The sequence below is a fragment of the Carassius auratus genome, chromosome 22, assembly GCF_003368295.1.
Source record: "Carassius auratus strain Wakin chromosome 22, ASM336829v1, whole genome shotgun sequence".
In the NCBI taxonomy this organism is placed as follows: domain Eukaryota; kingdom Metazoa; phylum Chordata; class Actinopteri; order Cypriniformes; family Cyprinidae; genus Carassius; species Carassius auratus.
This window is the reverse complement of record NC_039264.1, coordinates 4,270,882-4,342,970: the sequence shown is the minus strand read 5'-3', so window position 1 is coordinate 4,342,970 and position 72,089 is coordinate 4,270,882. Positions and strand designations below refer to the sequence as shown.

Here is a 72,089-nt window from a genome sequence, read left to right as displayed (position 1 = left end):
TAGGTAAAAATTGTTAGCCTGTATGCACTGTAAGTCACTTTGGATTAAAGTGTCTGCTTAATGCATACATTTATTTACTTAAAAAAAAAATAATAATAAGTTACTCACACACTAAAACAGTGTTTCACAAACACACAGTTATAGCTGCAAGAGACAAGCTAATACATGAAGTTCCTGGACCAAGATCCCAACTAAACCAAACACTGATCACCACAATGGTGACTTCAAATGAATCAAGTATCAACATTTAAACCTCTGTTAATTCTCAAAAAGAGCTTCTCTAGGTGTCTGACAGAAATAAAGTCAATCTAATGATTCCATGTTTGTGGAGATGTTTGATCCTTCTCTGCTGAGATCTTCAGAGATGTAATGTCTTTGATTTGCAGCTGATTTTACCACATGCTCAGTCATCAGTTATTTCATTATTTCTTAAAAATTCTTTTATTTTTCTTGATTTTAGGACAAACACAGTGTCTGGAAAATACTTTGAAATAACACGAGTCTAAATCCTGAGAGTGTTCATTTGGTCCGGAAACAGTATAAGTTATGCCTAAATGAATCTTAAATTATGTTGAAAATATTTCCACTGACCACTTTTGAACTAGTTTTTAACCTTGTAAGGTGGTTCTGTGAAAGTCTAAATCAGACGTACAGAAGACGCCCAAAAAAAAAGTATCCTAAAAATTTTCATTCTGTCTCCTGAGTGGACGTCTTTTCAACGTCAGCAAAGACATAAAAAAGACGTCCACTGGATGTCATTTGCCCAGTGGGAAGGTTAAAAACATGGAAAATCTAAATGCAGCAAGCTTAAAAGATTGTATAAAGTGTAAAGAGAAAACACACTTAAGGGATTACACCATTCTATCAATTAATTAACTATTTACTTCCATTTTCACTCAATTATCTAATACAATGATCAGTCAAACACACTTGTCAATCATTTAGGTCTCCACCCACAAATCGAAATCTAAAATGTTTGCTGTGTGTCCAAAACACTACATCCTCTTCTTTTGATGCCGAGTTTGAAAAAAGAAAGAGAAAGAAAGAAAAAGAGAAAACATTAATGATGATATATTTAATATATTTCACCAAGAACATTAGTTATGAGGAAATGCTAATAGGTTGTGTATTTTTCATTATCTAGTGCAGGGGTTCTCTACTTGAGTTCAGCTCCAACCCAATCTTGACCAAACCTACTGCCAGTAACTTTCTAGTGATCGTGAAGAGCTGGATGAACTTGTTCAGGTGTGTGTGATTTGGATTGGAGCTAAACCTCTGCAGGAAAGGGGACCTCGAGGGTCAGAGCCCTGAGCCCTGTGTTCTTACTTACTGGAATATTTTCATACACTGGAGTGTTCAGTTCAGGTTTACAAACATCAGAGCCATGTTCAACAGCCTTTATGAATGAAGAGACAACATAAAATCAGAATTGTGTTATATAAATTTCTGTACAATAAGTTATAAGACATTTGGTATTTTCATAATGACATAGAAGAGTGTTTTATTTCCTTTGGCTACAGGTGAAGAGAATTTAGTCTTTTGTAGGAAAACCTCAGCTAAAACACCTACCATTTCATTTGCATATACAGGTTCATTCAATTCATCATTGCAAGAGTTATGCCGGTCATGATGAGGTCCGGAATGATTCACCTTTGACATAAAAAAAAAAGACAGAGAGTAAATAATGCATGTAATCATCTCAATAGAAAAAGCCACGAATTCAGAATTTCAGTCTGAGTAAAATTACCTGATCAGTAAATTACTAATAATTAAATTGATATCCATACCTGAGTTTTATTTCTCTTTTTCATCCACCTTTAAAGACAATGATTTGACACAATTACAGCCAATCACAACTTATTTGATGTTAGTTTAGACGTGCGATCAGTATCACACACACACACACGCATCTTACCAAATCAGCAATATTGTTATGATAACTGCAGCTCCACAAACCACTCCAGCAGATATGTACAAAATCACCGGACGTCCTACAACAGAGACAACAGAGCAAACCATCTGAACAGAGTCACTTCAGGAGGAGTAATATAAAAATATGAGCTTTTCTACCTTCAACAGTGACAGTAACGTCGTCTGATCTCTGAGATCCATGTTGATTGTGAGCCTCACAGTAGAAGCGTCCAGTCTGTAGTGCACTGAAACTCTGTCCAGATCCAACCGCTGAGCTTTGATTCTCTTTAAACCAGCTGATTCCTGCAGGAGGATTTGAATCACTGCTGCAGTTCAGAGTCACTGAATCTCCCTCCACTATTAGACCAGATCCAGTCATAGACACTGAGACGTTCCTGGGAGAGTCTAAAAATGACAAATATGAAAACTCACAATAAATATTATAAGTCTAAGATTGACAAGTTCAGATGATCATTTACTCACACATGACGTTTAAAGTCACAGCAGCAGAGTCTTTCTCTCCATGTTCATTGATGGATTTGCACTTGTATTCTTCACTGTGATCAGAGCTGATATTTGAGATGTTGTAGATTCTTCCAGATCCTTCAAACGTTCCTCCTTTAAACCAGCTGATTTCTGCAGGAGGGTTTGAATCACTGATGCAGCTCAGAGTCACTGAATCTCCCTCCACTATTACAGATGGGCTGATGAAGATCATAGGATTCTCTGGAGGATCTGCAGGTGTCAGTATTTACTGTTCAGTGAGTATTTATATGTGACTGGTTTTACGGTTTTCATTATAAAAATGGGCATCAGTGCCAGGCACAGAAGGACACATACAGCTTTTGTAAATATATTTCAGTTTAATAGCATATATAGTTTAAATCATTTTATATATTTCTAAAATACTGCAATTGTAAAGGTGAATTAAATTCATTTATGTCACAGTGTTTACATTCAGACTGCAGGTGAAAGTGGCCCAAATGTATTTATTACTCAGTGACAGCTCTATAACATCAAAACTTGCACTCTTTCTTCTTGTCCATGTCCATTTATCTTTTCTGCATGATCTCACTGGATCCAGTGGCATGTTATCTTATAAATGAACACGTAAATGCTGACTTGAGTGGCCTCCATGTTTACTTGTGAATGACAGCGTGCTGTGTGCTATCTTTGTTATTGTTTTTTGTGGGTCAGTGCAGTACTATGACCACACAGCAATTAAACAGGAGTTCAACATTATTGTCAGGTTCACCAGCTGGAGTGTCATTGATAGCCACCAGAGGGCACTGCATCTCAGACTACTTCCACTCTGTCAAGGACTACATTTCCCATGTGATGTGATGTTACGTGTAGCCAAATATGGTGTCTCATACTCTGAATTTGTGCTCTGCATTTAACCCATTCAAATGCTCATATGCAGCAAAAAAGTAGTGAAAATAAACACGACGCACCTGGACCACTTGTCTATTTTAGCTGCGGCGCCCGGGGAGCATAAGTCTGGTTATCTCTTCTCACTCATTACAACGTTTTGCATGTGTCATAGCTGTACTTCTGAGCACTTCTGTTTGTCTGTTTCTTGTTTTCTGGATTTGCCCTGTTTGTCCGAGTCTCTTTCCTGGTGTTTTTTTTTTTTTTTTTTTTGTCTGGTATTTTACAAAAGTTTATAACAAGAGCTCCCACAAAACACACTGGCCATTTGTCATGGATATGAAAATTGGAACTGATGCTTTTCAAAAATAAAATCTTAAATTCCTACTCACAGGTGACAGTGAGCTGAGCAGCAGGAGAGATGTAAGTGTGTCCATGTAGAGCACAGCTGTATCTGCCTGCATCCTCTCTTCTGACTGACTGCAGCAGGAGTTGATTGTTTCTGTCTCTTCTCTCAGTTAAGGGCTGGGAGTTTCTGTACCAGATAAATGTTGCTCTGTCAGTCAGAGTGCAGTTGCTTTTACATGTCATACTGACATTATGGCCCTCTGTCACTCTCTCGGGAGCCTCCACCTGAAGATCTGAACACAACATACATTACATCTAGTGCTGCTGTCATACACTGATTATTATTCAACATAATGCACAGAAGAAGAGCTCAGCCTCATGAAAGTCACCTGTGACATTAAGAGTCACTCCTGGATAACCAGTCCATTTTCCATCAGATTTATTTGAGATGAACCTGAAATAGTACATGTTTTGGTCCTTCTGTGTCACATGACTCATTCTGATGGTGCAGTTCTGCTCTTTGTCTCCCAGATACTGAAGCCTCTGACTGTATTCAGGGTCCATGAAGAGATCAGGAGGGTCTGGAGATGAATAGCTATTTGTCCAGAACACTTTCTCATTATCACTGATGAGTTCTTTAGTGCACAGATGTGTGAAGGACTGTAAATCACACCCCAGCTAGCACTAGAAACCCCTGAAACACGGAATTCATCAGGAGGAAAATGTTGTTTTATCAGGGACACTGGACCATACAACTCCAGAAAGCATGTGAAAACTGTACACTTTTTGCAACTTGAAAACAGTGAGTCATTACATAAAATAAGATAAGGTAAGACAAACACACTCATACTTCAATGAAAACTGATGATTATTGCTCATATAACATATGAGTATTAACGTGAGAAATGTTGTGAATAGGTAGATGCACATGTAATTTTCATACGTGTATAAGTGCTGAATAATGCTGTATTATAGATATATTTGACCCTGATTTCGGTCAGAATGGCTCCTCGTCTTCCTCTGATCTTTCTGCTCATGATTCAGGGTGAGTCTCTGTTACATTCACATTATAAACACTCTGATGATTTTATTTAATTGTTTTATCAAAGATAATTTCAGACAGATTATTAATATTTTTGATTATTAAAATTTATAAAATGTAATAAAAGCAGCTTTCCGTCTTGTTTTGATTTAAATTTAAATTAATTTTTTAAATAATTTTGTTATTTGTGGCAGACTTTTTTTGCTCTGGTTTCACTTCTGTTTCTGTGCGTTTGTTCCTGTGTTATCCGCACACTAAGATTATTTAAAAATATCGTAGATTCTAGAAAAATAATATAATAATAATATTTTCTGTAATGACTCACTGTTTTCAAGTTGCAAAAAATGTACAGTTTTCACATGCTTTCTGGAGTTTCATGGTCCAGTGTACCTGATAAAACAAAATTTTCCTCCTGATGAATTCCGTGTTTCAGGGGTTTCTAGTGCTAGCTGGGGTGTGATTTACAGTCCTTCACACATCTGTGCACTAAAGAACTCATCAGTGATAATGAGCTGCACGTACACATACCCTACTGGAAATAAGATTGAGAAAGTGTTCTGGACAAATAGCTATTCATCTCCAGACCCTCCTGATCTCTTCATGGACCCTGAATACAGTCAGAGGCTTCAGTATCTGGGAGACAAACAGCAGAACTGCACCATCAGAATGAGTCATGTGACACAGAAGGACCAAAACATGTACTATTTCAGGTTCATCTCAAATAAATCTAATGGAAAATGGACTGGTTATCCAGGAGTGACTCTTAATGTCACAGGTGACTTTCATGAGGCTGAGCTCTTCTTCTGTGCATTACTGTATGTTGAATAATAATCAATGTATGACAGCAGCACTAGATGTAATGTGTGTTGTCTTCAGGTGGAGGCTCCCGAGAGAGTGACAGAGGGCCATAATGTCAGTCTGACATGTAAAAGCAGCTGCACTCTCACTGTCAGAGCAACATTCATCTGAACTGAGAGAAGAGACAGAAACAATCAACTCCTGCTGCAGTCAGTCAGAAGAGAGGATGCAGGCAGATACAGCTGTGCTCTACATGGACACACTTACATCTCTCCTGCTGCTCAGCTCACTGTCACCTGTGAGTAGGAATTTAAGATTTTATTTTTGAAAAGCATCAGTTCAAAACTTCATATCCCTGATAAATGGCCGGTGTGTTTTGTGGGAGCTCTTGTTATAAACTTTTGTAAAATACCAGACAAAAAAAAAAAAAAAAAAAAACACCAGGAAAGAGACTCAGACAAATCCAGAAAACAAGAAACAGACAAACAGAAGTGCTCAGAAGTACAGCTATGACACATACAAAACGTTGTAATGAGTGAGAAGAGATAACCAGACTTATGCTCCCCGGGCGCCGCAGCTAAAATAGACAAGTGGTCCAGGTGCGTCGTGTTTATTTTCACTACTTTTTTGCTGCATATGAGCATTTGAATGGGTTAAATGCAGAGCACAAATTCAGAGTATGAGACACCATATTTGGCTACACGTAACATCACGTCACATGGGAAATGTAGTCCTCGATAGAGTGGAAGTAGTCTGGGATGCAGTGCCCTCTGGTGGCTATCAATGACACTCCAGCTGGTGAACCTGACAATAATGTTGAACTCCTGTTTAATTGCTGTGTGGTCATAGTACTGCACTGACCCAAAAAAACATTAACAAAGATAGCACGCAGCACACTGTCATTCACAAGTAAACATGGAGGCCACTCATGTCAGCATTTACGTGTTCATTTATAAGATAACATGCCACTGGATCCAGTGAGATCATGCAGAAAATATAAATGGACATGGACAAGAAGAAAGAGTGCAAGTTTTGATGTTATAGAGCTGTCACTGAGTAATAAATACATTTGGGCCACTTTCACCTGCAGTCTGAATGTAAACACTGTGACATGAATGTAATTCACCTTAACAATTGCAGTATTTTAGAAATATATAAAATGATTTAAACTATATATGCTATTAAACTGAAATATATTTACAAAAGCTGTATGTGTCCTTCTGTGCCTAGCACTGATGCCAGTTTTTATAATGAAAACCGTAAAACCAGTCACAAATAAATACTTATTGAACAGTAAATACTGAAACCTGCAGATCCTCCAGAGAATCCTATGATCTTCATCAGCCCATCTGTAATAGTGGAGGGAGATTCAGTGACTCTGAGCTGCAGCAGTGATTCAAACCCTCCTGCAGAAATCAGCTGGTTTAAAGGAGGAACGTTTGAAGGATCTGGAAGAATCTACAACATCTCAAATATCAGCTCTGATCACAGTGAAGAATACAAGTGCAAATCCATCAATGAACATGGAGAGAAAGACTCTGCTGCTGTGACTTTAAACGTCATGTGTGAGTAAATGATCATCTGAACTTGTCAATCATAGACTTAAAATATTTATTGTGAATTTTTATATTTGTCATTTTTAGACTCTCCCAGGAACGTCTCAGTGTCTATGACTGGATCTGGTCTAATAGTGGAGGGAGATTCAGTGACTCTGAACTGCAGCAGTGATTCAAATCCTCCTGCAGGAATCAGCTGGTTTAAAGAGAATCAAAGCTCAGCGGTTGGATCTGGACAGAGTTTCAGTGCACTACAGACTGGACGCTTCTACTGTGAGGCTCACAATCAACATGGATCTCAGAGATCAGACGCCGTTACTGTCACTGTTGAAGGTAGAAAAGCTCATATTTTTATATTACTCCTCCTGAAGTGACTCTGTTCAGATGGTTTGCTCTGTTGTCTCTGTTGTAGGACGTCCGGTGATTTTGTACATATCTACTGGAGTGGTTTGTGGAGCTGCAGTTATCATAACAATATTGCTGATTTGGTAAGATGCGTGTGTGTGTGTGTGTGTGATACTGATCGCACGTCTAAACTAACATCAAATAAGTTGTGATTGGCTGTAATTGTGTCAAATCATTGTCTTTAAAGTTGGATGAAAAAGAGAAATAAAACTCAGGTATGGATATTAATTTAATTATTAGTAATTTACTGATCAGGTAATTTTACTCAGGCTGAAATTCTGAATTTGTGGCTTTTTCTATTGAGATGATTACATGCATTATTTACTCTCTGTCTTTTTTTTTTTTTTATGTCAAAGGTGAATCATTCCGGACCTCATCATGACCGGCACAACTCTTGCAATGATGAATTTAATGAACCTGTATATGGAAATGAAATGGTAGGTGTTTTAGCTGAGGTTTTCCTACAAAAGAGTAAATTCTCTTCACCTGTAGCCAAAGGAAATAAAACACTCTTCTATGTCACTGTGAAAATACCAAATGTCTTATAACTTATTGTACAGAAATTTATATAACACAATTCTGATTTTATGTTGTCTCTTCATTCATAAAGGCTGTTGAACATGGCTCTGATGTTTGTAAACCTGAACTGAACTCTCCAGTGTATGAAAATATTCCAGTAAGTAAGAACACAGGGCTCAGGGCTCTGACCCTCGAGGTCCCCTTTCCTGCAGAGGTTTAGCTCCAATCCAAATCACACACACCTGAACAAGTTCATCCAGCTCTTCACGATCACTAGAAAGTTACTGGCAGTAGGTTTGGTCAAGATTGGGTTGGAGCTGAACTCAAGTAGAGAACCCCTGCACTAGATAATGAAAAATACACAACCTATTAGCATTTGCACTCAAGACTTTCTTGAGTTTCTTTCTTGAGAGAGTGGGTATTACTGTTATACCATGGCACAGTACGTTTTCCTCTAACCTTGTTCAATTTGATGGGGGCAACAGCTTCTAATGTATTGGAGAAAATAGTGCCCATGTTGCCACATAGTTACTATCAGTGATGTGCAGCATGGAAGATACGGAAAGATAAGAAAATGGTTGGTAACATCATCACTTTGAGGTACAATATCTATTTATACCAATATCGGTTCCATGGGATATAATTAAATCTAGTGTATGACTAAAACGATGAGTGGCCCCAGTGACATTTTGCTTGACTCCAAAAGAGCTTATTAGGTCAGTAAACACAAGTCCTAATTCATAATTTGTATTATCAACATGTACATTAATATCTCATTAATTGTATCATTAATACAATTAGCGCTTTATCAACTGTAACCAAAAGGTCTGACAGGAAATCCGCAAATTATTTTAGGAATTCTGTATACGGCCCTGGTGGTCTATACACAGTAACCATGAAATACAATCTTTGTTTGAAGTGATTTTGTGATTAAAACAAGAACTAATATCTGCAATTTGGCTAAAAGTCACCATAGTTTAAAAGGAAGTTTTGATAACTCATTAAATTTTTTTTTTGTTTGTTTTAAGTGTAAACTCATTAAATGTAATTACATTTTTCAAGACTTCATTTTACATTTGCATCATAAATAAGCATATCTCAATTTAAATATAACTGAGTGGGAAAACAAGACAAAACACAGAGGAAGTGGTTCATTCCTTTAAAACTTTAAGGCATTAATTTGTGTAAGGGTAAATTAAGACATTTTAAGACTTTAAAACATGCAATAACTAATTTGAGTCTGGTGTTGTTAGCGCAGTGAAGAAACTGCCCTCTTCAAGAACAACAAAATAGTAATATTACAAAAAAAAAAAAAAATGTAATAATAATAATAATATTTTACAGACACAAATAAACACACACACACACACACACACACAATATTGTACATTAAAGCATTGCAGAAATAGTCTTGTGTCTATTTTGGCACAGTTCTCATTAAATTTAATGTGCTTTAAAAGAAAGTTTTTATCTGTAATGGTGCATGTCAGACGCACCATTGTCACTTGCTATATCATAAACAGGTGACATAAAGAGACTATCAGGGACTTGTAGGATTTTTTTCCACCTGTTTATCATCCAGCAGCAAGTCACTATCACTGGAAGATCAGAAAGAGTTAGTTCACCTAAAAATAAAAATCACCCCATGATTTACTCACCCTCAAGCCGTCCTACATGTTTATGACTTTCTTCATTCAGAAGAATACAATCAGAGTTATATTTAAACATGTTGAGAGTGATGTTCCAGTGGATGACGTAGGATGCAGACGTAGCGTAAGCTCCGCTGAGAATATGCTAGTCTTGTGAGAAGTTTAGTTTACAGTGAAGGAAAACTAGTCTCCTCTAGGATATATATTGAAATCCTCTGCCATTTATATTTACGAATCCTCATTTTGTACTTCTAATTCATGACCGGTGTTTTGTTTTGCGCTCTCTACTGCGCTTCCATGTGTGTCACTTCACACTAGCGATTATGCTACTACATCCTACGTTATCCGCTAGAACGCCAGCCTCTCATGTATGTGCATACAATGGTTAGTGAAAGCTAGAGATTATGGTTCTTATGGTTTGTTTCAGAAGGTCTTTATTAACCTCCAGGAGTTTTGTAGAGCTCCTTTTATGATCGATGGACATACTTTTTTGGACTTCAAAATCACAACCTCAATTCACAGCCATTATAAAGCTTGGAAGAGCCAGGGCATTTATAATATAACTCAGATTATATTCGTCTGAAAGGAGAAAGTCATATGCACACTGAAGAAATGAGGTCATTGTTATTGACCACTGCACTTCGGCATGATACAATATAGATATTGCAACAGTAAAACAAAAACATGACATTGTCAGACAAAGAAAAAGGGGATGTTTATATCGACAAGAATAGCTGTTCTACTGGCACCACTATTGATGGAAATAAGTACTGAAACTTGCACTGGTATCAAGGAATGATTCTATAAGGTTGTGAAAATGTATGGACATACATAATGCTGAAATCACATTGGTAAACTATAACCTGTTTATGATATAGCAAGTGACAATGGTATATCTGAGATGCACCATTACAGACCAAACTGTTCCTGTAAAGCGCATTAAATTCAATGAGAACTATGCTAAAATAGACACAAGGCTAGTTCTGCAATGCTTTAATGTATTCAGACCAAATTTGGTCTGTGTTTAACCAATCATTGCCTGAGGATATTTGAGCAGTTTCAGCACAGTGCCACATAGTGGTCAATAAATATAAAAATGTACATTTTTGTTTGTAACTTTTCAACAGCTTGGCTATAAAATTATTAGATTGTTCTCTGTCGGTCATTGTTGTGCATTTTGTAAATTTCACTTAAGGCATGGGCTTAAATAGAAACTTAACAAGCAACATCCTGTCACAGATTGTGCAAGTCAGGAGGACAGATGTTCAGATTTGCACTAGAGACATTTATTTGCTTGTTGTATTATTGCATCATGTTTGGAGAGGTTTCAGTGTCTCACCTGGAGATGAAGTAGTTACTATTACTTTGAAAAACTGTGTTTTATTTATTTTTTTATTTTTTTAATAGTACAGAGAACCTAATCGAGTGTAACAGTTTTGCATAGCTCGGGCAATAGCAGCTGGTAACTCGTCTCAAAGAAGCCTTCAAACTGTCTTCAGTCATGGCAGATCTGTGTTCTGTACGGGAATGACAGCTGCACTGTACAACTGAATTAACTTCCGATAAATGCAGATGAAAGTAACTTTTGTATGGAATCTTAAAAATCCTAATATATGGCTTAATGCATTGCTCTTTATGAATTTTTAATTTAAAATTTGCCTCTCCCAGTATTATGGGAAATATTTCAGGGTCTTTGGCTCATGCATTTAGTGGACTCACTCACACACATTTTCAACCACTTTTTAAACACATTTTAAAGGTTTGCCACACTACCATGTGTGCTGTGTCTGTGTCAGACACAGTTCCTCATCACATTTTTTTTTAAACCGTTTTGAAAAGCTTTTCAATGCAGCAGGACAAGATACCCTTCAACTACAAGTTAAACACATGTGCTCTGAATGTGTACTTTCACCTACAAGATGTTCCTCCACCCAACAGATTCAGACACATTTCTGAACAACAGACAACAGCAGCTTTCAGTTTGACTCAGAAACTGAACTTCATTAAAACCGATAGTGTGATACGACAGATAGTTTTAGCATTAACTTTGTTTTTTTTTTATTAAAAAAAATGTAAAAATCACAAAACTTTCATTCGTTTTACCATGAAATGTAGTTTATCCACACTGTAAACCCTAATGTTGCCTTGACTTAAAAAATCAAGTAATGTTGACTAAACATTACTTACAATTTTGCATTTTGGCCCTGTCACTTAAAAATATGAGTTAATTTAACTAATTTACCTTAAAAACTTAAGATTTCAAGTGTTGTGAGCTCAAAATCATGAGTAATCCTTTCGAAAAACTCAACGTCACTCTGTTCTTCCTTTAATGTGATTGGCCATGGGAGAAATTCTGCCTAGCAACAAGAGAACAAAAGCACTGATTGGTGGGTTACAAAATTCGTCCTTTTGGTCTGTTTGGTTGCTGAACTACAATTCAAGAGGAAGTTTTTCTTTGTGTACTATGTTCGGTGACTAAAATTATGTAGATATAAAGTTGTTTTGCATGATTTCTACTGGTGAAATATGTTAATTTAAATCCTTGTGGTACGTGATTTTGAGATGATTATTGAAACTACAACTTAAGTATTTGATGAAGTGGCCCAATCGTTTTCCTTTGAGTGAAAGAACATGGCAGCTAAAGTTACTGCTTAACTCGTTAGATTGAAGACCCTAATAAGTTGAATGAACTAAATTGATTGAGTAAACTCATTGCCTCAATTTAATTGAGTAATGGAGTCCCTCAAAACTTACATATTTAAGTTTATTTAACTTGACGGTTTTGTAGACTGTACACTGAAAACCCTAATAAGTTGACTGAACTAAATTGATTGAGTAAACTCGTTGCCTCAATTTAATTGAGTAATGGAGTCTCCCAAACCTTACATATTTAAGTTTATTTAACTTGACGGTTTTGTAGATTGTACTTAAATCACTCAGTTCACCAAACTTGATGCTTATTTAATGTACTTAAACAATTATGTTCACTTAACTTGGTACTAATTTCAAGTGTACTTACATATTTAAGTTAACTCAACATGTAAATTTAACTGAAAATGATGTTCTTATTTTTGACAGCACATTGAAGTAAAACAAATAACAGCATATTTTAACTTTGACCTTTTGACAAACTGTCACTATATTTATGAAAATACAGTAAACCCTATACTGCACTTTAAAAAAAAAGAAAAAAAAAGTATTTTTATGTCTTTGCAGACATTTAAAAGATATCCACTGAGGAGAGAATGTTTTTATGACGTCTTTTTTAAATGTTTTTTAATGTCTTCTGTACATCCGATATAGATGTTCACATATCCTCCTTACAAGGTTCTGTGACTTTATTTCTGTCAGACATCTAGAGAAGCTCTTATTGAGAATTAACAGAGGTTTAAATGTGCATACTTGATTCATTTGAAGTCACCATTGTGGTGGAAAATGTTTGGTTTAGTTGGGATCTTGGTCCAGATACTTCTTATGTTCGCTTGTCTCTTGCTGCTATAACAGTATATTTTAAAATGCTGTTTTTGTGGCGAAGAAAGATGAAGTTTAAAAGAGCTCAGGTGTTATCAGCTCTTTGTTGGTGTTAGCTTGTCTCTTGCTGCTGTAACTTGTGTGTTGTAAAACACTGTTACTGTGGCAAAGATAGTTGAGATCTAACATACACATATCTTGCTTTTAATGGTGACTAATTATAGTAAAATAAAATGTATTGCTGCAACTATGGATATACTTTTATGGATATAAACTTTGTAGATAAAACAATGTACGTACTTTTAGAAAACCGATCATGTCGTCACAAACAGACATCAAGATTTTGGATATGCATCACATCAATGGTGACAATCAGAACAAAAAAGGCTGTAAAATAAGGATGAGTTTGTGCTATGGAGCTCTTTTGTTTGTCACCATTATTGTGATGCATATGCTACATCTAGAAGTCTGTGTGTGTGAGTACTTGATTGATTCTTTTACTCAAATTATTTCAAACACATTCATTTCGTCTATCTTTAAAATAAGTATTTTACTCCTGGTGCCTGTTAAAAATATCAAACAAAACGTATTTTATGATCTCAAATACGTATTATGTGATGACTTTCCCATCAACAAAAAACATCAAATAACACCTGAGCTCATTTAAATTTGTCTTTTTTCACCACAAAAACAGCAGCAAGAGACAAATTAACACAAGAAGTAACTGGACCGAGATCCCAACTAAACCAAACACTTTCCACCACAATGGTGACTTCAAATGAATCATGTATCAACATTTAAACCTCTGAGGGATTTAGGTAGTCTACAAAACCGTCAAGTTAAATGAACTTAAATATGTAAGTTTTGGGAGACTCCATTACTCAATTAAATTGAGGCAACAAGTTTACTCAATAAATTTAGTTCAGTCAACTTATTAGGGTTTTCAGTGCACAGCTCACACAGTTTTCTTCTATTTTTGTCCTTTTAAAGAGTCAAGCAACTACCTTAAAAATGATGTTAAAAATATAGAATATTTTCACCCATTAAAAATAAAAGGATCGGATAAAAAAAAAAAAAAAAAAACGTTATACCATATGAAAATGCAGTGTGTAAACTAGGAGGGTCAAACTGTGTCAGGGGAGGAGTCACATCAGCTTGAGTGTTTTTAGCAGAGGTTTTATTAGATCAGAAACTGAACCACTGAAGAAAATGTTTCACATGTTTGTTTTGTTCTGTGTGTGCTGCTGGAGTCTGACTGGTAAGATATAAAAATGTTTTTATGTTTATTTGTTGTTGTTAAGAATTAGACAATTTTCATCTGCTACACTATGTGTACCAAATAAATCATTAATATGAGAAATCTCATGGGAAATCTCGACAGTGAATGTAGGTGTCTTTGTTTATGTTCTGCATGGTGACTCAGAAATATCAAACCTTCCACTGAGTTGTTTTTAATCATAAGATATTTTTTTTTGTGTTTTGAATGTAAATTATGTTTCAAAAGAATTCAATTTTTTAAAAATTGTAAATGCAGATATCAGAAACTTCTACAAAAGTCATTTAAATGTGCAGGAGCCCTGAGAGAATGAGAGACGGTATTAACTATTTAGCACAATTAAACCATGTAACTTTACACACTGATTTTGCCCCAAAGCTATTAACTTAAATAAATCCCTGTTCATTTTGTGTCTCTGCTGCTGTTGTGAATGTTCTTCAGTTTACATGCAAGTGATTAAAACTATAGATGATTTTAGGATTTGTAAACCAACAGGAAGTTTAATGTGACAAAACGTCTTCATGTTCATCAGGTGTGTTTGGTGCAGAAACAAATGAAATCCAGTCAGTGTCAGTGATGGAGGGAGATTCTGTCACTTTAAAAACTAATGATACTGAATTACATGAAGATGATGAAATAGCATGGAAATTTGGAGCTGAAAAGTCTCTCATAGTTAAAATCAGCAATTGGAAACTATACTTTTCAACATTTGATGTTCATGATGGGAGATTCAGAGACAGACTGAAGGTGGATCCTCAAACTGGATCTCTGACCATCACAAACATCACAACTCAACACGCTGGACTCTATGAACAACAGAGAAGGGGAGCAAAACTGTATTCAAAAACATTCAATGTTTCTGTTTATCGTGAGTAGCATTTGTCCTGCCATTCACATATTCTTGTTTTATAGTTTTCATACAAGATCATACAAACACTCACTCAATACTACAAAATTAAAATAAAATTGTTTACTCTATCCATATTTATGTTTATTCTCTCATGTTTTCAGCTCATCTGCCTGTTCCTACCATTACCAGAGACTGTTCTTGTTCATCATCATCATCATCATATTGTTCATTGTTGTGTTCAGTGGTGAATCCCACATAGCAACATTTTGTCGGCCCAGATCTGGCCCACATCTGGCACCTGTGGAAAGATGATCTGGCCCACATGCAGCGTGGAATGATGGCACTTGGGCGGACCGCTCCTGTTTGCCAGATTTGAGCCACAAGCAGGCCATAGCAATGCCACATGTCAGCCAAGAGTAAAGAAATTAAACAGAACTGGACCTTATCTGAGCCACAAAATATGTGTATATATTAAATATGAAGTAATTCCAGTCTCAATAAGCCTGTTAACAAGCAGAATCACTGAAGGAGAGTAGAGAACAGAAAAAGAGATAAGCATAAACACAAGAACTACAACTGACTTCAGCCACAACCTTAGATGAAATCAACTGAAGATAAAAGAAGACCTTAAATCTCTGGAGATGTCACCAGAGGAGGATTAAACAACTCCATTAAACTGCATTACCAGCTTCACTTATTACTAACCAGACTGACTTTATTTCTGTTAGACATCTAAAAAAATTTTTTTTATTGAGAATTAACAGAGGTTTAACTCTAATGTGTTTCACCATAACAGTGATTAGTGTTTCCATTAGTTGGGCTCTTAACACTTATTGTATATTTTGTCTTTTTTTGGCTGCTGTGACGGTGTGTTTGTTAAACACATTTGCAGCTTCAAACAATGCTAGAGTAGCTTGATATCAAGTGATGGCTGTTATCTGTTGTGGTGTTATAATCATCATGAAGTACACTGGTTTACTAAAGTTTTTTTTTTAGTCTAGCAATTATGTTGTTCCAATGATCCATTCATATTACAAACCCTGTGTTTCTGCCACATGAGATCTAGCAGTTTTGTAATAATCATTTAAAATCTTTTAACAAACATGAGCTTAAAAAACTTATCCTAAGCTGACACACACAGATATAAACAATCAGCACATGAATCTCAATAATGGTGACAATCAAAAATATTTAGATAAACTGATCAATTCAGAACTTCACTGAAAAGCTACTAAGTCACAAACGAAAACAAAAGCAAAAAATATAAGCAAATGTTTTGAATTAAACAAAATAATAGGACAATTCAGCTGCATAATTTATTCATGTTGCAATGCATGCTGGGGTTTTGTACTATGCTATTACCCAGCATGCATTGCAGCAAGGTACATTTGATTTTCACCATTGTTGAGATTCATGTGCTGATTGTTGATGTCTGTGTGTGTCATCATAGATCGACTTTTTCATGTTTGTTAAAATCTTCTAACTGATTGTTGTAATATTGCTGGCTCTCATGTGGCAGAAACACATGGTTTATGATGTGAATATATTAATGAAACAACTGTTAGATAAAGAAAAAGCAAATCAGCCTCTTTCATGAGGATTATAAAACCATCAACAGATAACCGCCATCACCTGACCTCAATTAGCTTGCTTTGATGCCACAAATGTGTTTAACAAACACACTGTCACAGCAGCCAAAAAAGATAAATGATAGAATAAGAGTTAAGAGCCAAACTAATGGAAACACTAATCACTGTTATGGTGACACACATTAGAGTTAAACCTCTGTTAATTCTCATTAAAAACTTCTGTAGATGTCTAACAGAAATAAAGTCAGTCTGGTTAGTAACAAGTGAAGCTGGTAAAGCTGTTTGTGGAGTTGTTTAATCCTCCTCTGGTGAGATCTCCAGAGATTAAATGTCTTCTTTTATCTTCAATTGATTTCATCCAAGGTTGTGGCTGAAGTCAGTTGTAATTATTGTGTTTCTGCTTGTCTCTTTTTCTGTTCTCTTCTTTCCTTCAGTGATTCTGCTTGTTAACAGGCTTATTAAGGCTGAAATTACTTCATATTTAATATACACAGATTTTGTGGCTCAGATAAGGTCCATTTCTGGTTAATTTCTTTACTCTTGGCTGACATGTGGCATTGCTATGGCCTGCTTGTGGCTCAAATCTGGCAAACAGGAGCGGTCCGCCCAAGTGCCATCATTCCACGCTGCATGTGGGCCAGATCATCTTTCCACGGGTGCCAGATGTGGGCCGGATCTGGGCCGAAACAATGTTGCTATGTGGGATGTGGGTCATGTGACTCTCTCCTGGTACAAAGGAAACAGTTTATTGTCCAGCATCAGTGTGTCTGATCTCAGCATCAGTCTCTCTCTACCTCTGGAGGTGGAATATCAGGAGAACAACAGCTACAGCTGTGTGATCAACAATACCATCACAAACCAGACCACACATCTGGACATCACTCAACTCTGTCACACATCTTCAGGTACAGCAGAACTGATATATGTGTTTATGTACTGACCTAATCTTATAATATGTTGTAGATCAAACTCAATAATTTACATTAATGTCTCTCTTTTCCTCTCCTCGTCCTCCAGACTCAGTTTCTCTGACAGTGTTGATCTCTGTTGCTTCTGCTGGATCTCTGTTAATCGTTGCTGGATTTGGGATCTTCTGCATCTGCTGGAAATGTAGAAAAACTGATCAACAAGGCAAGTGTTTCATACTGCTCCTGTTATAATGAATACTAAGAGTAAAACCTAACTTTACCAAATATATTAATCAACTGATAGACCACATTAATTTTATTTATGTAGGTTACATCATTTAGTTCCTATAATGTGTGGTTATTTGTTTGCAATTATCTACAATGAACAGCTCTTTATTCGTCTCTCACACAAAAAACTGATTCTGTAATTATAGTTGTAGTCTTCTAGAAGACACTTTTTGTGTGAGTAAATAAAAAAATGTAATAATGTCATATTAAAATGGTTAATGCAGTTTTTAAGCAATAAATATATTTAATCAACTGTGTTCATTAACTCTTCAACTTTGACATGAAAAACTTTTGTCGTTCACGCAGGTCAGATTTGTGAAGATGAGATCACTATTGTTATGTTTCATGATTCAACGTTGAATGAATGAAACATAATTCGGTAAGATCATTTATTTCTCATTTATTTTGTGTGTGTTTCTATCATCTCAGTGAGTCAGGTGTAGATCAGTGTGTGCTTCTGTTTTAACGCTATAATGATCAAGTAAGAACTGGAATAAATTTGTAAAAAAAAAAGAAAGAAAGAAAGAAAGAAAGAAAGAAAAAACACAGTATATTATAATATATAATTTGTGGTGGTCAGAGATCCAGTCAGATTGCTGCAGTCTGTAAATGTAACTCATGCAAAGAAACAGAAGAGGAATATCATTGATTCACACTTTCACTCATCAGACAAACAAACATAAATGACCTTATAACTTCATTTACAACATACACACTCACATCCGGTTTCATACACAACATACACACTCAAGAGATGACTGCACATCTTCATAGACCCTGAGACCCCTGATAAATATCACCTCTTCAGAATACTGCAAAATTAATGTATTCATGATGCATGTTTTAATATTACATTTAGTTTCATATTTACAGTTTGGATTATGGTTATGATGTCAGTGTCTTTTTTTTTATTTAAGACATTCACCTTAGTGGGAACTAAATAAAACCTTAGTTATAGCAGAAACCACAGTAATAAGTCACTCGAACAAAAGAATAAATGCATGGAGTTTTTTATTTATTTATTTATTTTTACTATATTGATTTAAATCATCAATTTCTAAAACAAAAAGAGGAACATTTCTAAATTAATCTTGTGAATGTCAGTGTTGAATATGATCATTGTGTTTCTTTTGGTTTTCTCTTTGAGTGTGAAACTGTTTCTCATCATGTTTCTGTAGATTATAGTTCAACGCTGTTCATAACAGAACAGGAAGAACCTCTTCACCTACAAACTGAACACACATGCAGTGGATAACCATTCTCACCTACAAGATCTCTGTCAGCCGAAAGATCAACCACATAAAAAAGTAATAATAATGAAAAATAAATAATAAAAAAAGCACTGCAGTAGGTTTCAATTTGCAAAACTTTCAAATTGAGATCATATGGTTTCAAGTTTGTACTTTATCCATTTACAAAAAAAAAAAAAAAGTTTTGACTCTATTATTATTATTATTATTATTATTATTATTATTATTATTATTATTATTATTATTATTATTTTTATTATTTGCTTCCAGTATTCAACAGTATTGTTCTTCATTTATTCAGTTTTATTATGTTTCATATATTTCTATATTACATACTGTATTTCATTTAAGCATTAACATAATTGACAATTTTCGTATTCATCTTGCTTTATGATTATAATTGTTGGATCATGCCTCCAACCCAGATAATTAAAATCCAATATATTTGATTATTTATATAAACACACATATATATATATATATATATATATATATATATATATATATATATATATATATATATATATATATATATATATATATATATATATATATATATATATATATATATATATATATACAAGGAAAGTACTGTGACTCTTGAGTTTATGGTGTTAATATTAAGATTGACATTACTCCAGAGAATATATATATATATATATATATATATATATATTATATATATATAATTATTTTTATTTTTTTTTCAGCAAGAGTTTGCAGAATGTGATATTCCAGGCTTCGTCGATTGTTGTCATTTTAAGAATACATTTAATAATGTACATAAATCACAGTTTTTTTTGTTGTTGCTTTTTTTTGTGTTGTTTTTTTTTTTTTTTTTTTTTTTTTGTGGGGGGGATAAACACAGCTGACAGACTTAATTTCTTCAATATAATAAAACAGAGCTCCTGTTAAAGAAAAAAAAAAGACAAAAAAAAAACAAGTTACTAAATGTTTCTGTGACAGATGGGTTAGGTTCAGAAAACAGATCCATCAAAAATAAAACCACTGTTTTCAGCTAGTAAAGTAATGGAAGACAAGCCTGTTCCTCAAATGATGTTCAATTCTACTATTTAGTTTCAAGACTGGGATTTTTAAAGATATAGCAAATACATTGTATTTATGTCTCATACATGTTGGACTGAATATTCACTGAATCTGAAGCATTAATTTATTTTACTGTTTCTTTAGCCAGGCTCCTGATTGACTGTATTTTTACTTTCAGAAATAAAAGAAGGGGGTTGTGTATGCAGTTGTCACCAAAAAACAATGATCAAATACTGGATCTACTGTAATAAATGATAGATCTCACACAGGCCCTGACTCACACTTGATTACATTTATTTTTTGACATCAAGCTTTACCTTTGTTGTTGTTGTTGTTTCACTTTTTTTGTATCACATTGTTTGATTTATTTAAATAAACATAAAATGGAATATCAGTTGCATAGATGTGTAGCGTACAGTATCACATGTGATGAGGAAATAATCACAGCTGAAGAACCACTATAATGAACTAAATAAATCATCTGATCACTTTTGGCAGTTTATAATAAAAACTACGGGACTAAAGACAAACCTGAATCTGTGACGATAACTATATGAAACTATTATCATCATTGTCATAGATTGACTAGTAATCGATTTTACTAATATCTTTGACTCATATTTACACTTTTCTGTCATACCTTTCATTCACTGTGTGTAGTGGCACCATCTGATGGGTTTTAAATATAACAGCTGCTAAAACATCATCACAGCACTAAACAACAGGTGATTTTAAGATTAATGTAGTGTTAATTATTATTATTATTATTATTATTATTATTATTATTATTATTATTATTCATAAACTATGCCATATTACTCCATTATTCAACACTATTTGCATAATTTATTTTATTTATAATCTATTTGATTCTGTCTCTCTGTAACAGTAGTTTGTCTGAAAGCAGAAGCCATTTTATTGGTACCTTTGTATTTTTGGTGTAAAAGACTTTTGAGTATAAAACAAATATAGTTGATATTTATTGTGTCTTTTTAAATGTAAAAATGCTCAGTCTGCCAATTCATTGTGCATTATGGTTATTTAAGTCATAGTTAGGCCTGTCCCCCCAAAACCACCGATATTTTAGTAAAAAAATACTAAAAAATAAGACAAAAAATATTTTATTTTTCAATTATTTATTGAGAAAAAGTATTCAGTGTTTTAAATCTGTGCACTTTTATGTGAATCTCTGGGATTAGTTGCTCATTTGAAGGTGAAGTTATAGTCCATCTCTTATGTGTCTTCAGTCAGTGAGATGTCAGTGAGATGACTATTAGGTGGCAGTGGCCTGTTTAAAAAGAGCAGGATCTAGCAAAGTCTGATCATGTTAGTGGAAGTGAATCGTGAAACAAACAAATGAGGTCTCTGAGGACCCAGAAAAATAATTACTATTGATCATCAGCCTAGAAAAGATTACAAAATCATCTCTGAAAAGTTTGGTAATCCACAGTCAGAAAGATTGTTTACAAATGGAGCAAATTCAAGATTTAACTTTTTATTGATGCTCAAACAAATGTGCTCTCAGCGCACTGATCACTATAACATCATATTTCTGCTAGAACACATATTCACTAGTTGTCAAAAATAATTTGTGCGATTTGGAGAAATTTGTGAGAATGATCAGTCATGTACATACTATAACTATAACACTATAATACAAAGGTATTTGTGAACAGAAAAGGGGCCTTGTGGTATTTATTTGGAGAGAAAGGGGCCTTGGAGTAAAAAGGTTGAGAACCACTATATAAGAATATAGTCTATAGGTTAACAATGATCTGATGAGTGGAGAGCAGATTTATTTTCAAATTGATTATACATTAAAGTTGAATGAAACTGCAATGAGTATTTTTTTTTTTTTTTTTGTCTCAAGAAATATCTGCATCCATGCGAAACCACTAAACCAACACAAAACAATGTAGTATTCATTGCAGACACCAGCATGTGGCAAAGTAATTCTGCCACAGAGATAAAAACAGAGAAGAAGACTTAATATGTGCATAAACCTTGCATACAAATGAACATGGAACAATACATTTATTAATCTGTGTTAATGTTAATAAAAAAGACAATCGTTCAGTGTTTGTTAATGTTTGTGTTGCTGTAACATGACGTAGCGGTGGCTAGGACCGAGACGTGGGCTGATGATGTCATCGTTTCAGAAAATATACGGATTCGCTGTCCACACGAAACCACAAGGACGATGTTTTCAGATTTATCCACACTGGGACCTGGTTTTAAAAAATATTGGTTTCACCTTCCCAAAATGCCTGAACCGGGTGGACAAAATGCGCAATGTATGCGTATTGTTATGGCTGCTGGTTTGTGAATGAAGGTACATGAGGAAGAAGATGTATCAATGGGATCTTTTAATGATCGCGGGAGAATAAGGGCACATCCAACATAACCATACAATACATTACTACATTAACTTAACTTACAACAATCACGGAAGAGAAGGAACTAAAAAGACAGGGTATTTAAACACGAGGGAAGTAATCAGGTGAATGGAGACAGGTGGGGATTAATCAATTAACCAAACAAGAACAGGGAAATAACCAAATAAGGAAACTCAAAAGTCCATGAATGTAACACGTATACAGTGAAAAGCGTCTCCTTGTAGATGCGGCTGAAAAGTTGTTTTTATATATTTTTATATTTTACATTAAATGATGTTTCATCATACAATAGGACCGAAACATATGTTTTTTATTTTTTATTTTTTTATTATTGTTTTAAGTTTAAGAGATGCACACTTAAAATGGTGAACCAAACGAATAGCATTAGAGTAACAAGATTTAACACAGCATTTAGTGTTAATACATCCAGTTAAAGGCACTGAATATGATAACTACTGTCAGTAAAGTGTTTCACCAACTTCAGTATAAATCAATGTATTTACAAGATCATTAAAGACTGATTTTGGTTCTGGTTTAGCTCAACATATCAAAAGCCATGCTATTCACAGCTGATACAGAAACATTCTTAAATTAGGATACATTTACTTGCAAAATAACCTTACATCCTCCTCCTCAAAGCAATAATAATTGGACCAGGCGGCTAGTCATATTCCTGTAAGAAAACAGATTAACAAATGAGAGACCTGAAGACTTGGAGTTGTTTTCCTATTGTTCATTTCTTAAATATTTAAATTAGTAAATGCCCTTTTCTCTCCTTTTTCAATTATATGTATGCTAAATTGTGAATCCAGAAAATATCACTTTGAATAAATAAAATCACAATTTTAAAAAATGTAAATTTTTTCCTTTTGATTTATTATTATTTAGTGTATCCTACTAAAAGAGTGACACTGGAGGACACACCTCATTAATAATAAACATATAGGCTTATATTTACATACAAACTCAATAGCTCCGAATATGAAAACAATTTCTTGTAAATTGCATGTTAAGTGTTTTGTGCCCCTTAAGAAAATACGTGGCTCCTTGGACGAAGACAGTGGCATAAATTAAAAAGCTAAAACTCTGTATATGTATTAATATAATGTATTAATAAAGGACAGGCTACAGCACAGGAAAGCAGATGAGAACATGAACGCAACATTTCGAATTGTTATCCTCGTGGTACAGCCCACAGCGCAAATTCTAAGCTAAAAAAAAAAAGTGGAAACATTTAAAATTGTTTAGATTTTATTCATTCAAATCATCATTTCTGAAGTCACATGTTAACAAAAGTACAACTTAAAAAAGTAAAGAAAATGTCAATTTTGATGTTTGTTTTCATTTTTGCATTTTTGCATCTGCACCATATTGTCTGAAAGTTGAATTGTGAAGCATTACACGGATTTTTTTGATTGTATTGATTCCGCCTCACTACTAAATATCTGCTTCTGTGATGTTAAAAATAAAAGAGATGAGTTTTCACAACTTACATTTATGTTAGTGGAAGAGCACCAAACTGAAACCACCACACACAGTATTCAGCACAACACAAGCAATCACAATTCCTGCGATAGCACCTGCAGACAAACCTGAGACTGGAACAGAACATGAGAGACAGTCATTATTACTAAAGAGGGACCGATAATCCAACCCATATTTAACAAATATCTGAACCATGTTATATGATATTGATTTAAACTGATAAATGTGCATCTGTTTTAGGAATAGCAGTTAAAACAACATCATTTCACAGTGAGCACAAGAGCAAGTAATGTAATATTATGCATTTTCATTTTAATAACCTCAATCAAAATGTCCAAGCTCACTTTCTTAAATGGTCCACAACACAAAAGTTATTGGGTTGATTTAGAAACAATGAACATTTTTTATTTTTATTTTTTTTTCCTCAAAGGAACATGCATTGAATGACTGAATTATATACTCACCATCGATAGTAGCAGTGATCCCGAAATTCCTAACGATGCTGAATCTGCTGCTGATGATCAGTAGTTTATAATCTCCAGAGTCTGTGGTTCTAGTGTTTGTGATGGTCAGAGATCCAGTCTGATGATCCAGCTTCAGTCTGTTTCTGAATCTCTGTTTACACTGAACATCTGAACAGATCTCACTCTGATCTCCAGTGATTTCAGCGATGAGAATCTCATTAAAATACCATTTCATTGTATCATTTGGATTTTTACTATTTCAGGATCTAAAGTGACAGATTCTCCCTCTTTCACTGATTTTCTCTTTATTTCATGTAGTTCAGCAGCAGGAACATCTGAAACACAAACCAACAGCTGCTAAAGGATCTTTTATGGAAAAACAAAACGACACAACATGAAAGACTTATAAACATGAATGCAGTTGCACAAACTCTTTCTTGACTTTTGGTTTACATCCATATTTTATATAAAATCCTTATTTAAACAGATTACCAGCTGATCAGAGATGGTTAGATTAGACACTGTCATATTATTTCTATTGTGAAAAAAAGGAAAACTGATAGCACCTTGAAGATGGAAATAGTTTATTTTATATGTGAATTAATATACATGCAAAAAGAATAATTATGATAATCATTGTATTAAAAAAATAAATAAAATAAAAAACATATAAAGCTGCATTTAAAATATTCATTAATGACTCACCATTGACAGTAACATTGAAGATGTTTTCACTGCTGCTGTTGATCTGTAGTTTATATTCTCCAGAGTCTGTGTTTGTGATGTTTGTGATGGTAAGAGATCCAGTCTGATTCACCTGCAGTCTATTTCCGAATCTCTCTTTACCCTGTTTATCTGTATAGATCTTCCTGTGATTTCCAGAGATTTCAGCAATTTGAGTGTCATTGAAATACCATTTAATATCTTCTTGTTTATTTGTTTCGACATAAATCAGTGTGACTGAATCTCCCTCCATCACTGACACTGACACTTCATCTGAAACATCACCAAACACACCTGAAGAAAAAAAAAAAAAAAAACATAAGCCCGATGTACAATTATTTATCATTTTCTTATTGTAACACATGAAAACAAACAGCAGAAGAACATCAATTTCACTCATCAGACAAACAGACTTATAGTTAGTCTTACACTGTTGTCGTCCTAACCATAACCCATCTCAAGCCCTAGATCTATATTTAAAAAATCCTTAAGAAATAAAGATCTTACCATTGTTGAGAAAAAACAAGATCACTGCCAGCAATTTAAAGAGTTGCATCATTTTCACCACTTTCCCTTCACGAATGGAGATTCTGATTCACAAAAGCTTTCTGTTCTTCTGCTGGTGGTTATGATGGTGATGCAGTTATTTAACTAGTTGAAAGTGAAACTAATAATCTGTAGCCCCTATGGAATTTCTAATGATGAGTTACAGAAGTAAACCTACCGTTTATTGACATATATTACAACTACTATACTTTAACCTTGAAGAAGAACCACCTGAGAGAAGCATGAGAGTAAAACAAAGATAGGGAGGACACAAGTAAAATAACTGACCCAAAAGTAGATATTTATTAAGGTAATCAAAATGGAAGAGATAAATACCTTTAAAAGTAATGAATAAATGAAATGTGAAATAAAATAAATACATTTAAAAAACCTGGTGTTTGATAGACCTTACTTGTCAGTCAATTCATCATCCACTTGATTCCCAAACACAGAGATAAAACAAATCATGCCCAGATGGTGACAGGGTGAGGGCTGAAGTCAGTCACTGAACAAGGAAATGCTCAAACATATGCAACCATGAACAAGTGTTGAAGAACAAGTGCAGAACTGCATGCTACACTTGTACTGAACTCAGAAAGAATATCATGATCAGCAGTCGACAGGAAGTTATTGTCCAAAACATTTCTTCATTCAATCATTTAATAATCATTGACCTGACAGAGTTTATATTTTCTATACCTTTTTAAGAAATCAGTTTCATCATTCAGTATTCCAGACATTCCTCAATTAACTTGTTTTTGATCATCACTAATGCTTCTTTTTCCATCTTGGCTGAGGGTTTCTTTGCTGGATCTCTGAAAGAAATGTATTTTATCATTTATTATTTTGGATATTTGTTAAATATCCTGGTTTGGATTTCCACAAATCATTATGGTTATTTATTTATTTTATTTTATTTTATTTATTTATTTTTTTTGCTTTCTTACTTTAGTTTAGGTGTTTATACATAAAGAACCCATATAGAAACCTATAGAAACATATTTACTGTCTCAACTCAACATGGCTGCTTTTGTATACAGTATTTGGTGTGTGCACGAAAGATGAATGTTAGTGTAAGGTTACCTTGACCTTGAAATCTATTACTAGTAAAAGAAATAGAAACATCCAAGTCCAATACTATTATCTAGCTTGTTGTTGAAATATTCTGGCTAGCTTATATTAGTTAGGTCAACAAAATAAAAGTTGAAATAGAGCGTTATTATATTTCAAACACAATATATATATATATTTTACGTTAAATGTGGTTCTACCACACGTACATTTACTTACGTTTTCATGCACATAGAAATGTACAATTTAGACGTATTTATAGCAGTAAAACGTACAAATACTTATGTGTTAGCAGCTAAAAAAAACGTACATATTCTAACGTAAAGTTTGAATGTATATGAATTCCCATGTATTAATATTAAAATCGTGGCTTTAATGATTTAAATCTATTGTATTTAATTTTCATATCAATACATGTTTTATTCAATTTATTGAAAGCAGTTTACTCGTCTACTTAACAGGAAATAACATTTATGTGCATGCTGCAAGCCATAAATACACAAAAGCAAAGCATACAATTACAAATCACATCGATTTTATTTGTTTTCTGTACTGCATATCTTTAGAATCCAGATTTTTTTGCAAGGAACATATCCAAATTCAGCTCTTTATCAATCGATCTTCATCTTCATTCTCAGCAACAGCGTCCGTCACAGTCAAAGCTCGCACTCTAGAGTTGTGACGTTCGCGAACGAACCGATTCTTTTGAACGGCTCATAAACATGAACGATGGGAGCCGAGTCGCGCTGGAGGGGAGCCGTTCTTTCTGTCATTCATTTTCCCTATGCGTGTTTCACACAGATGCACTCAAATAAGCTCCTCCGCGAGACAGAACAGTTATAGGGGGAGGGGCGCACCCAGCGTGATGATATTAAATTTGCCCAAGGACAAAAAAAGAGAGGCAGAAAAAGCCATAAAGTAAGGAACTGCTATGTATTTATTTACATTGAATTTTGTGTTCATTTAAAACTTGTTCTTTTAAAAACATTAAAATGTTCTTTTGTGATACTGTTCTTGTATAGAAATGTTTCACTAAAAGCTGTTTTGCACAGACATTCATTGCAGCCCACTTATTGTTCATTGACTTGAAGGGGCTGATGTCCTATTTGCAAAGTTTACAGTAGTAATAGTATGTAGCCTAGTATGTAGACATTTCCATTTTATTTATTCTAATTTTATCTACTTTAAATATTTTTTTGTTTTCTATCAAAATGTTCTTGTGTGATGTGATAACAATGTTCTTGTGTGGAAGTGTTTGTAGTAAAAGCTGTTTTGCACAGAAATTAATTGCAGCCAGCTTTGTTTTTGATGTTTATTTGTGAGTAGGTATTGTATGAATAACATAAGTATTGGTGTGTCATATCTGAGTTTTAATTATTTGACTACAAATCTCACCTCATCATTCCTCCCAGTGATTATTTCCAGGATAAACTGAGATGCCCCCAAGCTGGCTTCTTAAAACTGACTAAATATTTAAAAAGAGCCAAAAGAGCCGTTCTTTTGAACGGCTCTTTGAAAGGAACGGATCGTGAAGATCCGGATCCCCTCAAAGAGCCATAAATCCCATCACTATCGCACTCGTTATGATTCGAATTTGAAAATAGCGTCAGTGCGCCACGTCATGGTTTACGGCACTGATGTCGAACGCTCATTGGTCCTCATCCAATTCCTCACAGATTGCGACGTGTCGTGTTTCAGTTGGACTGTGCCAGTGCGCCTTCACGGAGAGAAGACCATAGACAGTAAAAGAAATGGACACAGCGACCCCATTGGAACTCAATTGAGACAAATGAAGCCCAGTTTTAGCGTTTTTTAGCACTTCCGTTTCTGACGCGCAGACTCAAACGAAGCTTGACGACGTCAGCAACCTGTCTGCCAGATGTAAATCTTCTAAGTGGCTGTGCGTGCAAACCATCGCTGTGCGGGCTGTGCCATCGTTAATCTTGCAGAGACGGCGAGCTTGAGCGGGGAGTTCTTTGTCGTGAGTGAGCAGGAGTAAGTATTCTGATTAATTATTGTGTATAGTATTTTAAAATGTAACGCCAGTACGCCATATTAAGTTAATTGCCTGCGAGCTTCTCCTCCTGTCTGTACGGTAATGCGACAGAGAGTCGCGTGGTTATGACGCAATCGTTAGCCTATTTTTTACAAAAACTGTTTATACGGGGCCATAATGTAACATAGAAGGTAATGGAGCCCTTTATACATTGTCGTGTATCTTTAGAAATAAATAATGGACAAACAGAGTCTTTAAACGCTTCAGATGTAAAGTTATTCGCTGTCAAAGTGACGCCAAAATGAATGGGAGTCAATGGGAATGCTAACGCAAGTGAAGTTCTGCTAAAAGATGGCAGCCCCCACCCGACTTCAACTTCCGGTCGAGTTCCTTGCCCCTTGGAGAAGACAGATTCATAATTTCATGGATTAATAAATTAAATTCTGCTCTGTACCCTATAAAAAACTATTACCTCCATATAGAGGACTGCGACTGGAACTCGTTATTATTTGAACTACTTCTGGTACCACTTTTGATATTAAAAAAAAAAAAAAAAAGATTAACGTTACGTTTGTTTGTTTGTTATTTGTTTATTTATAACAGTAACGCTATGTAGTTTTAAGAAATGGTTATGGGTAGGTTTAGGGGTAGGTGTAGGATTAACATTAGTGGCTCAACATATCATTTTAATGTTATATTTTTACTAAAATTGTGTTTTATTATGTTTTATTCTTTTAACATTCTGTATAAAATGGGTAGGTTTAGGTTTGGGTGGGGTATAGGGATCTTACATTTATCAAAAATATATATAAAAAGGGAAAATATACATAAATATTAAACAAATTAATCAGATAGACATTGAAAAGCAGCTTCATGAGCAAATTTTTATGGATAACTGACTGTTCAGAGAACACGTTCTATCTGTACGTATTTGAGGTTGTTTTTACGTAAATTTCGATACGTATCGAACCTGTAATTACGTCCAGATAATACGTAAATGACACTGTAAATACGTAAAGGCACATACGTATTGGACACTTTTAATTTACGTCTAAATATGTACGTTTTGATTGTGAGATCAGGCTGGAGTTGTGGATGTAATCCAGCTGTCCTAGATGAAGACTCATTTGATGACACTGAAGACTTGTCTGATGAGTCCTCTGAAGAATAAACTCAGACCCAGTCCAATTGATGGTTTATGATTTCAGTGTATCAAATAGCCTGGAATATTTAGTGTGAATATCCTGTGTTTTGGGATATGTGCTTGTTCAAAGTGGACATTTCTATCATAATAATAAGAATAAGAAAATTGAATATTAACATGATTGTTTTTAAATTACAATAGCAAATCATGGTGGACAAGTTTTTGTCACAGTTTTGGATTACAAGCCTTGATTTGTTAAACTGTGTTTAAAGTTATAGTGCAACTCACTCTAAATGTTTGTCTCTCATCTGTTCATATAGCTCAGTTTTTCATTTTGTGCTTCTGCTACTGTTCTCGATGTTATAATGTGCACATGTAAAAGATAAAATCTACAGCTGACTTCAAACTTTGTAAACCAGTGTTTCTAGCTTGTCCATCTGTTTCAGTCACTCTTCCCAATGTTCATCATCAACATCATCATCGTCATATTCATATTCATTGTTGTGTTCATTGTTGAATCTGAGTGATGTGACTCTCTCCTTTTTATAATTACCTACACTGAGCAGCTCTTTATTCGTCACACACTAAAACTGCTTCTGTATTTGCAACATTTAATATTTTTGTACTGTTGTTTACACAGGACAGATTTGAGAAGATGAGAATAGCAATTGTCGTGTTTCATGATCCAACTTTCTACGACAGAAACACTGATCAGTAAGATCATTTATTTCTAATTTATGGTGTGTGTATTTTTTATAATTTCATCTGTCAAGCCTTGTTTCCATGCAAAGTTGCGAATTTAACTGGAATATTGCATAAAACATTTGTGAGCAAGCACTGTTTCCATCAAACAAGTCAAAGAGAACAAAATTGCTACTTTCTGATAAACTGGCACTATAAATCACTTAGAAATTTAGAAGAATATAATAATCTTCATATATAATAAATTACTTACAGCTCAGAGGAAGCAGACAAAACACAATGAATGTCGTCATTGTTTTCGGATATGGATGCTGCTGTTTGGTAACACAGCCGTGTAATTTCTGGGAGGCAATTGTATAGGAATACTTTAATGACAGACTTTGCTTGTGCATTTCCGAATGACCATAACAACATTTCACATTTCAGGTTTTCAGTCCAATAGCACAAAGTCATATGACTTTTTGGATGCACTTTTGCAGAAAAGTATCTGCAAAATGCATTTCCATCATCAAACCTTTTTCGCACAAGTCAAAACCCATCTCAAGCAAGTTTAAATCGTTAATTAAGGGATTTTTATTTGAAATTTTGCGTTTATGCCTATTTCAAAATGCACATTAAATTAACTAATAAGAAACCATGGAAACTAATGAGAGCTCATAACAGAAGAAGACAGGAACTTAACTAAACATAATCATGAGATTATGACAAAAACAACAATACAAATAAAAATAAAAATGCTTACATGTTTATTTTCCTGTGTATCGATCCAATTTTAGTATATGTGCCGTCGTGGAACAAACAGTGATCAGAGAGTCCCAGTGCTGTTCGGGGGACAGAGTGGTATGCATTCTTTAAAACAGTGTAGCAGTGGTCTAGTATATTGCTATCTCTGGTGGGGCATGTGATGTTCTGTCTATATTTAGGCAGTTCTTTGTGAGATTAGCTTTACTAAAATAACAGAGAACAATAATGAAAGAGTCTGGATAATGTTGTTCTGTGTGTGTGATTTGATTGGCCAACAGTTCTAGCATGGCAGAGTTGTATTTGCTATGGAGTGGAGATTCGCCAGATGAATGCTCAGCAGCAGCGTATAGGAACACAGCTCCTCTGACTAAAATGTCCAGTATATCTGAATGCTCAAATGTTGGCAGAAAGTTATTTGGTGTACTATTACTGATGTCCAGGAGTTTGTTCCTAGTAAAGCTGATCGGGAAAGTATTAAGACAGGACAAACAAACAAAAACACTACAAGTAGCCTACCAAGGACCGACAAACTATGTTTGACATCTTTTCAATCTGGGTTCAGAAGAGGGCATAGTACTGAAACCGCTTTAATAAGGGTCGTAAATGATCTTCTTATCACGGCGGATTCAGGTGCATGCAGTATTTTGGTCTTGTTAGACCTCAGTGCTGCTTTTGACACTATATGTCACTCTCTTCTGCTTGACAGGCTGGAAAATTGGTTGGGTCTTTCTGGAGCCTTCCTCAATTGGTTGCGGTCTTATTTAACAAATCGTGCCCAGTTTGTTGGCTTGGGTAACTACAAATCAGATACCATGCCTGTTTGACAGGGTGTTCCTCAGGGTACAGTATTGGGTCCAATATTATTTAATATTTATATGCTTCCACTTGGGCAGATCATTAGGAAACATGGTCTTGGGTATCACTGCTGTACGGATGATACGCACATTTACATCACCACTAGTCCTGATGTCCATTGCTCATTAATATCTTTGTGTGGTTTTTTAGCAGAGATCAGTATCTGGATGCATAACAACTTCCTAAAGCTAAATGGCTCCAAAACTGAACTGATGCAGATTGGTACAGTGGCAGCTACTCGTAAGGCCGAGCAGATCAGTTTGATTGTTGATTCCTGTACGGTAATCCCCACTTCACAGGTGCGAAATCTTGGTGTCATTTTTGATCCACAATTATCATTTGAAGCACACATAAAACACATCTCTAAAACTGAATTTTTTCACCTGAGAAACATAGCTCAACTTAGACCTTTTCTCTCTTTTGCAGACACAGAAAGGCTTATACATGCCTTCATAACAACTAGGTTAGATTATTGTAATGCCTTGTTCTCTGGCCTTCCAGCTAAATCGTATTAAAGTGGATTTTCATTTCACAGTGAAACACATGACATGGTGCCGGTGGTAACAACACTATTACAATGAGTATAAAAAGGTACTCCTTCTTTCTTTGTACATACTGTACTGATGTAGATATGTAGGGGGCGTGGACGAGTCTCATCTTTTATAAAGAATATCTCTTTAGATTTGAGACTTTAGTCTTTGCAACTTTACATATCTTCTTTATTCACCAAGAGCTTGTAACACTCAAAAGAGAAAGGAAAATTTTGAATTAAATTATATGACCCCTTCAAAAGATGAAAACTCGAAATGGCAAACCAGACAATGGCAATCAGAGTAACAACATTTAGCACAGCATTTATTGTTAATACATCCATTTAAAGGCACTGAACATGATAACTACTGTCACTAAAGTTCAACTTCAAAATAAATAAATTATTTTCAAGCTCATTAAAGACTGATTTTGGTTCTGGTTTAGCTCAACATATCAAAAGCCATGCTATTCACAGCTGATCCAGAAACATTCTTAAATTAGGATACATTTACTTGCAAAATAACCTAAGAAAAACACCCTGTTCCTCCTCCTCAAAGCAATAATATTTGGATCCAGTGGCTAGTACTTCATTATTCTGTAAGAAAACAGATTAACAATTGAGAGACCTGAAGACTTGGAGTTGTTTTCCTATTGTTCATTTCTTAAATTCCTGAACAATCTCCTGTAAAATTGAAGTAGTCTATTAATTATTTCAATTCCATAGACAATTCTTGAAATGTATTACTCTCTGACAGAAGTTGCATTGTTTTATATCAACTGTTATTTAGTTCATCTGAAAGTTCTTTATATTTCTGTAACAAACACACACACGCACACACGCACACACACACACACACACACATATATATATATATATATATATATATATATATATATATATATATATATAATCTAAAAAAATATCTGCTTCTTTGGTGTTAAAAGGATGACTAAGGATAAAGGATAATACGATGACTGACTATTCACAGCTTACTTTCATGTGACTGGAACAACCAAAAACTGAAACCACCACAAAAAGCATTCAGCACAACGCAAGCAATCAAAATTCCTGCGATAACACCTCCAGACAAACCTGAGACTGGAACAGAACATGAGAGACAGTCATTATTACTAAAGAGTGACCAATAACCCAACCTGCATTTAACAAATATATTTGAACCATATTATATGATTTACATTTAACTAACAAATGGCAGCATCTGTTTTAGGAAGTTTCACCACCAATAAGCTACTACTAAATATTGTAGAAACATAATTTTCTGTAAAGTTGCTTTGCAATGATCTGAATCGTAAAAAGCGCTATACAAATCAACTTAAATGTTTTATGTTTGTTTTTTGTTGTTGTTGTTTTTTTTTTTTTTAGATCCACAAAGGAACATGCATTGACTGAATTATATACTCACCATCGATAGTAGCAGTGATGCCGAAATTCCTAACGATGCTGAATCTGCTGCTGATGATCAGTAGTGTATAATCTCCAGAGTCTGTGGTTCTGGTGTTTGTGATGGTCAGAGATCCAGTCTGATGATCCAGCTTCAGTCTGTTTCTGAATCTCTCTTTACACTGAACATCTGAACAGATCTTACTCTGATCTCCAGTGATTTCAGCGATGAGAATCTCATTAAAATACCATTTCATTGTATCATTTGGATTTTTTACTATTTCAGGATCTAAAGTGACAGATTCTCCCTCTTTCACTGATTTTCTCTTTATTTCATGTAGTTCAGCAGCAGAAACATCTGAAACACAGGGGATCTTTTATGGAAAAACAAAACTACACAACATGAAAGACTTATAAACATGAATGCAGATGCACAAACTCTTTCTTGACTTTTGAACCAGAAAGAAACATTTTGGTTTGTGCTAAAACATGGTTTACATCCATATTTTATATAAAATCCATATTTAAACAGATTACCAGCTGATCAGAGATGGTTAGATTAGACACTGTCATATTATTTCTGTTGTGAAAAAGGAAAACTGATAGCACCTTGAAGATGGAAATAGTTTATTTTATATGAATTAATATACACACAAAAAGAATAATTATGATAATAATTGTATTAAATATATATATATATATATATATATATATATATATATATATATATATATATATATATATATATATATATATATATATATAACTGCATTTAAACATTCATTAATGACTCACCATTGACAGTAACATTGAAGATGTTTTCACTGCTGCTATTGATCTGTAGTTTATATTCTCCAGAGTCTGTGTTTGTGATGTTTGTGATGGTCAGAGATCCAGTCTGATTCACCTGCAGTCTATTTCCGAATCTCTCTTTATCCTGATTATCTGTATAGATCTTACTGTGATTTCCAGTGATTTCAGCAATTTGAGTGTCATTGAAATACCATTTAATATCTTCTTGTTTATTTGTTTCGACATAAATCAGTGTGACTGAATCTCCCTCCATCACTGACACTGACACTTCATCTGAAACATCACCAAACACACCTGAAGAAAAAAAAAAAAAAAAAAACATAAGCCCGATGTACAATTATTTATCATTTTCTTATTGTAACACATGAAAACAAACAGCAGAAGAACATCAATTTCACTCATCAGACAAACAGACTTATAGTTAGTCTTACACTGTTGTCGTCCTAACCATAACCCATCACAAGCCCTAGATCTATATTTAAAAAATCCTTAAGAAATAAAGATCTTACCATTGTTGAGAAAAATCAAGATCACTGACAGCAATTTAAAGAGTTGCATCATTTTCACCACTTTCCCTTCACGAATGGAGATTCTGATTCACAAAAGCTTTCTGTTCTTCTGCTGGTGGTTATGATGGTGATGCAGTTATTTAACTAGTTGAAAGTGAAACTAATAATCTGTAGCCCCTATGGAATTTCTAATGATGAGTTACAGAAGTAAACCTACCGTTTATTGACATATATTACAACTACTATACTTTAACCTTGAAGAAGAACCACCTGAGAGAAGCATGAGAGTAAAACAAAGATAGGGAGGACACAAGTAAAATAACTGACCCAAAAGTAGATATTTATTAAGGTAATCAAAATGGAAGAGATAAATACCTTTAAAAGTAATGAATAAATGAAATGTGAAATAAAATAAATACATTTAAAAAACCTGGTGTTTGATAGACCTTACTTGTCAGTCAATTCATCATCCACTTGATTCCCAAACACAGAGATAAAACAAATCATGCCCAGATGGTGACAGGGTGAGGGCTGAAGTCAGTCACTGAACAGGGAAATGCTCAAACATATGCAACCATGAACAAGTGTTGAAGAACAAGTGCAGAACAAGTGCGACACTTGTACTGAACTCAGAAAGAATATCATGATCAGCAGTCGACAGGAAGTTATTGTCCAAAACATTTCTTCATTCAATCATTTAACAAAAAGTCTTCAAACAATAATCCCATGAAACCCATGAAATACCATGAGGGGAAAAGTAGGATGATTAAAAATATAACACTTTGATGCACAACATGAGTCTAAAGTGACCTGACAGAGTTTATATTTTCTATACCTTTTTAAGAAATCAGTTTCATCATTCAGTATTCCAGGCATTCCTCAATTAACTTATTTTTGATCATCACAAATGCTTATTTTTTTCCATCTTGGCTGAGGGTTTCTTTGCTGGATCTCTGAAAGAAATGTATTTTATCATTTATTTATTTTAAGGTATTTGTTAAATATCCTGGTTTGGATTTCCACAAATCATTATGGTTATTTATTTATTTTATTTTTTTGCTTTCTTACTTTAGTTTAGGTATTTATACATAAAGAACCCATATAGAAACCTATAGAAACATATTTACTGTCACAACTCAACATGTCTGCTTTTGTATACAGTATTTGGTGCATGCACGAAAGATGACTGGAAATATCTGAATGTTAGTGTAAGGTTACCTTGACCTTGAAATCTATTACTAGAAAAAAAAAAAAAAAAAAAAAAAAAAAAAATATATATATATATATATATATATATATATATATATAGATCTGAGTATTTCACAATCTGCTCAGTTACTGGGATTTTCACGCACGACCATTTCTAGGGTTTACAAAGAATGGTGTAAAAAGGGAAAAACATCCAGAATGCGGCAGTCGTGTGGGCGAAAATGCCTTGTTGATGCTAGAGGTCAGAGGAGAATGGGCCGACTGATTCAAGCTGATAGAAGAGCAACTTGCACCGTGTCACAAAGCTTGAATCATTTCAAATTGGATTCTTGAACATGACAATGAGTTCACTGTACTAAAATGGCCCCCACAGTCCCCAGATCTCAACCCAATAGAGCATCTTTGGGATGTGGTGGAATCGGAGCTTCGTGCCCTGGATGTGCATCCCACAAATCTCCATCAACTGCAAGATGCTATCCTATCAATATGGGCCAACATTTCTAAATAATGCTTTCAGCAACTTGTTGAATAAATGCCACACAGAATTAAGGCAGTTGTGAAGGCGCAAGGGAGTCAAACACAGTATTAGTATGGTGGTCCTAAAAATCCTTTAGGTGTGTGTATATATATATATATATATATATATATATATATATATATATATATATATATATATATATATATATATATATATATATATATATGGCACAGGGTCAATCTGGAGTTGTAGATGTAAATCCAGCTCTCCTATTTGATGACACTGAAGACTTGTCTGATGAGTCGTCTGAAGCAGAAACTCAGACCCAGTTCAATTGATGTTTTATGATTTCAGTGTATCAAATAGCCTGGAATATTTAGTGTGAATATCCTATGTTTTGGGATATGTGCTTGTTTAAAGTGGACATTTCTATCATAATAATAAGAATAAGAAAATTGAATATTAACATTATTGTTTTTAAATTACAATAGCAAATCATGGTGGACAAGATTTATCACAGTTTTGGATTACAGGCCTTGATTTGTTAAACTGTGTTTTAAGTTATAGTGCAACTCACTCTAAATGTTTGTCTCTCATCTGTTCATATAGCTCAGTTTTTCATTTTGTGCTTCTGCTACTGTTCTCGATGTTTTAATGTGCACATCTAAACCAGTGTTTCTAGCTCGTCCATCTGTTCCAGTCATCATCAGTAACTCTTCACAATGTTTATCATCATCATAATATTCATTGTTGTGCTTTTGAGTTTTTGTCTGTATAATAATGATCTATCATATACAAGCGCTGATTAATCAACAGGCTTGCTTTTTAATTTACTTCATCGCGAAAAAATACCCTCACTGTTTCATAAAAAAAAAGCATCAAAGGAGCATACGTTGCAGAGCATCTGACAAAATGTAAGTCTTGTATTGTAGAATAAATAAATGCTCCGCTGAGACTTTGCGGCATCGTTAAATCGAAACCGAAAGTAAACATACCCAAAATAAAAAGGTTTCTGCTCATGATTCTTTCTGACTAGATACATAATCAACCTTTGTTCACAAAGCTGACACTTTAAAGTTTACTGTTCAGGAATCAGAATCACTCAGACTGTTATGATAATAGAGATATATAAGCTCAAACATAAAAACAAAAATAAAAATATTAAAAACATATGTTTTAAATGTATTTAAAAAATTGTTGATGTAGGAAATGAGTTTGAAAACACAGTGTAGATAAGGCCACAAGTCTTCTAAACCTTCATAAAAAATTTCTTAATCGAATCTGTAAAACTGTGAATTTTATGCAATATTTTCTAAGGCCATGTCATATGTGTTTTTAGAGAAGGCTAATCAGATTGATTTATGGCCCTTGTCATCTCTGTAAGATCTCACATGTAAACACTGATGTGTGTTTTATATGTGTGTTTGACTGTGAAAACTGCCCGTTTCATGATTGTATTGTTCTCACCAAACGAGTCTTTCACACCTCCGCCAAGTATGACACATTATCCGCATTATTCTTTTATCATTATTCTTTTGTTTTTATTCCACCTTTATTAGCCTTTATTGTGGTTTTTCAGTCTTTACAAAGCAGCAAAGCAGCGATCTCACTTCAGTCTCTCTTTGCATTTAGCCCTTATTTATCAAAAGTCTTACTATAAAAATACAACAAAACATTTTCTTACGACCTTACGTGAATTATTGAGACAAAAATGCATTATGAAGAAGAAAAGCACCTGCTATTAGTAGCATTGTAGCTAACGTTAGCATCTAGCTACAGCAGACAATTTATGAAATTATTAATAGACTTTTACTCAAAACTCACTTTAAACCCCGATCGAGTGTTTATAATAACTTCCTTTAGCGATCAGGGGTGGAATTTGGTCGTTTACTGTTGTAAAAATATGTTATTTGTAGCCTTTTTCATCGCTGCACAAGTTAGCATTTCCCATGTACATTTTCGATTTTTTTTATAAAAACGCCCCAGATCTCAAGAAATTCTCATACCAAGCTTTACTATCGTAATCGCGGGTTTATTATTTGGATATTTCGTGTGTACAGAGGTGTTTCAGTGTTGTTTTGGCCAGATAACTACCAGGAAGTGTGCAGGAAGCATGTGACACGATGTGGCGGTGTCCATATATGACACTGTAAGATTGACACTTGCAAGGCCCAATCAGAGTCTGAGTCACACACCGCACGAGCTGACACCACTGCGCACACACACAGATCGCTGGGAGAGGCTGTTTATCATCTGATCGCGTAAATCCGTGGAAAATGAATAGAAATGACGATTCTGTCTGAAGAAATATGAAGTAAACATCAGTAAATATGTCCATATATCTCCGCAGATATGCATCTTTTGTCTATAAATCCTTATTGACGCTGTTCAGTGAGTCTATGTGAACACAAATAAACCGCTGCTGACCTGACTGAATATGAGTGAGTGATTAATTTCTATTCAAAATGTGGCATAATACGGATTTATTATTTTGCACTTCTGACATAAATCACTAAATATCATTGTCATAAAACAATGTTTTATCAAAATATTGGTCAAATATCGAAACTAGAGTCTTTAAACTTTCAATTGATGCACAGTTTGTCCAGATGAAGTAAGACAGTAATGCTTAATGTGCTGTGAAAGTGAAACAATAATAAACTGGGGCCGTCGGCGATGTTCGCACGTAAAGGGGTTAATGTACAGTTCAAAGGTCTGAAGAGACTCACATGAAATCAGACGGGAGAGAAGCGGGCAGTGCTTGAGTATTGTTGTTTTTACTACATATGATAATTCATACTCAAAAAGTAGAACTGATTCCTTTTTTGCTCTGTTCCGAGCTAACAATACCTTTCAATAATTATGTATTTTTGTTTTTATTTGTGGGTATATATGTTATGTATCTGTATCAAACAGAACAATCTATATGTCCCCTTGTGAATTGTGACTTCTTTTATTCAAATTAAAAGAAAAAAGGAGTACAAGTTGTCTGAAATGTAAATACTCAAGTAAAGTACAGATACTCTCAAAAATAAGTAAGTACTGTAGCGAAGTATTTTTAGTCTGTTACATTACACCACTGGTTAAGTGTCAGCATAAATGATAAACAAACAACAAAAGATGAGATGAAAGATCACTCCCTGCTCTTGACAGAATGACATTGTAGCTTTTATAAGAATTTATATAGTGTAAATTGTACCCTACAATCAAATTCACATTTATGCAACCAATAAATAAATCACTACTAAGAAAGAGCAAATATTTATTTATTGGTCTAGTCCATTGGTTCCCAACCCTCAGGGGGGCGCCAGAGTTCACAGGGGGGGGGGTGGGGGGGGGGGGAGGCGCGGGAGCGGATATGCTTTGAGGTGAATAAAGATGCATAAAATGTTCTACTAATCATTTTATATAAAAATATGTTTTCAAAGTTTTTAAAAAATCATATGCTAACAATGCCAATTTCAATTACAATTTCGTTATTTCAAATGTAGGCGCGTTGCACGTGGCAAGCGCGCTCATAATGTAAGAGACGCTGACGCGACCACAACAGTGCCCAACATCAAATGGCAAACATAATGCAAGCGGAACGAAACTGCTCGTTATTGTGTGGTTGACGGACCGTTTATCAGTTTTGGACCAGGGCAACGCGAGCCGATCATGACCATGCGACGCTGTTACTACACAGCGCTAATAAGAGATCCAGTACAGAAAGCATTTGAATTTGCCACAGAAGTAATAAAATCGCTGCGAGTTCTAGAGAGAAACATTCACATTTCTCCGTTATTAACGGATCAAACAGCGCGTGGAAACCAGGAAGAAACATTGTGCCGTGAATGAACTATCCAGTGTCCAGATCTGCAACATTCCCCATGGATTTACTGTAGTAACACTAACCGAACCATGAAAGTTTGGCAGGAATAGTAGGCTATAATGCCTTCAAGTAACATTACGTCGGTTTTATTTTGACATGAATACAATTGCTGCCCTCAAATGTTGATCTGAAATAAAATAAACCTTGGTTTATATCTACCACAATTTATTTTTTTTTCCAAGAAGCTGTTTTGTTTTATATGCTCATAAGAATAATCAATTATAGCTCCAGAATTACTCAAAAATATCACACTTTATTATGTTAGTTTTTTAAAAAAAGAAATCAAGGAAATTTCTCTGGCATTTCTTTCTTTTTGCTGTATCAAAACCGTACCGTGACACAAGTGTATCGAACCGAACCATGAATTTTGTGAACCGTTACACCCCTATATATATATATATATATTATTATTATTTTTTGCATGTATATACATAATTTATATTATATATAAGTATAAATAATTTATATATAAATAAATAAAAATATTAAATATATACATGCATATGTGTGTATTTATATATACAAAATAATTATACACAGCACACACAAATATATTTTATGCAAACACAAACTTTTATTTTGGATGCGGTTAATTTTTTCCCAGCACTAATATATATATATATATATATATATATATATATATATATATATATCCCGGATTGTTAAATATGTACATAGGGGGGGCCCCAAGGAAAAAGGTTGGGAACCACTGGTCTAGTCTCTTGATTTTGCTCTCAGAATGCTTCAGATTTATGCATTTAAACTTAAAATGAACAAAATGTTCTTATACCTGCAGAATCATCTAGACTCTAGAGGAACCAGTATTCACCAATCACAGTCTCACAAAATCCTGTTTGAACTCAGAGGGAGTGTCAGCCACATTAAAAAAGTTAACATCTTAAGTCATTTGTGGATTAATGCGTATTAGAGATGCGAACCATTTAAAACGATTCAGTTCGATTTGGTGAACTGAATGATTCGTTCGCGAAACGGAAATCCAGCTGCTTTGTTTTGAACTCTCTCTCACACAGACACGGAAGAGAAGACAATGCTGAATAAAGTCGTTGTTTTTGTTATTTTTGGACCAAAATGTATTTTCAATGCTTCAAAAAATTCTAACCGGCCCTCTGATGTCACATGGACTACTTTGATGATGTTTTTCTTACCTTTCTGGACATGGACAGTAGACCGTACACACAGCTTCAATGGAGGGACTGAGAGCTCTCGGACTAAATCTAAAATATCTTAAACTGTGTTCCGAAGATGAACGGAGGTTATACGGGTTTGAAACAACATGAGGGGGAGTTATTAATTACATAAATTACATGTTTGGAACAACATAAGGGTGAGTTATTAATGACATAATTTTGCTATCTGGGTGAACTTACCCTTTAAGAGGGGCCTCACACAAAGAGCAGCCCAGGGGCCACAGACCACCTTAATCTGCCCCTGATCACATAATAATATATTTATTCAATGTATATTATACTGATGATATAATAAATCTAACCATATTACTGTGTAAAATAAATGACAATAAATAAGTTCCTAAAGGAACCACCGATGCACCAATATTATGAAATAAATAAAACATCTGCCTCCGTGTGCCTGTTTATATTATAATAAACACTTAATTAAACACTTATTACTTTGTTTTATTTCCTGCAGGTTTTCAAGGCAGACCTTTTCAGACCTATTATAGATTGATTGATAATAATAGATCTGACCAGTATCTGAGATTTGTATTTACACCTTTCTGCTGTTATCACTTTCATTCACGGTACAGTAGCGCCATGGTGGCCTTCACCTTCATCCAACATAAAATACATGAAAGCTTTTACACACATATACTGTACAGAGACTGCTGGTTGGACACTGTGTTAACAAGCTAAGGATTTAGGATCTTACCTAATAAACTAATAATTTTACTAGGGATTGTTACGTCCTCTGGACTTAATTGTTTATTATCGGTCTTTGTTGTGGTGATATTTGTTGTGCAGTTTCCCTCCTTTCTCTCTTTATCTCTTTCCCTCTACGCAGTGTTAATTGGATGCAGCTGCAGGTGATTATGTGGAGGATGGAGCATGCTTAAAAGCTGAGGAGGATGGCACTGAAGAGGCGTCGGTCATTCGACATGTGGTTCGACGTTGTGAGCTCGCTGTGTATGCGCGTTACCGAGCTCCACGGTATTGGCCGCTGCCGTTCTGCCCGCCGTCTCCTGCCCCAGACATTCATCGTGCTGGTTGTCCTGATGGTAGCTGTTGGGTGGTTGCCGTTCGAGTGAGAGTTCTTTGTTCTTATGTTTGCTTTAATGTAATATTTTGTTTGTTTTGGAAGCCGTAGGGAGGAGGTTGCCATTTGCTTTATGATTCCTTGTTTTCTCCTGTTTTTGGACAGCTAGGGAGTAAAGGGGAGACTGATGTATTTTGTTTTGGGTTTTGGTTTTGTTAGGTAAGTTAATGTTTAATCATGTCTTAGTTAGTTCCTCTTTTGTTTGTTATTTTGGCTATAACCCCTCCTGAAGATTCACGCTTCCTGTTATGTTACTTTGTGAATTAAAAGCTTTTTCTCTTAAGTATACTCTCGCTCCGTTGTGTTTGTGTCAGCTGGGACAGGAGAGGGGCGGGCCTAGTCTAAATTCTTTATTTTAACTTTGTCCGGAATCCCCGACCCTAGACTGGGGGGAGGACGTGACAATTGGGGGCTCGTCCAGCCGTTTTGATAATTGGTACTTCGTCCGGTTATTATAACATTTGGTGTTTGTTTGGCCGTTCGCTCGTTTTTTTGTAATAATTCGTATGGCTGTGACACCATAGCAATTGAGGGCTTGTTGTTCATGGTGATTTGTTATGGTTGTTTGTTTGAATCGTTATCTGTCGTCAAAGCCTTTTTGCTTGGCTGTTTTGATCTTTTGGATAGGGGAGGAAGTTCATACGTTTTAGGATGGATTTCGATTTAGTTAAGTTCACTCTTTCGCCCACATTAGGAGAATTTGAACGGTGTAGGAAGGTAGACCTGATATATGGAAGCATATGGGTAGCATTATTCAATTTGGGATGTAATATGCAAAATGACAATGCAATATGTAAAATGGCAATGCATTTCTTTTTTTAAATTTACATTTTCCAATACATTTGTGCAACGTTTGGTGCAAAATGAAAATGAAAATTAAATTACATAAGTTTCATTTGCCATTACATACACCAGTTTTAATATGTAAAATGAATATTAATTTTAACGCTTTATAAGTTGCAAAATTAAAATGAAAATGTATTACAGAAATGTTTAACATGTCCAAGCAAAAACTGTGGCAAAATGATCATTTAAATGCAATTTTTCTTAAATGCATTAACACTCACAGTCAAGACACTTGCGATTGCATTTTCATTCAATGACCCGCAATGAATGTAGCAAAATTCAAAGTCCACATTGAAAATGCATTCCGAGCAGATCACATCTCCGCCCCCTCCCGCCCTGTCAATCACTGCGTGAACAAGGCGGGGCTTACAGAAGGTCAAGAGACTCAAGTGAGAGAAAATGGACAAGACGGATGGCCCGTGTACGTTTTGATCATTTTGGTTTATGGCATCAATATTTAATTCGCACTTGTGGGCGGAGCTGAAACGCTGCTTTCATCTGATTGGTCGAATCGCTCCGCTTTCAGCTCGGTCTTTTTATTCTTTCAGGCAGAATAAGAGTCAGTGCGAGTGAAGCACTGTAATGTCTGAAACCACCGCTCACTGTTAATTAGCATAATATTTGAATCAGATGTAGCTGGGCACATAATTTGTGCTGCTGAGACCTGCAAGAGACCCCATTAAATTATTGTATGAATATTAATTTGTCCCACTAATAAATACAGTGCAAATAGTTCTGTCTCCTTGGATAAGTGGAAATAAATATAGTTAAATTTATGAAATAAAATTAAATAGGAATTTTTGGGGAAGGTAAGTCTGGCCAGTTATAAAAGCAACATGAGTCAGACGAGTCTGAAGATCTGAGCTGAATTTGGTGAAACGTTAAAGTCCTAGTCTGTGTCAATTACTCTCAGAATAGATAATGATAATGATGTTACTTGTATTTTTTCGCTATAAGTTGCATCAGTCCAAAAATATGTCATGACGAGGAAAAAAACATAGCCTATATAAGTCGCACTGGACTATATGTCACATATATTCTGGACCAAGAGAAAACGCTACCGTCTACAGCCGCGAGAGGGCGCTCTGGGGTAGGCTACAGGAGCACTGAGCAGCATGAGCACTGAGCAGCATAGAGCTAATTTTACTATTTTTATTTAGAAATTTAACTATATTCATTTTTACAATTATTTATTAATGTAACACACACACATACCTAGTGCCTTATGACTTAAAAGATGAGAGTGGTAAATGTTACAGACATGGAACTGTTCAGTCTATTATTTACTTTTATTTCCACTTCATTTTATCCAAAGAGAGAGAACTATTTGCACTGTGTTTATCAGTGGGACAATATTCATACAATACTACAACCTAGAAATAATTTGGAAGTCTCGACAGCACAAATTATGTGCCCAGCTACATCTGATTCAAATATTATGCTAATTTACAGTGAGCGGTGGTTTCAGACATTACAGTGCTTCACTCGCACTGACTCTTATTCTGTCTGAAAGAATAAAAAGACCAAGCTGAAGGCGGAGCGATTCGACCAATCAGATGAAAGCAGCGTTTCAGCTCCGCCCACAAGTGTGAATGAAATATTGAAGCCATAAATCAAAATGATCAAAACGTACACGGACCATCTGTCTTGCCCATTTTCTCTCACTTGAATCCTCTTCTTGAGATTTGAGACCTTCTGTAAGCCCCGCCTTGTTCACGCAGTGATTGACAGGGTGGGAGGGGGCGGAGATGTGATCTGCTCGGAATGCATTTTCAATGTGCTCATTGAATTTTCCTACATTCATTGCGGGTCATTGAATGAAAATGCAATCGCAAGTGTCTTGACTGTGAGTGTTAATGCATTTAAGAAAAATAGCATTTAAATGATCATTTTGCCACAGTTTTTGCTTGAACATGTTAGACATATCTAATCATTTCTGTAATACATTTTCATTTTAATTTTGCAACTTATAAAGCGTTAAAATTAATATTCATTTTACATATTAAAACTGGTGTAGGAAATGGCAAATGAAATTATGTAATTTAATTTTCATTTTCATTTTGCACCAAACGTTGCACAAATGTATTGGAAAATGTAAATTTAAAAACAGAAATGCATTGCCATTTTACATATTGCATTGTCATTTTGCATATCACATCCCAAATTGAATAATGCTACCCATATGCTTCCATACTGATACAGATAGCAGATTTCTTTAATATAACTGTTTCTAAAGCGGGAAGGAAGCAGGATGTTAAGGAGGAGTTGTACGCTAGGTTAGTAGAGAATGGTATTTTGCCTGAACGTTCCATAGCTGGAGGTCCGGAGGCAGAGACTGGTGGAGAGGTATTTGACGATGTATATTCGGGGAATGGTAAAAAGCCTTCTCAAGTAGATCCAATGGTAACTGTTCGCTTAAGAGAGTTAGATCTTGAGTTAAAGAAACAGGAATATGAAACGCAACTGCTTCGACTGAAAGAGTTGGAGATAACAGCTGATCGAGATGTTAAGCTGCGTAAATTGGACCTGGAAGCTCAGATGTGTAAGAGACCAGCAAAGCGCAAGAGGTTTTTGCAGCCCTGCCAATTGAGGATTCACTGAATTATGATGTTGTGAAAGTGGCTGTATTGCGTGCTTACGAGTTGGTACCGGAGGCGTATCGACAGAGATTCAGGGCATGTTCAAAAGCAGCCAAGCAAACCTTTGTGGAGTTTGCGCGTGAGAAGAGAGTGTTATTCGAGAAATGGTGTGCTTCTACTAAGATTACGACTCTTGAGGGTTTGCAAGAGTTGATCTTACTCGAAGATTTTAAGAGCTGTCTGCCCGAAAGTATTGTGGTACATTTGAACGAGCAGAGAGTATTTAAACTTGCTGATGCAGCAATACATGCAGATGAATTCGTGCTCACTCATAAGACTGTATTCCCGGTTATGCGCGCTCATACAGCACCCTTCATTGCGGATGTAGGGAGAGAGAAAAGGATGTCAAGGGGTAATTTTGTTAGGGCTGACGATGAAGCAAATACAGTAAAACGTCCTGACAAAAAAAGAGCTTGCTTTTATTGCCTTGATCCTAGCCATCTTATCACAAATTGTAAAGCCTGGCAGCAAAAAGCTAGCAAGTCTAAAGGGGTAGCATTTATTTCTGTGTCTGGAGAGCCACCGCATTCTAGCCCTAATGTGTTTGAATCATTTTTGCAAACTTGTTTAGTTTCGCTTTCGGATGATTCTGAGGCAAAGCCTATAGTCATGCTGCGAGATACAGGGTCTGCACAGTCACTGATATTGGAGAGTGCACTGCCTTTTTCGAGTGCGTCATATACAGGCGATGATGTACTCATTCGAGGTATTGAGATGGGCTGTACTCCTGTGCCGTTGCATGTAGTCCATTTAAAATCTGACCTCATTTCGGGTCCTGTTAACATTGGTGTGCAGCCACAGTTAACTGTGGAGGGCGTGAGTATGATCTTGGGTAATGATTTGGCTGGAGCTAAAGTTTTTCCATTCCCGATTGTGTCAGCGAAGCCTAATGTTAGGGAGCAGGTAGCTGCTCTGTCACAATTCTCCACTGTTTTCTCGGCATGTGCTGTAACACGTGCCCAAAAGAAATTTGAAGATGTAGTGGATCTATCAAGTTCCTTTTTAGCTGCACTGCCTGAGGCCGCAGAATGTAAATTGCTTGTTAAACCCCAACCATTACCGTGTGATGATTCCAGCGCAAACGAAACCTCCTTAAAAGTGGGAAGGGAACAATTAATCGCTGCGCAAAAATCTGATTCAACTCTGCTTAAATGCATCAGTGCGGCTGTTGATAGAACTCGAGCTTCAGATGCTTTGGTGGGTTACTTTTGGGATGAAGATGTGTTGATGCGCTGGTGGAAGCCGTCAACCCCAGGAAGTGATCGTGTATATCAGATTGTTCTTCCTACTGGTTATCGTTTGCAAATTATGAAGCTAGCTCATGAACATATTTGTTCAGGTCACCTTGGTGTTACAAAAACGTATGACCGCATCGCTAGATATTTTTTCTGGCCGAGTTTGAAGTCTTCCGTGTCTGCGTTCGTTCGGTCTTGTCACGTTTGTCAACTTGTGGGCAAACCTAATCAAGTGATTCCGCATGCGCCACTCAAACCTATTCCTGTCATAGGGGAGCCGTTTGAGAGACTTATTTTGGATTGTGTTGGCCCCTTGCCAAAATCTAAGTCTGGCCATCAGTACGTTCTTACTATAATGTGCGCAGCCACCCGCTACCCCGAAGCTGTGCCATTGCGCTCTATAAAAGCGAAAGTGGTGGTTAAGGAGCTGGTAAAGTTTTGCTCTCTGTTCGGGTTACCTAGAGTAATTCCGACCGACCAGGGAACAAATTTCACTTCACGTTTGTTTGAGCAGCTGGTAGATGAATTACAAGTGGAACACAAGATGTCTAGTGCGTATCACCCGGAATCGCAAGGTGTGCTCGAGCGTTTTCATCAGACACTAAAATCAATGTTGCGCACTTATTGCGTTGAAACGAATAAAGAGTGGGTGGATGGACTACCATTGTTAATGTTTGCAATAAGGAGTACCAAACAAGAATCCTTAGGATTTAGTCCGGCGGAACTCGTGTTTGGACACACTGTTCGTGGACCCTTGAAATTGTTAAGTGAACAGTTTCTTGCTAAAGATCTTCCTCGTGTACCCATCCTTGAATATGTGAGTACGTTTCGTGAACAACTTCATCGTGTTTGGGAAGTTGCTAAACAGCATCTTGCTGAGAGTCAAATTAAGATGAAGTGTAGACACGATAGAACAAGTGTTGTTCGTGACTTTCAGGCAGGTGACTCTGTGCTTGCCCTTCTGCCTGTGCCTAATTCTCCCATGCATGCTCGTTTTGCCGGTCCATATAAAATCGAGAAAAAACTGAGCGATACGAACTACGCAGTTTTAACTCCAGATCGACGACGCAAAAGTAGAGTTTGCCATGTGAATATGTTAAAAGCATATGTTGCCAGAGATGTGCCTGAAGTCAACCCTTCTGCTGAAATTGTGACTACTACGAATGTTGTTGAACCATCTCTCATTGGTGCACTAGAGACAGGTGAGGTGACTGGCAAGGATGTTCAAGCATCTTGTGGGAGGTTTTCGAATTCTTCTATCTTAGCCACCTTGACATCCCACCTTTCGTATTTGTCTAAGAATCAGCGTGATGATGTTATTGAACTGATTCACAAGCATTCTACACTGTTTGGTGATGTTCCTTCGCAGACAAATGTGTTAATGCATGATATTGAAGTGGGTCAGAGTACGCCGATCAAACAGCACCCATATCGAGTTAATCCACATAAACGTCAAGCAATGAAAGATGAAGTCAAGTATCTAGTGAGTAACGGTTTTGCTGTACCCAGTCAGAGTCCGTGGAGCTCTCCCTGTCTACTTGTGCCAAAGTCTGATGGCTCGTTTAGATTCTGCACGGATTTTCGCAGAATAAATGATGTTACTAAGGCTGATTCTTTTCCTCTCCCTAGGATGGAGGACTGTGTTGATCGTGTGGGTTCATCACGCTATGTCACTAAACTCGACCTTTTAAAAGGTTATTGGCAGGTGCCATTAACAGCACGCGCTTCTGAAATTTCTGCGTTTGTTACACCAGACGCATTCATGCAGTACACGGTCATGGCTTTCGGGATGCGCAATGCACCTGCCACATTCCAAAGGTTGATGCATCTTGTGTTGTCAGATGTGCAAAACTGTGAAGTCTATTTAGATGACGTGGTAATATATAGTCTGACATGGGAAGACCATTTAAGCACCCTTGGTTCAGTTATAGAGCGATTGGCTAAAGCATCTTTGACACTTAACCTCAGTAAATGTGAATTTGCTAAGGCGGTAGTGACTTACCTTGGTAAATTGGTCGGACAAGGTCAGGTTAAACCGGTTCAGGCTAAGATTGAAGCCATTGTGAAATTCCCTTCACCTATTAATAAACGCGATTTGCGGCGTTTCTTGGGAATGACTGGGTACTACCGAGGTTTCTGTCGGAATTTTGCCTCGGTAGTTGCACCTCTTACTGACTTGCTGAGCACGGAACGTAAATTTGTGTGGAATGAAACCTGTGAAACCGCTTTTTGCTCTGCTAAGGATCTGTTATGCAATGCTCCAGTTCTCCAGGCTCCGAATTTTGCTGTTTCTTTTAGTCTGCAGGTGGATGCGAGTGCTAATGGTGCTGGCGCGGTGCTGATACAAGCTGATGATGCTGGGATCGAACATCCAGTGAGCTATTTCTCGAAGAAGTTCAACAGGTGTCAAAGGAATTATAGCACCATAGAGAAAGAGGCTCTAGCTCTATTGTTGGCTATTCAGCATTTTGAAGTGTACCTAAGCTCCGGTGATCACATAGTGGTGTACACAGACCACAACCCTCTGATATTTTTAGCTCGTATGTCTAACACTAACCAACGCCTCATGAGATGGGCACTCTTTTTGCAAGAGTTCAATTTAGACATCCGTTATAAGAAAGGTACAGAGAATATTGTAGCCGATGCATTGTCCCGGGTTTATACCGACGATAGTTAGATGGCCTATTGAAAACTGCATGGCTTGCTACCTTTGTCTTTACTACAAATCGGGTTTTGTAGTTAAGGGTGGGGGTGTTACGTCCTCTGGACTTAATTGTTTATTATCGGTCTTTGTTGTGGTGATATTTGTTGTGCAGTTTCCCTCCTTTCTCTCTTTATCTCTTTCCCTCTACGCAGTGTTAATTGGATGCAGCTGCAGGTGATTATGTGGAGGATGGAGCATGCTTAAAAGCTGAGGAGGATGGCACTGAAGAGGCGTCGGTCATTCGACATGTGGGTTGTCGGTTGACGTGGTTCGACGTTGTGAGCTCGCTGTGTATGCGCGTTGCCGAGCTCCACGGTATTGGCCGCTGCCGTTCTGCCCGCCGTCTCCTGCCCCAGACATTCATCGTGCTGGTTGTCCTGATGGTAGCTGTTGGGTGGTTGCCGTTCGAGTGAGAGTTCTTTGTTCTTATGTTTGCTTTAATGTAATATTTTGTTTGTTTTGGAAGCCGTAGGGAGGAGGTTGCCATTTGCTTTATGATTCCTTGTTTTCTCCTGTTTTTGGACAGCTAGGGAGTAAAGGGGAGACTGATGTATTTTGTTTTGGGTTTTGTTAGGTAAGTTAATGTTTAATCATGTCTTAGTTAGTTCCTCTTTTGTTTGTTATTTTGGCTATAACCCCTCCTGAAGATTCACGCTTCCTGTTATGTTACTTTGTGAATTAAAAGCTTTTTCTCTTAAGTATACTCTCGCTCCGTTGTGTTTGTGTCAGCTGGGACAGGAGAGGGGCGGGCCTAGTCTAAATTCTTTATTTTAACTTTGTCCGGAATCCCCGACCCTAGACTGGGGGGAGGACGTGACAGGATGAATAGTCGACGAATTGATGCTTTGATTCGAGGAGCCTGATTCGACTACCAATCTAACAGTTGAATATTCGCGGGGTGTTATTGATTATGCCATTTTGACTATATGGGGAGCTCAAATGTCTGATTTCACATAGAACTACCGTTTTTCTCCCCATAAGTTAATATACAGCCTATTATGATAAAGCTGTAAGAATCTGAAAAAAAGAAGCTTCAAATTAATATTTTAAAGTGCGTGAATAAATCCAACCACCCTTATAGATTTATGTTTCACTTTCCATAATCCGTGACTGACAGAGGAGCATCTTTTAAAACTTTACCAAGACTCAAACTGACACAGGCAGAGACTGGATTTTTTCGATCATGTAGGGTACAAGTGATTTCAAAACACTTCAGTCGGTGTATATATATCGTGGATATATTATTTACCTGATATAAGATGCATTTGGTTTTGAGTCAAGTGCTTCATTGTACTACTACGGTGATTATCTATTTACAGCGCAGCACGAGCAGGACAAACTACAATGAAGAATATTAATAACTATGACTGTATACATACTATTATAATGAGAAGACTATTATATTAAAACGCTGTGAATATTTAGAGTTTAGCTGCCATGTTTCTGCACATTGTTTAGGGAAGAAAGTGTCCACAAAAGGAGTTCGCATTCAGAGCCCCGCAGATATGTTCATGTGCATTCGGGCCCTTTTTGCAAATAGTCTGTAAGTCTGAATATTAACGTTATGTTGTATAAATAATGAAATTATGAGTTGAATCCCTGGTCATCTTAAGCTCGCGCAGCTCACAACAGAAATGAAGAACATTAACTGCTAACGTTTTATGCTAACGTTATAATGAGAGCACTACTGTAAAAAAAAAAAAAATAGTTCATTGTTATGGCAATGTTCCAGCATAAAAACTGTTCCAGCATAAACGACTCAGTCAATCGAATCGGTTTGTCTTTTCCTCTGCTTTTTGCACCTTCAGACACCCAGATAGCATATTTTAAACATTTTGTTTTTGTTCTTACACCACACATGAATATATGTCCTTGAAAGAGCAAGGTTTTCTAGAGTATCAACTTCTCGTGGTAATATCAATGGTATGACCTATTTCAGATGTGGCCTAAAATACAACATGGATACACCCAGTTGAGTTTCCCAGAGCATTCACACTGTTCTGACCAGCAGGGGTCACCAGATTCGGCCGATTCAAAAGAGTGAATCATTCAAAGAAGTAATTGTTTCAACTGATTTAAAGTTGAGAAAGGCTTTGATTCTCACATTACTAGCAAGGAGCCTCATGGAGAAGAAAGAGCTTGAAGTCTCTGCTTGTTGTGCTTCTTTGGCTGTTTTTATTGTTGGGCTTCTTCATGCAGGAGTCAGTGAATTGACTGTTCACTGGTAACCAGGAAACAGGGTGCAGTATGCAAATAATGCTTTTCAGAGCAGCAGCACAGAGGACAGTGAACAATAGAGATGGAGACAGCACTGACAGCAAAAACAAACACAGTTGCCAATGTTCAGCAGACCACAGGAGTAAAAGCATTAGCATTGATGTCAACTTCATATTGGTTGATGGTAAAATTGGTGCTACAGGATCAGCATATTAGCTATGATACTTCAGAGACTTTTCTGAAAATATTAACATAACATAAATAAATAAATAAAAAATCATGATATACCTCTACAATAGTGAGCACCAGACAAAAAGAAAAAACCCCAAAAAGGAAAAAAGGAACAAGAGTGATGCCAGAAGAAAGAACCAAGGAGTATTGAAGTGAAAGCAATCGTCTTCAAACAGTGGAAATATTCTACAGGACAAACACATCAGCAAAATACAATCACAAAATAATCAAACACACTCATTCACAGCTGAACACACTTCATTATGGAATATGCCAAGCATCTCCCCTCAAATGCCAACAAATAAAATAAAAGAACAAATCAGCACCTCCTAAAACAGCACATGTTATTTAATTGCAACTACAGGTAAGACTGAATGTTGCAATTTCAGTCTTTGGCTTTTTTAGGTTAAACACAGTACAGTATATCTATCAAATATATGAAGATTTACTATTCTTTAGATGCATATTCATAACTGGCCACATCACTTTTACCTTCATTATCCAGTATACATGTATGTTAATTGGTCTGCGTGATTTTGCCAAGTAAGACATGTTCCTTTTGATGATCCTGGATGAACATTATTATCCAAAAAATATAGAGTTAACCCAGTCCCTACCCCTAAACCTTACCTTACCCATAATTTATTCCTAAAATCAGTGGGAAATGATAGCTGATTAACAAGAGTGTAGAAGCACTTGGTTGCAAGCCTAAAACAAATATTTTCTGAAAAGTTATATCTTAATTCTGATTGGTTGTTTGGAATTTTGTTCCAGGATCAACAAGGATGTTGATCCAGGAACATGTTGTACTTGGTAAAATCACTGTGTTAGTTATTCTGTAAAATTCCTCCTGACAAACATCACATTAAACATTTTCTAAGTGTAAGTAACAGCATTTACCAGAGTCTGTGTCATGTATGGTTCCAGTTACAGGCACTGCACATCATAAATACTCTCATCAAAGTTTTTCACCAAACAAATCAACGGATTTCCAAGCTTATTAAGCCTGGTTTTGGTTCTAATGTGGTTGGTGGAAAGAGTTGATGACTAAAGCACAGTGCTGTTTAAATCATAAACATTACCAATGTAACAATCTTTCCCAGAAACAGCAACAATACCAGTTAAACCATTGACAGTAACAATAGAGCAGACTGTGCTCCAGAATGAGACGGTGTGAAAACACAGCCCGTTCTGTCAGTAACTAGTGAATGCAAGGCAAGTCCAAATAATTGAAATGTCAAACCAGGTGACAGTTACAGTGCAAAGACAAGAAATAGATGTCTCTCTGTTCCTGTCTTGATGACTTTTGCAGCTTTAATACACCTCTAATAAATAGTCCTTGCTGATCCATAACATGTTGCTATGTTTAAATAATTTCTTAATTCTCTTTAATGTCCTTTTCAATTGAAAGTATCAAAATGATAAATTATGTTACTTTGTTTTATTGGCAGCCTCGGCCTGAGTCTGATTCATTGATGTTCAAGTGCCACTCAATCTTTTGGCTTCTTCGAGCTGCGAGTTATTAGCATCTACGTCCTGTAAGAAAACACATTCACAAATGGTAAAAAGTATAAACACTATTTACTAGAGACTCGGAATTGTGTGGGTTTTTTCCTCTCCTGTTGCTCGTAGAGAGGTTTTCTTTCCCTAAATATTTCACACAGTCTTCTGAGTGTATTTATATTTATGTCAGATCAGCTGTATGCAATACTTACATTCTGTGGTACAGCTGTATGGCTCGTGCGGCGACAGTAAATCACACCAGCAGCAGCAGCAACCACCAGCAGAACAACAATAACTATTCCTGCTACATAGCCTGAAGACAGACTTGAATCTGGAACAGCTGAAGACAGACAGGCATTATTACTAGAGTGAATGATAATCCATCCAGAATTTAACAATATAATTTACTTATATTAACACTTTATTTTTATTTATTTTTTTCACTTTTGTCATCAGTTATATGAAACTGATTTAACTGATAAATGGCAAGCACCTGTTTTAGCAACAGCAGCATCCGATCACTGTGAGATCAACAGGAAGCCATGCTGACAGGAAAATGGACTAAAGTTTTCCACTTTCCTTATTACTAACATTCACATTCCAGCACGTACTAGTTTAATTAAAGCAATTTTTTTTTTTTATTTCTCACCAATGACAGTAACACTCACCATTGACTCTAACACTGAATATCTTTATTCTGGTGATTCTACTGCTTCTGACACTGCTGATGATCTGTAGTGTATATTCTCCAGAGTCTGTGGTCATTGAGTTCATGATGGTCAGAGATCCAGTCTGATGGTCCAGCTTCAGTCTGTCTCTGAATCTCTCTTTACACTGAACATCTGAACAGATCTTACTCTGATCTCCAGAGATTACAGCGATGAGAATCTCATTAAAATACCACTTCAACTCATCATTTGGACTTTTTGTTTTATCCGATCCTAAAGTGACAGATTCTTCCTTCTTCACTGACTTTCTCTTCATTTCATCTCGTTCAGCAGCAGAAACACCTGAAACACAAACCAACAGCTGCTGGAGGAACTTTTGGGGGAAAACAAAACGCTGCACAACATAAAAGATTTGTGAACTTGACAGCAATTGCACAAGCCCTTTTTTGACTTTTGGTCTAAAAAAAAACATTCTGGACTGTGCTTAAACACACTTTACATGTCAAATCTTAATTCAAATAGATTATAATAGAAGCTGGTCAGAGATGGCGTGTTTACTTTCAACTTCATCCGAGCTTAAACTGCAGCTTTTAGTGAAAAACTAATTAACTGTTAAAATTATGGAAATAACTTAAGCCCTTTATCAACAAGTATAACAATAACAATAATTGTGATGATTCCACACAGCATCTATAATGATAATAGCACAGAGGAAAAATGTTGTAGGAATCATTTTCAGAATTTATTTTTTATTTTTATTTTTTCAGCTGAATAACAATAAAAACATTGACAGCCAATCAGAATCCATCCTGCTTAAAGGTCTCCAGCATTTAAAGTGGCAGACCAAAAAACTGCCGCATTTTTAATGATCTTAATGCTATTGTGTGTTGGTGTGGACAGTAATATAATATCATAATCGTTATCATCCTGGTTTAAATTAGATTTTAATTTAAAATCAAAATAACCTGTTTAATAATGCACTGCAGATGTAATTTCAAGATTGGGAAAATACTGTGTAAATATACAGGTAAAAAAAAAAAAATCAATAAATGCATTAACAATACTTTAAAAATAATACTGCATTTAAACAATCATTAATCACTCACCAGTGACAGTAACATTGAACATTTTTTCACTGCTGCTGGTACTACTGATAATCTTCAATTCATAATCTCCAGAGTCTGTGATTGTGATGTTCATGATGGTCAGAGATCCAGTCTGATGATCCAGCTTCAGTCTGTGTCTGAATCTCTCAGTACCTTCATTGCACTCAACATCTGTACAGATCTTACTGAAATCTCCACTGATCTGAGCGATGCGAGTGTCAAAAAAATACCATTTAATATCTTCTTGATGTTTTGTGTCAACACCAGTGTGAAAAATGACTGAATCTCCCTCCATCACAGACACCGACAGTTTATCTGATCGAACACCAGACACACCTGAAGAACAAACAGTTAGCATAAGCCAAGAAAAACATGCAATAGTGCTGTGAAAAAAAAAATAATAATACTTTTCCCCCCTACACATTACAAAGATTTTGAGTAGAACAACATCTCTGGATTAAAACATGCAACCAAACAGCAGAAGAACATCATTGATTCACACATTGACTCATTAGACAAACAGACATGAGTCTCATAGATGATCCACACTGTTAGATTCACGCCTCCATATCAGATCCTGCCCCTGAAGCCATGCAAATCCTGGCAAAATATATACCAGTTTTTCTGGTAACAGGACAACTATTCAGCAAAATAGTCACATTTTCAAAACCTGTTAACAGCAGTATGGGTCAAGTTACTCTGAAATGTCATTATATTACTGATTACTGAATACTAACTGTAAAATTAATCAAGTTATTTTTCTGATGACTTTATTTCAAAAGTATTTAGTCACATTACTTGTTACATTACTTTTTCTGGACATCCACAACATCTCAGCATAAACGCTCAAAGCATCAACATTCACAAACCACTTTATATTTAATTAAATGCAAGCATAGACTGTGTACTGGTTTGCTTCTCAGCCTAGCAAAGGACTCTCCCTTTATCTCTGTGTATTGCAGTCTCACAAAGCTCTATTATAATATATAGTCTTTCTATATTTTGTGTGTTATAATGAGAGGATTCATGAGCACGCATAATTTCAGAGCTGCACAGGAGCTCCCGGGTTTTTTTTAGCATTATTGGCCATTATGTTCCAGTAATCAACATTGCTCAACACTACAAACACGATATAAACAAGCGGTAACCTTGTGAAAACATCACGGAAGAGACTAAAACTGCAATATGTCGACTGGCCGCTAGAGGTTGGCTCCAAAAGCGAGTCAGACCCATAAGCCCCTTTCACACTGCATGTCAGACGCAGCAAATTGCCGGAACATTGCCGGGGTCACCTTCTGTGTGAAAGCAAACACGTCCCGGGATTGATTCCGGCATTGAACCCGGGTCGGGGACCTAGTTACAGGTTCAGTCCCAGAACAAATGCTGTGTGAACAAAAGCCAGATCTAATGCCATGTCGTAGTGATGACGAACGTTATCGCGCAACTCTTTTACCAGGTGTTTTGAATGAAGATCAAAGTTTGCGATGAAAAAATATGTCTAAACTGGAATGACTCAGAGATCAGTTAGTTCCTCACTATCCGTGCCGACGCTGAGATCGTACACTAGCTTCAGTGAAAGTATAACGTGCCTAACGTTTTCGACTCATACATTACACGTCATGCCCTGATGTCGCGTGTCATTACGGGATCTTTACGGGTTGTGTGTAAAAGCACGCACATATCCCGGGTAATCACTGGCAGTGTGAAAGTGCAAAATCTAGCGACCAGGGAACAATTGCCGGGACACTTTACCAGTGTATTTGCCGGAATCGCAGTGTGAAAGGGGCTATAGACTCCCCATGTCAAAACGCCCAACTTTACAGCAGAAAAAAAGTTTACAGTTTGGTATTAAAATTAGTTTTGTTCTATATTATTGTCAAAAGACCCTGTACTTCATTACCAAGTCGGTACCTAATTTTTTTATAATGTTACGGTACCTTTTTTTTTTTTTTTAGTACCGGTGTTCATCTTGCCTGTAATGCCTGAGCAGCGTTTGTGATCGCAGCCGTTACCGGGAAACCTCGCTCTCGCACTCTCTACAAGCTCCTCCTGCTGGCAGAGAATGAATTTGCATATATGAGCCACCACAAATGAAGTGCAAGGCTGTGGGAAACACTGCTTCTGTTATGAATGGAATTAAATATTTTAATTTGAATGTCGGGTTTCAATGAATGCTGTTCTTAGAGTAGTTAATCATTAGCATAAGCGAGGCTAACGCTAATATAATGAGAATAATAAAATTACATTTCTCTATTAACTATTTAATGCTCCTATAACTTATATTAAGGTAAAAAAAAAGATTACTATTTTTACATGCCAGAGGCTTTTAAATGAATTATGAATCTAAAATATCCATTGTTAGAGAATGTAAAAATGGTCAGAAAAGCAGTTCTGGGCTTTTTTCTTAGTTGTTATTCTTGGCTTTAAAATGCATAAGCCCTTTAAAATTAAATGTGCACACAGTTTGGATTAAAATAAAGGTTTTTTTTTTTTTTTTTTTTTAGCATGTTTTTTGTGTTTTGCTTGGTACTGAATTTGGTATAGAGAGCTGTGGATTTTCACTGGTATCAGTATCGAATACTTACATTTTGGTACCGTGACAACACTAGGATATATAGCTGATTTCGCCCTTCATGACAACTGTGATAATAATAAAGAAAATATTTTCTAATTTAAAATACTTTTAAATTATATTAATCCTTAAAGTTCTGCATAATTAAGGGCGTGGCCACTTAATTGACAGGTGGATTGCAGCTGCTGACACTGCCGTCGAGCTAGGTGGGCGTGGCTTCAGTAACCAGCTTCCACTTCTTTGCACATTTTTATTTATCCGGGAGTGACACACGGTGATGCACTGCCAAGATGGCGACAGCCAGATCCGCCCACTTTCAGCTTAAAAACTGCTCTTCAGAAACCTACAAGTGACGTCAAACTCCCTATGTCCATGTTTTTATACAGTCTATTGTTATTTTAGTTGTAGTTGATGCTTTTATGCAATAGATGAATAAAACTTAATTTGTTTTTAGATATTTAGATATTTCTATTTGGCAGGAGTCTCCATGCTGAGTTTTTGGTTGGTATTATCCACCTTGCAGGCACTTTATCAGTAATTATACGCTGCATGTGCTCCACCCTCTAGATGATAAAACTACATTCTGTTGGCAATGATGTAACCCAGAGACCTCGTCTTGGAACTATAATCTAATTGCTGTTTTGTAAATTATAACATGTTAAATTACTCAGTTACTAAAAAGTAATCAAATTACTGTAAAGCGTTACTAAGTGAAGTGTTACTGTCCAACACTTGTTAACAGCAAGACTTTACTGGTAGTCAAAACTGTATTAAGTCTTCTATTAGCCAAGAAGTTTACGGTGTATAGCTGGTGAAGAGCGAAGTCAGGAGACAAACGGATGAAAACAAATAAGCAGAGTTTTTTGTTTAATCTTTACAGCATACGTTAGTTTATCTGACCAGCAGAAATCCAGTAAGTGTTATTACCACAAACAACAGCAGTGGAAAATTCAAAACATCATCCAGTGAACTAAAAAAAAAAAAAATATATTATCTTCTCCTTCTCTTAACAGCAAATATCATTAGAAACCACACAATCCCAAAGAGACCAAACAACAATGGAATATATATTTATCCAATATATATATTATCAAGAAAATTATCAATTAAATTATTATATAAATGGTTTAAATTATTATTATAAATGATATGACTAAATGGAATACTAAAATGATAATGTTATAAAGCCTTGCATTTGGTTCCTCAACTCCTTTGTCACGCCTCCCCATATACATTATAAAAATGATCAAATGAATGTAAAAATAAATGAACGTCTCATGAATCATTGAATGAATATATTAAGCCCTCTTATATTGATATACTCAGGTAGAATACATATATCCTTCAACATCCTGTTTCAAATTGTTACCCCCTTTCTCTATATTGCATAGATGAATTGCTCATTAAAATACTTGAGAAAATTATTAGCTCCATGTTTTTCTATAAATATGTTTTAGTCCTACTTTTGGAATCTCCCACTTAAATTATGTGCCAATGATGAATTATCTGATCTTAGGTGCTGTTCTCAGCCTAATCATAAAGTCAACACAAACCTACAGAGCCTATTATAAGCTCAAAGAAACCGGTGCAACAAACTTTAACAAACAAAGGTCTTACCATTGTCGAGGAAGAACAAGGTCAGGGCGAACGAATGAAAGAAAAGCTTCATCTCACAGCTTCTCCCTTTAGAAAATGAATCCCTTGTCAGATTAATAAAAGTGTTCTTATATTCTTCTGCTTTAATGGCGATGCAAACGTTTCACTTGTTCAAATGAAAGTGACATTGGAGCCTCACTGGAAGGTTGAGCGATGACGTATAGTGAGTGTCCAGAGTATAAAAAAACAGCAGGTTCTTTGTCCCATAAGCAGTGGCTGGCAGGCAGCTTTCTTTAATGCCATGGCTATCACTCCACACATACTGTAATCAATCAATCAACAAAAAAATTAATAAAAATACAAATATAAAACTTAAGAAAGAAAGATAAATACTATGATATAATGAATCAAACGGAATTGTAAAAAACAAAAAAAGGAAATTAAAAATATAAAATGTAAGTGTATAAAAGACAAGAATTATTAAAATACAAACATAAACATAAACATAAAAAAAAAAATACAAAAAAATTTAAAGAACAGACAATTTTTGGTGCTAAAGAGACCTGTAGCTCAAGCAAAAACCACACTGGGAAAGAAGGACCTTCTTAGTAGTCAATTCATCACAGTAACCCACAGCACCTGCAGCTCCACCTTCCACACACAGAGAGAGAACACACAAAAACCACCTGCCAACGGAAAATGCAAAACAAGGAAACAGAAGCCAGGCAGGAAAATTGAGAAGCACCCGGCTGCAGCCTGGAGATATAGAGGCAGCCCCGCCTCCTCCCCCAATACCTACTCTGATTGGTTCGATCGTCTTTCATAGACAAACATGATAGGAAATGTGTGCTTAGTTTGTGTAGGATGGAGTATGTTGTTTTAAAAAAGCTAAAAACGCTGTGCAGTTTTACAAAGCATTTATTATAATGCACAGAAGAAAAAATAATTGTTGCCTGTAACTCACCATGTCCATTACGGTTTCAATGATTTGTAGGCTAACAAAGGAGCAACCCACTATATTTAGTAAATTAATTGTGTTGATTATCCACAGAGAGAGGATCAGGTCTTCAGATTATGCTTTAAATAATCTTAAAAAAAAATATATTATTTCATATCATTAGAGTACAAGAAAGGAAATGAAAAGGATGTATCAGTATTTTTCTAATAGCATGACAAGACAATTATTGTTACATAATTATCTGTCATGCATTTGATAAATGACACCACAATAGGTTAATGTGTCTGCTGTGTGCCATTTGAATTTTTATGAAACTTAAATTTTCTTTACTACATTGCAAAGCATAGACTTTTGCCTTTTTTTGAATCTTTATTTATTTATTTATTTTTTACTTTTTTTTTTATTCTGAAAGGACATACCTGTAATCTGTTGCTATAGTAACAAATGCAATTTCATGTGCATTGTGCTCTTATATTTTATTATTTTTTATATTGTGGTTATTTCAGCAAACAGTTCCATACATTTTAACAGTGTTAGGTTCAACTTTTATATACTACTATGTACAGATCGGTGATGTGCATGCATTTTAGACACTTTCTAAAAATTGTATAATAATATTTTGACTCGAACCAGATCTGAAAATCTCACATATTAAATGAATATAATAAAACTGGTATCTTCCCCGATGCCCATTTGGTGACCATTATTGAGCCGAATCTTTTCAATCAGCTGGAAAGACAAATATACCAGTTTATAATGTTTACTTAGAATTTTTTTTTTTTTTTTACTTTGTGGCTAAAGTAAATTTGGTCCATTTGAAGAAATACAATAAAATGTAGTATTATCACTTTTTATTTTGTGTATTTAAGTAAGTACAGGTCAGAATAAGTCATTTTTCAGTGTAACGCTGAATGAACATATTTCACCTACATTTAGACATTTTATTACTGCAAGCAGCAATGCAGGTTTCAAGCACTTTAAGGCCTTTAACACTAGAACTACCAAAGCAGTCATTTTGTAATAATTTCTGCTTTCGTGATTGCTTTTCTCCCCGGTTGAAGATGCATGTCATCCATTTATGATCCATTTATTCATGGATCACGATTCCAGTAGTGGTTGCAAAGAATTGTTTCTTCCGAATGAGAAGTTCAATAATATGACATTAATATTGCAAGCATGGATGAAAAAAAAGTGCAATAGGCCTAAAAAATTATTTACACACCAGAAAAACACGATGCCCCCCGGGGAGCCAGTGTCTTTCAAACTTCTCACCGGCCTCAAGGTCCATAAGTCAAACTGGCTTGGTGACTTTCCTTCCGATCGGCCTCAGTTAACCTGATTTGTGGCTAAAAATCCCCACACACCCTAAGCGGCAGAAAGGAAAACAGAACAATAAAGGGAAATAGCACAAATACAGCATAACAATCTGTTACAGGATACTCCGCCTGTGCAGTTAAGCTCATACCGAAAACAGTTATTCGGTGTTGGAATCTTATTATGTAATTTCTGATCACACAGACATATTTTAGAGACACCCAGACTCCTCCTGTCACGAGTGAGTCCTATTTTTAAAAATATCACAAACATACAAAGATTAATTTCCTTGTTTATCTGTTTCAGAAAAAAATAATAATAATAATAACAACATTGCGTCTTACAGGCACTGAACTTCAGAAATACTCTCAGCAAAGTCAGGTTTGACTGTTAAAAGCCCACATTAATACACAAAACACTAAGTCATTAACTTATGGATTTCTCCACAAAGCTAAGTTTCAGCTGCTCTTCTTTCCATCGTCATGTCCTAATAATGTATTTATGAAACAATGAAAGTATCAAAATGATCAATAACATTATACTAATTTATAACCAGCCTCGTCCTGAGTCTGATTTAACGTCATGCCAAGTCCCTTAAGCAACGTCTTTCTGATTCGGTGGCGGGATAACATCATTCTCCTGTGAGGAAACACAGATATACAAATGTTAATTGATTGATGAAATGTGAGTCATATATCTTGTTAAATCAGTTGTGTGCAATACTTACATGTTCATTATTTGGGGTTTATATTTCTTCTGGCGACAGTAGATCACACCAGCAGTTACAGTCGCACTCATCAACAGCAAAACAACAAGAACACAAATCCCCACTGCGGGAACTGAAAACAGCAATAATATATCCAGCATTTAAGAATCATTTCAAATTAAAGTTTCTAATTTGGTCAGGATACTGATTTAAACAATAAATAGCAGATCTGTTGTTTTTAGCAAAAGCAGTTTAAAACCGCATCAGATCTCCGAGAGTGGAGAGGAAACAATGTTCACAGGATACTCACAGAAGACAGTGACGGTGAATCTCTTCACTCTGGTGATACAAAGACTGCTGTTGCTGATGATGATCTGTAGTTGATAGACTCCAGAGTCTGTGATGTTCATGTTTGTGATGGTCAGAGATCCAGTGGTTTGGTTCAGCTTCAGTCTGTCTCTGAATCTCTCTTTACACTGATCATCCGTACAGATCTTACTCTGATCTCGAGTCATTTCAGTGATGAGATTGTCATTATAGTACCACGTCATTAAATAACACTTGTCTTTTGCTTCACCGGATACTAAAGTGACAGATTCTCCGTTCATCACGTGTCTGATTTGATATCGTTCAGTAGCAGACAAACCTGAAACACAAACCGGCAGCTGCTGGGGGATCACTTTGTTTGTTATTCAGACAGATTATAAGAGAAACTGGTCAGATTTGGATGAGTATACACTGTCAGCTTCATCTGAACTCAACGGCAGCTTCTTGTGAAAAACATTAACTGTTAAAACGGAAAGGGCTTAAGGCCCTTTCACAGCAAGGATAACACTAACACTGATGACGAAGAAACAGATCTAAAAACATTCTAAATATAAAACAATATTGATGAACTATATAAACTTTTTACAGCCAATAATCATGAGCTGTAGCATTTTAATCTCTCTTTTAATAAACTGAATGATATTGTGTGTTGCTGTGGATACTTATATTGCTGTCGTTATTGTTATCGTACTGGTTTGAATAGGACTTTAGTTTCAAATCTGAATAAGCTGTTTAATAATGTATTTCAAGAGCCTTTAATGTTTTTAGAGCATGGACCCCCTTAGGCGATAGATTAATGAAGCATTGATAGAAAGCAACCAGCCGATCAGATCTATGCACGGCATTGTTGATGCACATGTGTCATTGTCTGTATATTGCATTTAATTGTTAAAATTGAGTTTTTGCATCATAACAAACATACATGTTGCTTTATAACTTTTTAACACAATTCATTAGTTGATCACAGCTGTCAAATTATTTTAATAGTTTTCCATTTTAATTTTTTTTTTCTATCAGATGGACCATCCAGAATCACTGAGTTTTTGATATTACTGAGGGTTTTATAGTAAAATGGAGATGTAAAATGTAAGCAATAGACAAAAAACACATTGATTATACTTTAAACATATATAAACTGCATTTGTTAAATGACTCACCACTGACATCAACATTGAATTTTTTACTGCTGTTGCTGTTGATGATCTGTAGTGTATAAACTCCAGCATCTGTGATTCTGATGTCCATGATGGTCAGAGATCCAGTCTGATTGTCCAGCTTCAGTCTGTCTCTGAATCTCTCAGTCCCTTCATTACACTGAACATCTGTGTGATTATGACTGAGATTTCCATTGATTTGAGCGATGCAAGTGTCATTAAAATACCATGCAATACAATTTAGTTGGCTTGTCTCAACACCAGTGTATAGAGTGACTGAATCTCCCTCCTTCACAGACACTGACACTCTGTCTGTATCAGCACCAGAGGCACCTGAAGAAAAAGAAAACAGCATAAGTCAAGAAAAATACACAATAGTAGAGAAATATGCCTGGATTCAAAACACATGCAAACAGACAGCAGAAGAACATCACTGATTCTCACAATTACTCATCAGACAAACAGACATGAGTCTCATAGATGATCTTAAACCATACACAATCCACACTGTTAGATCATGCCTCCACACCAGAAACATCAGATCCAGCCCCTTACAGCATGCAGATACCCCTAACCTGTTAACAGCGAGTCTTGCCTGGTACTCAAAACTGTATTAGCAGTCTTCTATCAGCTAAGTAAAGCCAGAGAAGAGCAGAAGCAGGTGTCAAAGTAATGAAGGAGTTTACTGACTGATTTTAGTTGCATTTGTGCCAATGCTCAGACTTCTTCTGACCTGATAAGCCCTTCACAGGTCTCAAAAAGACCTCAGTGCAACAGCGGAAAAGAGATCATATTAAATAATGGTCTTACCATTGAGGTGTAGAAACAAGATCATGGCAAGCAAATTAAAGAGAGGCTTCATTTTCACCAATTTTTCCCTTCATAAAATGAATCCGGATTCAAAGTCATAAAAGTGCTCTGTGCTCGTAAAAGTTTTTTAATGGCAATATGGTTTATTGCCAGGTCAAGTGAAAGTGTCATCAGAGCCTCCCTATGCAAGGTAGAGCGATGATGTTGTGACGTTTTTATGCTCATACAAAACCATCTGTAGAGTCCAGAGAGAAAAAAGAGCATCATCTTTTGTCACATAAGCACCTGCTGGTACATGTTTTAACTGCATTAGGCAAGGGCAATAAAAATGTCACTCCTCTCACACTGAAAAGGCCTCACACTGGGGAAAAAAAGAACCTTTTTATCAGTCATCACATGCAAACTGCTTGACTCCACACTGAAAACACACACAAAAAAACAACTGACAGCTGTTAAATGGAAAATGTGAATACGAGAACAAAAGCAAGGCAGGATCATAAACAGCAGATACGATGTAGTGGTGTACACAGTCCTCTGGAGGGGCAGGGGCGAAATGGCGTAACGAGGGCACAATTGCAGACCGGGGGAGGGGTGGGGGTAGTACGTGATGAGTAGGGTGTATTGGTTTGTTCGGGTGGGCGATATGGCAAAAAATTCACAATATTTATATATATATATATATATATATATATATATATATATAAATATCATGATTTTATCACGATTCTTTGGCATGTTTTTATTTTATTTTTTATTTTGCAAGCTGTTTAAGCATCACATCCAAAACGAATTTCCCTATTATAAAGACAAAGCTTGTTACTTTAAGGTAACAAAATATTAAAACGTATGGCGGACATTTAGGCTGAGTGGGAGAGGATTTTATTTTATCCCAAATAAAAAATAAACACTGTATACTGGGAGGGAATTACTACTGGACCCAAAATTACAGACTGACACAAGTGAATAAGTCTTTGAACGTTTAATATCAATGTTCTCAGGATTATGGCAGGTCCTCTCCAGGCCAGAAGGTGGCTACAGTGGAGTAAGCAATGAAGGTTAGCAAGGTTAGCAAGTTAGTTGAATGATTCCAAGCAGGAACTGAGTGAATCGTCTTACAGATATTGCCTGGATCCGTATAGCTAACCGGATTTAGTAGGTCTTCTGAGATGGATGGGATGATCTGCTTGGGATTCGAACACTGGTCTACCATGTAACAGGCAGGGACAAACAGAGACAATACAATCCAATTTCCTTTATCCTCTTCCAATCCCATGTCCAAAACAATTCCACAATCCTAATCCAGAGCAGCAAATTTACTAGTCAGTCAAATTACTACCTCTTGATAAAGGTTCAGGCAGAGTGAGAAAATTCAGGTTCCAGGAAGGATAGAATGCACACAGGCTTCAAGGATCTGATTCAGGAACTGGCTGGAATGTTCAGCAATGAGCTGATGGGACAATCTGGTAAGGAGGTAAGAGCAAGACTGTCTTATATAGTTAGGAAGACAGCTTAAACCAATGAGGGAAATTAAAGAGGAGTTACGAGGCCAGGAACAGGAAGCTGGATGCTAGATGACAAAATAAAAGTCTAACAGGAAGTAGTGACAGAATCATGACAATATACAGTGATTCCTAATAAATAAACTGCTTTAAAGTTTTTTCAGTCAAGAGCATTGGGTGTTTTTTTTTTCTCTTTTGTGTGTGGTGTTTTATTAACATTAAAGGAATAATTCACCCCAAAATGAATTGCATTAATACTTGTTAAAACTACAAAGTAATTCAGTCAAGAGCAGTGAGTGATTTTCATTTTCATTTTGTCAGATTAACATTACAGCAGCTAAATTAGACGTGGTCACTTTAAGAAAACAATCCATTATAATACATATCCGATTTCTGTTTACTTTTTACTTAAGACATAACCAACAGTTTATTCGAACATACTTTCCAAATTCTGTGTTCAAGCTTCTCTCTGCGTAAGCCTGAACACTAGAACACCGCTGGTGCTGAATTGGGCTCTTTCACACCCTTTTCTATTTGTTTAAACTGCGATTTTGTATTTCTTTGTTCAGATGCAGAAGGAACTTCGAGGAGAACTTCCTAAAGGAGAGCTCGGTTCAGTGTTGCTGTCAGTGAGACATGGCTCCCCCCCCCCACCCCCAGTCGTGGGCCCCTATAATCGTCACCACCTTTCAGCCCACTAGTGATGGCACTTCAAAAACCTTGTGTGTTATAAAAGTAGTGAGTGTGAGTTTTGAGTGTGCTCATAAAAACCACACTTCAGAACAGCACACAAATTAAATATTTAAATAATCAGTAAGGCTTTAAAGCAGATGAAAAAAAAAGAGTTATGTTAATGTATGTCGCATGTCACAGTATATTGATTCTGTGGCGCCAGAACTGCAGCTGATAGAATGTGCGCTGCAGCACAATATAACTATATTTTTTCAAAAAACAGATCGTGGAGACATTTTTATAGTCCATGATCAAAAATCTTCATATTGCACATCCCTACCCTCGGCAGTAATCGTGGACTGAGGGTAGACCGGACCGCAGGGGCACTTTAGCATCGGACCTCAAAGGGGACCGGAACCCACCCTATGCACTATTATACACTTTGGATATTGTTGCACACTGGCTGCACACTGCATACAAAAAAAGTAAGTGAAAACAGCAATTATGGTAACGGGGGGTTGGGGAGAGTATTATGAGCATAGATACTTCCTGTCATTCTATCAATTCCTTTCTTTAAAAAACCTATAGGAAGAAGACCAAGGGCTGACAATGCCAGTGGCATTTGCAACTCAGCAGACAAGACTGAAAAAAAGAACTGCTTACTTTGTATATCCACAGTTCTAGTTCTCCCAGTTTCCCTGTTTGCATGGAAAAAAACTGACGACTGCCATCTGCTGGTATGGGAGAGTTTCATTTTGTCACCCAAGTGCAGAGCACACACGCTAGTCGGTCATCAGCAGTAGTTTGTCCAATGTGTTCTAGTGTTTTTTGGCATCGGTTTAGTATGTGCCTACCCCAAAACAGAATGAAAAGTGACACGCCAGATTCCAAAAAAAGTAATGATAGCCACTTTTACTTATTTATGAATGTTGTTGTTTAAAGGCCGTGACACACCAAGTCGACATCAAAGAACTAGCAGTGAATGCGTAAATGTGTTGCTGCTTTGTGTCAGCTGCATCTTTGTGCAACAGTACTTATGTAACAGCAACCAAAGCAGCACTTGCTTACCATTATTTTTAGGGCTGTGATGTCGGGCCATTTTTGGGCATCTGTCGTGCTGGTTTTTGTGGCGTGTTCCACATGTCAGCTCTTGATGTTTTTTTTTTAATGTTGTGCTCAAATGAGGCCCAACATCACAGCCCTAGAAATGGCCTAATGGGTTTGAACCAAATGCTTTATAAAAACTGCTGAAAGCTACAGTAGCAGCCAACAAAATGTCTGGTATTATTTTGCATTTTGTTAAGCTGTCGATCTGTGCATGCTATCAGCGACGTGATAGGTAAGAGTCTAGTTTAACCATTTACAATAATTTAACTGTTCATAATTTTTTTCTTATTGCACTGAAAAAAAAAAAAAGTGGGGCAGGAAGAAGACCCTTCACCTACAGATTAAACACATATGTACGAGAACACACACTCTTCAGCTCTCATGAGAACCGACCACAGCAGGTTTCAGTTTGACTCTGAAAAGGAGATGAGAAGATGTCACAATCGGCAGACGTTATTAACTTATTCAACCCTTCTCACTGAAAAACTGAAGAAAATGCTTCTCATATTTGTTTTGTCCTGTTTGTGCTGGTGGAGTCTGATTGGTAAGTTATAAATACATATGTATATATATTTATTTATTTTGGATTAATGTCAGTGGCATTCTTTAAATAGATCTTAAAAATCACAGAAATGAATGGAAAATTGTGTATTCTCCATTTTGCCACCTTCAAATCTTCTGCAAGGCCCAATTCTAGAATTGCATTTCAAAAACGTAGCACGTTATCCTGCAATAAATATTTGATTTAAAAATAATAAAAATGAAGAGAGATCATAAGCTTTTGTTTTTTGATTCAGTGCTCACTTGACATCCAGGTCTCATTTGAACATCTGATAACTGAATTTAACCCTAAGAACTGGGTCAAATGTTTCCATACGTTTGATTCTTGTACTTGATATGCAAGCTGTTACTTTGATGATCAACATCTGCCAACATTCACTGATGCAGAACGCATTACATAACATTAAGAGCTCTGGTGCCTCATTTATAAAGTGTGCATATGCTCAGATTTGATCTAAGAGTGTATGTGTGTGTGTGTGTGTGTGTGCTTAAATCCACACCAGCGTTTATATTTGTAAAAACTGTCTCTGACTGAGCAGACGTATGTGCACTCTTTTATTCGAGTACTGGGGGTTTTTGAAAACGTAAGCCGTTCTTGCAGCTCGCTGTTCTAAATGAAAGAATTTGGATGATGTCTGTGATCTTCTGCATGTTAATGACATTAATAAGGAGTCATTTACGAAGCACAGAGCTGAAACCATTCTGTTGCGCACAAGTTCGAGATCAGTAGCGATTCATAGATATCACATCTGAAAGAGAGACATACGTGCATTTACTGTGCGTACATTCATTCTATGAATCACACATTTAGAGCATATTTGAGAGATGAACGTAAGTTACATTTTAGGATGGTTTCTGCACAACATTATATAAATGAGGCCCCTGGGGTGTAAACGTTTGAACAGGATGATTGACACAACGTGAGATGGCAGGAATTATTATCTTTTTTTCAGACTTTTTACACAATTTAATCTGTGGAAACTGATGGTTGTTTGGTTTAAAGTTCTTATTGTTTTTAGTACTGCCCTTCAGAAGCAACAGTACGTGAAATATTTACATTTCTAGACAAAGTATGAGCAATCTACTCCAACCGTCCTGTGGAAAAGTTTACACCCCCGACTCTAAAGGCAGTGTGTTGTAGAGGTGGGCAGATCTATTGTTCCGCACCTAAAAATATCGATCCTAGTGTGGTTAGCACATACTTCAGAATGTATCAGATGTGACAGCAAAGGCTTTTACAATATTGTATTAGAATGATTTCTGAAGGATCGTGCGACATTGAAGTAATGATGCCGAAAGTTCAGCTTTGATCACAGGAATAAATGGCATTTTAACATAAATTCACATACCGTCAGATGTACAACAGCCCATCTCTGGAGGCCCTTTACAAAAATTAAACATGCATTAACCACAGTTTAACTATAGTATTTGTTTACTATACATTGGTTACCACTACAAGAACCATACTTTGGACACAGAATAAAAACACAGGCGACGCTGTCTCTTCTGTCAGTAGGTGGCACTTTTTTTTAGATTTACCTCGTTGCTAGAAGTGGTAGACAATCAACTGGTAGGGGTTTTCAGAACTGTATGTGAGATACTGTAAATGTGAGTCAGGGTGCCATTTCAGGTTAATAGTGCACAAGCCACACTGTCAGTAGTGTACTCTTACACCGTTGGGTGTTTCAACCTTTCTATATACACCCTCTACAAGGGTGGCCAGCTGCAGGGTGATCAGACCTCCTCAGCTTGTGTCCTGTGCTATACGTTCCCAAACTTACCCTGTTGATAAAGTCTGCAGTTGGCTGAGTTCTTGAGTGATTTATGTTGCTTTACTTGGGGCCCAGCATGGATCATTCTACTTGTGGCTACTTCTCCTTTCTGTGAAGCCTCACCCAGATTACAAGTTCTTTCAACAGCCTTATGATCGATGATGCCACAAATCCTCTGCATCCTCTGCAGATTTACACATGAGTATGATGGCTTTGTAAGCCATCAGAAACCTCAAATCTGCTTTTTTTTCAGGTGTGTTTGGGAATTCAGTGTCAGTGACGGAAGGAGATTCTGTTACTTTACACACTAATCTTACTGAAATACACGAGGACGACGATATACTGTGGAAATTTGGAGCTGAGAAGTCTCTCATAGCTAAAAT

The 72,089-nt window shown here is 36.0% G+C and overlaps 1 long non-coding RNA gene across 1 annotated transcript; it reads right to left on the bottom strand.

Annotated features, from left to right (window-relative positions):
• Positions 1-54,149: 54,149 nt before the first annotated feature.
• On the bottom strand, positions 54,150-55,159 carry LOC113039449 (uncharacterized). The gene is made up of 2 exons (XR_003275010.1): positions 55,097-55,159; positions 54,150-54,917 (listed from the first exon to the last, which is right to left on the bottom strand). It is a non-coding gene; the product is annotated as an uncharacterized LOC113039449 (long non-coding RNA).
• Positions 55,160-72,089: the final 16,930 nt, after the last annotated feature.